Consider the following 72089-nt stretch of genomic DNA (forward strand, 5'->3'; position numbering starts at 1 on the left):
AGAGAGGTCAGAGGAGAAGGGCCAGACTGGTCGAAGCTGACAGGAAGGTGACAGTAACACAAATAACCATACATTACAACAGTGGTATGCAGAAGAGCATCTCTGAACACACAAAGTGCCAAACCTTTAAGTGGATAGGCTACAGCAGCAGAATACCAATAGGTCTAAAAACTAAGTCTAATTAATACCTAATAAAGTGTATTTATTGATGTCTTTTAATATTTTGCTCTGTTCTCTTATGCTAAATTAGCCATGACTGTACCACCAACCACCTTTAAGCAATAAACTCTTTACGTTCTTTCTCTGTTTATCATCTGTGAATAGCCAACTCCCAGCACCTCCTTTGATTGATCTGCACAGCAGACCTGTTCCAGCAGTGCTGTGATAGGTGCAGACTTTACACATGTCACATGTGACTGGCACTGGCTTCAGTCCCACATCCCGACAGCGGTCCGTGCAGAACAGTTAGGGGTCATGACTGGCTGTTAATGAGTGAAGCGGATAAAAAATAAAGCTTATTATCTCCATTTATCTGTGTTTTCCAGGACAACCTTGTCAGCACATCTAAACATACACAGGTCCTGCAAAAATGATGACAAATGGAAACCTTAGGCTCTGTTATATGAAATCAATGATGGGTGCGCTGGACTTGGCTACTGGATTTGGGTATTTTTATGATCAGAGATTACATTACATTTTATTTACAGCAGATGCTTTTTTTAGCAACATACAAAAATATACAATACACAAATCCATTATTAATTAATAAACTATAGCATGCATTAAACTAAAGATATTTCTTTTAAAGAGATTTGTCACTTATATACAGTGCAGGCACGTTCTCCTTGTTTATTATTTTGTCTCCAATGGCGTAGAACTTGTAATATTTCCAAATGGCAGAGTTTAAAAAGAGCATTCTTGACTCCTCCATGTTGAATGTATAGCCTACATACAATGACCCACACATGACCTGTGTTTTTACAGTTGGCTATAACCTCCAGACAAAACAATAATAAGGGTTGTTGTTTGTCGTTCTCTTTGATATTGAGTGCTACCAGATGGTGTTAAATGAGCTTGTTAGGAGATAACTAATGCAGTTAATGCATGCAGCGTGCTTATAGCTATAATTTCACCTGCAGTCACATAATTATAATGAACAGATTGTTCAGTTGTGCTTATTTTCATTCTTCTAATTACAGATAGATGTAAGAAAAAGAACAGAATACAGTATCACCGGGACCTCAGTGCAGGATATGAACAGCCATGAACGATTTTAAATCTGCTTAGGGGATTTTATCAAAATCAAATTGGACAGCATATGATCCACACAATTGATTGATTGGCTTCGATTGGGGAACAACTCAAGTGCCTTGACTTTATTCTCCCTCCATTTTAACAGGTATATCTTCAGAAAATAGCCAGGCTATGAAAAACAAAACTGTGGGATCATTAGCCTGAGCTAATATTCCGGTCACTCCTACAGTTTTTCAGATGGAGTACAGTACACATCACCTATTAAAATAATTTGCGAAGTGCAGACCTTCAATTGCACAGACCTTTATTTTATCAAACTGTCAAGACAAGAAAAAAGAATTATTAAAACTGCACAGCGCTCCTCGCTCCTCAGAACAAGCGGAATACAGGAGGGATCATTCAGTGGAACAGAAATCTATCACATTTTGAAGTACAGGGGTTGTCTTGGATTTTCAAGTACATGGCAACTATTATCTTTGCAATTTTTCTTTGCCTTCAAAAAATATAGGAAGCCAAATAGAAGTAGACTGGCAGACTAGACTCCTACTAGACTCTAAATCAAAATGCAATGTTCTGTGCTTTTTTCTCAGATGGAGACAAGGGTGGTCCGTGAATAAGAGAGGGAATGGTGTTGTCATCTGCAGCAGCATTGCCTCTGTTGTGATGTGATGTGGTTGTCTGTGGCTCACTCCTGGCTTTTGAGAACTTCTTCCTGAAGTTTCATTACATCTGACAGAAAGTTGTAGACATAGCCTGCTGACATGAACAAATCAGAAGAGATCTTTCAGGAGATGCAATGTTCCACAGCTGTCAAACATAACAGCCATTCTTCAAAGACGACTTTATCTCTCCAATGGGTGCATGTGCGAGTGGGTGAGTGGATGGGAGAGTGAGTAAGTGAAAGAATAAGTGATAAACTGAGAGAATGATAGTGAGTCACATAGTGAGTGAGTGAGTGATAGAGTGAGTGAGTGATAAACTGAGAGAATGATACAGTGAGTCACATAGTGCGTGAGTGATAAACTGAGAGTGATAGAGTGAGTGAGTGATAAACTGAGAGTGATAGAGTGAGAGAGTGATAAATTGAAAGGGTGATATAGTGAGTGAGTGATACAGTGAGTGTGTGAGTAAGTGATGAGCAAAGAAGTGAGTTAATATGTGAGTGAATATTTGAATGAACAAGTGAGTGAATACATGATTGAACTTGAATCTTCGATCTGAATTATATTGAAAGTAAGCATTTTACATGTTGGGCCCATTCTATTGTACAGTGTAACCTTCTCTGAATAACTATGGCGAATCATCAATATTAATAAGTGTCAAAGGCTAACACTATTTTGGATCTTATTTATCGCAATTCACAGCAATGAACACGGCAAATTCTTGGCATAGCAATAAATAAATCAATAAAGATGTGCAGGTTGCTTTGCTGACAGTGTAGCAGCGGTTGATGATGGAACATTTCCATTTTGATAGCATGGGAAAGTAATAGGTTTCCCCAGCCATGGATGACTGAGAGCATGGGTCTTTCAGCCTGGAGAGGGAAATGGACCTTAACAGCCCATGTCTCCCAGGGTTTCACACTCATCATGAGCCAATTCATCTCCACTAAAAGGCCACTGCTGCAAAGCGCCTTGGAGTAGAGAGCAGGGCTGCTGTGAATCCCACCTCCCTCCCAGCTCCCAGGCTCTTAAGTCCCCTCTCTCTCTTCCGCTCCACTCCGACAATCTCAGTGGGTCTTTGGCTGCAGGTCGAACGTTGACAGAATGCATGGCTGTCAGCTTGTTATTTTTGGCGACGGGTGTGTCCCGCTATGTGAAATGTGACTCGTTGAACAGGTTCAATTGATGTGGAGTGGTCCGTTTGTGGACTAGCTCAAACAAAATCAGGCGTAAGCCATGGTCAGGCTAAGACTTCGGTCTGTTCTGTTTGTTGTCAAAGAGCGTTGTAGGAGAGGAGGCAGGTTGGACCGTGTGATATTGTGAGATCAGAGCTGGGACCAATTCCATTTCAGTTCACTCAATTAAGGAAAAATGGCCATAAGTGTACATCCATCCATCCATCCATCCATTATCTGAACTCGCTTATCCTGATCAGGGTCGCAGGGGGGCTGGAGCCTATCCCAGCATACATTGGGCGAAAGGCAGGAATACACCCTGGACAGGTCGCCAGTCTATCTCTGGGCACACACACCATTCACTCACACACTCATACCTACGGGCAATTTAGACTCTCCAATCAGCCTAACATGCATGTCTTTGGACTGTGGGAGGAAACCGGAGTACCCGGAGGAAACCCACGCAGACACGCAGACATGCAAACTCCGCACAGAGAGGCCCCGGCCGACGGGGATTCGAACCCAGGACCTCCTTGCTGTGAGGCGGCAGTGCTACCCACTGCACCATCCGTGCCGCCCCATAAGTGTACATGAGGAATTTTTCTTTTTTTTTTCATTTCTAGAGCCTGCGCTCAGGAAACACTTGTGCAATCAGTTCTGAGTGCTCTCTTACTGCTTCTTAATCAGTGAGATGTGGAGAGTCCATCTGTGTGTGCACACGTGTGCAGGCGAGTGTATGCGTATGTGTGCGTGTGCGCGTGCATGTGTCAGCAGATGTGATGGGGTGGAGAACCCTCTCAGACTTGTCTCTGAAAGAGAACATCAGCTCCTGTGAAGCACAACCCAGACTGCAACAGTGGGTGCTTTCACTCTGCAGTAGAGTCATGTGCTCCGTGCCTTTTAATTAATGTTGACATTCCTCTTTATTGAAGCTGCCACTGTTTGAACGGTTCTGTCCCACAGGACTTGGTGCTCTTACGGACAGATTCTGTAACTCAACCTTTCATAATGCCTCTGGCTTTCACCGAGATGTTAAACTGTTCCTGTAATTAATGGGCTAATAACTGTTTCGCGAATGGCTGGTCTCTCCTGGCACTCAAGGCTACAGTCGTAAGCTGCCTCCCCCCTCCTCCCCCCCCCCCCCCCCCCCCCAAACATCCCAAAGCCATGTGAGCAGCACAATCAGGGCCTCTGTCTCTCTCCAAACAGACTGGAGAAGAACCGGAGGGTTCCCCCCCCGGGAGCAGTCGCGCCTCGGCCGTCGCCATGGTAACGGCGGCGGCTCACCCGCGCGGCGCGGCACAATGGCTGGTGAATGAGAGGAGCTCCAGCGCACGCCGCGCCACGTTATCTTAAGCCCGGAGCCTCTGAGGTCCGTCAGCGCGGGGACCCAGCTGGAGCTCGCGCTCATCTCTCTTCCCCCGCTCGCCGGTGACGCCACTGACGAGCCGCGCTGTGGAGCGATGACGTCCGCCATCCCCAGGGGGAAAGCAGAACCCCCCCGTCAAACCCATCGCAGAAACTTTAAGTGAAAATGGCTTCACGAAGGATTGAATCTGTGTTTACAGAACTGTCCCAGTGATTTAACAAAAGCCAGGAATGAGACCTGTTGTAACATCAAACAAGGGTTTTTTTCTTTATTTGTCTAAATCTACAGGACTGTCCATTAATAATATCATCAGAACAGGTGTGAAATGATGCTTAATTTTACTTGAAGCAACATTGACCAATTTTAAAATGAATATATTAATTAATTCTGAGAATAACATTTCATAATTTTCTGATGGGTGAAGATGAATGGCTGAAATGTTGAACAGTTGCCGTTGCATTTTAAAATCAGCTGAGATAAAACTGACGCAGTCATCAGCATCACAACATTTATAACATTGAGTTATGAATGGAGGAGGCAAACAACATGCCTTATTTTCCTCAACCTTCTCTTCAATGTTTCACATGAATGTATTCATTTTGACCAATTTTGAAAACTTGATAAATCCTGCCCAGTAGTCTTTTTTATGTATTGCTTCCGATGTGATTCAAATGTGATTTAAATGTGACTGCATTAATGGGCTTATCAACCATTAGAAGCAATAGAATACAAACTCCTACCAAGGGATGACAGGATGCATCTCCATGAACCTAACAATGTTTGGAGTGAGCATGTGGGGTCAATCACTGACTAAAAGACAGTGTGATTAGTTGGGGTTAGTGGGGCACATTGTGTCTCTATCTGTCATCAAGTTCAAAAACCCTCCTACTGCCATTGCTGCTATTACGATTAAGGCCAGTTTAAGGAATCACAGAACCTTCATAAATGCATAAATGCATCCATTGTTGCCTGACATAGACTGTGGTCATTATGCTTTGGAAATTTTGCCTATAAATGCCCTCCAGTTGCCCAGGGTAAAAACCAAATGTTGCCGTGACCAGAGACATCCATTACACATGGTCAATCACTGCAGCACTACAGTATATCCCTGGACTATGAACTGGCATTTTCCCACTCTATACAAATGCATTCTGCAGCACTGAATTTAATTGACCCCCATAGGGACCTGTGGCTTCATGTTTTAAATCACGTCCAGTCTTTGGGAATGGCAGTAATTGCTGCCTTATCTGTCATCGGAGAGCCCAGCCTTGCCACCCCCAGCACTTAAGGCAGAGGTCAATGCAATAAAGAACCTAAATACATGCATATGTATAAATGTACAACATTACAGTAGCAATGCAACACACACTGCTCTTCGGTCTAGCCCACAGTGTTCCAATCAGGTATAGAACTTGAGTAGCAATGATTTGTGCAAATGCTGTTATAACTAATAATACTGATAAAAACACTGCTGTCTGTCATTTTTCTCAGATAGTTCCAGGGTGCAGAATAGCATGGTGTACGATGGTTCCCTCCTCTGAGGTTTGTCACACATTTTCACAGCTGAAATTCTGACACAACAGATCCTTAATATAAAGGAAAACTACTGTTCCGTCATGTACTATGCTTCATCCGAAATCAAAGTCCTCAACTCTAACCCACGATCTAAGGCACTTACTTATCGAATCACAATGCACATCAAAGTCACCCAACCCAGTCAAACACACTGATATATAAAATCACACAGGGCTGTCGGTATCTATGGCAACCTAAAAAAAAGTGGGTTGCAGTGTTATTGAATTACAGCACCAAGTAGTGAAATGAGTTCATTCTATCAGACCAGGTTTAACCGCTGGTACACCAGACCCAACAAGCCTGCCTCTCTTTCTCTGTCTCTATCTTTCTTTTTTGTCACAGTTTTATTGATCGGTCACTAGTCAAGCAGGCAAGGCAAGCATTAAAAATTAGCAGACCATTGCCCACCCCGTCTGCAGGTCACCTTGTAATGTGACAACCTGTACAAATCAGTCATAGAGGCATTGTTATGTGAGTGCAATGGTGGATTAATAGTGAAACTGGTATCTATCCCATACCATGAGGGTTTGTTCAGTCAACAAGTACTCTCTCTGTATATTTCATTGTATTCATGTCACACCCTACAGTGCTCTAATAGAGTCTGAATACACTGATGAAATTAAGATGTGTTGTGATGACTGATATTGAGTCACTGGAGACTGGAGTCCTGGCCTTCAAATGTCCCAACATCTGCTAATGTTGCATAAAATTAAGGCCGCCATCTTTCCTGATGAAATCAATCTGTTACATTTTCATGGTTGTATCACGCATTCCCAGGATCATTAAATGTAAAGCATAACTATAAAGCAAAACTGCTAAAAAGTATAGAAATGTCTCTACAGGATAACCTCCTGACTTTTTGTTTTTCTCACTGTTTACTTATACTTTTATTGTAATTAGCTTAATTAGCTTATACTGGCACATGGTTACTTACACAAGACGTGCAAGCCACTATTGTGCTGCCGATCAACCAGAGTCCTTGGAACAAGGAATAACTCTCTAAAACTCAATTTTAGATGCAAATGGAAACAAAAACCCAAGTGTGCTATTTAATTTCACCTTTTGTGTCTGTATGTACTGTGTTGCAATATTAAACTGCAGTAATCAAACTGACATTTCTTTCAATCTGCAATCTGCTTCCATATCTGAGAAACTGAAATGACAGATACATTGCAGTTTATCCAAAGCAACTTATAGTTGATTAAAGCTGGGGACACTCTCCCCTGGAGTAATGTGGGGCTAAGGACCTTGCCCAAGGGCCCAGCAGCTATGCAGATCGTATCATGGGGGCTTGAACCACCAACCCTCTGGGTCCCAGTCATATACCTTAACCACAGGGCTACAGGCTGTCTCTTGCTACAGGAGGTGCACAAGCTAGCTGGATTGTAACAGGAGGCTAGAGGAGGTGCACCAGCTAGCTTAACTCTGACAGATTGGAGGAGGTGAACTACCTGAACTCTAATGTTGGAGGAAGATCCCCAGCTAGCTAAATGATGTTGACAGGAGGTCGAAGGAGGTGCACTCAATAGCTGAAGGAGGTGCACCCAATAGCTGAATTGCAGGTGTGCTTTTCTTGTCAATGAAGGTTACTCTATAAACAAGGGTCAACCCTGAAGTATAATACTGAAATATTAAGGTTAAAATTTGACAAAGGCACAAGCTCCACCAACTGACGGTACAATCAAGCTTAAACATGGGGCGAGTATGTGAAGGAAACAGATGCACCGCTATCTTTTCATGACAAATGTGCTGCAATCAGAATTGCCAGAACTGTCAGAAGGGATTATAGTACAGACCAGAGAGCCAAACAAAGTAATAAAACCACATCAAAGGACAATAAATACTAAATCTTTATTTTGCTTTTTTAAAAACACAGAAAATGTACAGAGGAGCAGCTAGATTTTTTTCTCCTCTTTTTCACAGACAAATACAACATCGCCAACACTGTCATGCATTCCGTTAAGGTAAGAGGTTTATTCACCTAAAATGCCAAATGAGGACCTGACGCTATGAGAACAAGTGGTTGTGCAAATGCAGGCTTGCAGGATCAAAAGAGACCACACATAAAAAACACAGAAATAAGCATGCAAAATTTCTTTTTAAATTGTATGCAGTCGTTTGTCAGTGATCCGAGTATCGGTCCCCATTTCTGAATAGTCATAAAACATCACAAAATCTGGCCATTTTTATTTTTATTTTATTCTTTATGCTCATACACAGCGCTGCACCGTGGGTCTGCCAGTGGAAACTGAGCAGGGCGCGAGCCCAAAGGATTAAGAGTGTGCATATTTTGTTGATATGAAAAGTGCTCATTTGCATGCCTTATGCATTTCAAAGGAGGCAGTCAGCTGTTTTGCCAAAATCCCTCCCACTCCGGTGATATCTGAAACGGTGCCTTTTCCACCTGCAGAGCTTTTACCCTCAGGTGTCTCTCTGATTCCAGTTTAGAGGGGGTAAGTTATCCCCCAATGCCCTCCCCCTCTCCGACTACATGAAACGCTCTTTCCCTCAGGCCTGTCCTGAATGGACGCGCTGTCCTGGAGTCAGAGGTCCTGAGGTGGGCCCACTGGGAGGACAGTGCTATACTGCTGTTGCTGACACTCTGCCCCTCAGGAGGCCAATCAGGAACGAGCATAGCCTTGGGTCTGGGGTGTTGCCGATCAGAGTTTGCGAGCGTGCATGTTTCTGCATGTGTGCGTGCAGTCCGGTGTGCTTCAGGGTGCATGTGTGTACGTGTGTTCCCTATCAAGGGGGAAGCACGGTGCCTGACTATTGATGTGCTTAATGGGTCGGAAAACTAGTGATTTCAAAGCAAATCTTGAGTCTTTTACGACGGTTTATACCTTCAGCTTTGTATATTGGTGCGTTGGGGTGCCTTTTTGAAAGGATGTCAAAAAATGAAATCTCTCTTCACGGGACAGTTTGTACAATATTACAGAAAACGAACATGGACTAATATCACCCTTTTCCCCAAAACAAATATCACCCTTTTCCCCTGATAAAACATCAAGATAAATACTTAGACTGAAGAATAACACGTCTGATGTTATCACTGGGAAAGAGTAAATTCTGACCTCTATTTTAAAAACATGATTGGCCTCTTTGCCTGTATATATACTATGATACAGACCTGCCAGCTGTCCAATGTTTGTGGAACACTAAATATTGGGTGACCTTCAGTAACTCCAGGCCTGTTTGTAAATCTGTCCATACTGTGTCAATGTAGTGCAGCTTGAAGCCCACAGGATCTGATGCTGGTCCTGAATCTTCAAAGAGCAACAGAACACAGCATACAAGCTGTCAGATGCAGGGAAATTTAGGTTTGTTTTACACATGCAGGATAGATTCTCATTGTGTCAGATGCTGTGAGACTGTACTTGCTGTTCTGCCTTTATTCCAGCCTTATAAGCAGTGGTGCATGTTATGTAATTGACATGGCATCAGCAATGATGGCAGCTAGAGGCGTAATGGTACAGGAAGAGTGCTGATTTTCAGATGTTAATGATGTGATCAGAGTCGCCAATGCATGCCAGATTTTATATCACATCACATAGAGTCAACAGGGATGACAGTAAAGAGCAATGAACACAAACAACCAACCAGAGAGTGATAGGGGCGTGGTTATGAGAAATCAGGAGATGGTAGAGATTCTGTGAAAGGGGAATACACACACACATAGCCAACAAACAGAGAGGGAAGGGCTACTATAACACACACCAACGTGACAGAAAGACTGCAATTGGCATGAATAACCACCAATCAGAAAAAGAGTGGAACAGGTAATGATAACCACCAATCAGACAGAATGCAACTGACATATTTTAAAAAAAACTATAATTTAGTAAGCCATGGTCTGAAATGGGCAGAGATAATCAACAATCACCAAGCAATGGTCAGAGACCACACACTCCAAAATCCGGTCATTTCACGTTCTGAGACTGATTCAACCACAAACACTCTGACTGAACAGGATTAACCTCAAACTGAAAAAATCATCAGCAAATCATCTGATTATCAACACATAATACATATGAAATAACAATGATTACATGCATAGTGTATAATGGCATCCTACTGCGATTTCTCTATTCTCTCATTTTATCTCCAGTACTAGGCAAGAAAAAACCTTTTGATGAGAGGCTGCTTGGCAGCATTGAATCTGTACTATATCTGTGTATGTCATATTCTGGTAAGGCAATAATCTACCTGCATTCTAGTCACATCATGCTGCATAGATTCTCAATCTTTATAATGTTTTTTAGACAGCAGCAGGCAATGGAAAATGCAGGGCAATTACTGCAGTGGAAAAGTCTACCAAATGACGCAGACAGTGTCATTGGTACATTTTAATTCACAAGGCAGCATTTCAGGCAAACTGACATAAGGTCTCTGCTCATTTGACAGGACAAAGTAGCATTTTTATGCTGTGTAACAATGCTATTATGCATTAAAAATGACCATGTCCTTTTTCTGAATTCGGAAAAATCGCTTTCATGGTCCATGGTCTTGGAACATGCTGCAAAAACAATTAAAGACTGATAGTCCTGTCACTTCAAATGTATGTTATGGAATTCAAATATTTGGTTCAACACTGTAACAGAGGTATGTGCACATGTCTAATAAACAAATCCATGGTTCTACGATATAATTTTCTTTGTATTTTAACTGTTGTGTTCTGTCTGTATACTTGAGTACAGTTTGTTGCCTCTTGACCTGACAAGGACACCCTTACACAATAGATATTAATATCAATAGGACTTAATAGGCAAAATAAAGGATAATGACATTTACTGGACATACACAACCATTTTGGAACAGATAAAACATTGGCCTTTTAGATGAATGTGTAAACAATTTCCCTATCCCATGTAAAGCAAATATATGGCTTAAGATGGCATAGGTATTTATATTGACAAACAATAGGACAGTATTGAATAATTAAGATAAAACTACCTAGGCACTAGATGTTTATTAAAGACGTTCCAAACTGTGCTCACACAGTCAACTGTAAAGAAATGCCTTACCTAAGGATTAGAAATGAATGAAGCTCTTAGCATTAGTACTGAATATGCGATTTGCTTGATTCATTTCTTGGTCGTTCTTAGTGGAGCCTCAATAGGCATCCCTGACAGTGGGTGATTGGAGCTGAGCTCCAGAGAGATAATCCCACATCTGTACAACTTAAAACAAAATGGAAACAAAGGGAGGAGGATGGGTCCTTCAAACAAACACTGGTGCAGATGCAACATCAAACAACTGCAATAAAAACAGTACTGATTCTCACATAAATTATGATTTTGTTTTTACCATAACTGAACAAATATTGGGCTACCATGGACATTGTGATCCATGTCGTTCTCCTTTTGCTTCCCAAAAATGCAGTAAATAGAGGGGACCAGGTGGCTCCTAATTAAAGGGGTTATTACCACATCTCAGCAATAAAATATGGATCAAAGCAATCTTAACAATTAAATGCACAATGCAAACTAATTTCCCACATACTATTTTCAATGTTTCTTCAACAATCAAAGACTAGCAAAAACTGTCCCCCTTTACTCTAAATTCTTTACATTGTCGCATGTTGTATCAAGAGATTATTATCATGTAATAATATGTAGATATTACCAATGAGTTAGTGTACTGATCTTTTTATATCACCATCACGTTCTTAAAATAATTTGTTGACATCACCATCGAGGTTGTCTATGGTATGTTTTCTATGGAGTCTATGGACTCTTCATGCAAGCCTGTTGACAAGCCGCTCAACAGAGAGCAGTGAAAGAAATAAACTGTGCAAAAAGAGGGGGGTGAAGTCCGGAATTCAGGAATTAGAGGGAAATTGCTTGGAAGCTGCAAGGGCCGCTGCAATAGTTCAGGAGGGTCACCTGGAATATGGGGCCTGGGCTTTCTGCTTGGAAGGAATGCGAATATTCTTTAGGGAGCCTCAGGAACCCACTCCCGTGCCCATGCCGAGCAGACAGACCATAGCTAGGCAGACAAAGTCATTGTAGTTCAAGCCAAACAGTCCTCAATGCTTCACTTTGGAATGTAAACTTTAAATCTCTTCTCTTGAATTGTCCTTGAAACCCAAATCTTTGACCCACCGAACAGCTGAGACCAGCCAGGCCAGGCCGTTTGTAGTCGTACATCTCCTCTACTCTGGGGTGTTGGCGGGGGAGGTGGGTGAATCGACGACGGGGCATTTGGGGGCGATAGCCTTATGGCTGTAATACTCCACCACCTGCTTGGGCACTTCAGCGAGGACACACTTGGCCAGAGCAGCAGGAGAGGCCTGTAAAACAAAGGGCATAGCTGGAAATGGGGCACACGACACACACCTCACCACACTGAGACAGCACTAAAGCCATACATTCATCTCTTGACCGTTAGGAGTCCAAAATTACCTATAGTTCCTTTAATAATTGACTTGGCCCTGTTCATTAGGACATTATAATTGGACATTGAAGCAATTTTACATCCTTCTTTGATCTGTGCCATTAAAAAAACTAGTTGTGGTTTTATCCCCAAGTTGTTTGGAGGCTTCTTGGTCTACATTATTGAATCATTGCTTGAAATCCACTACCTGACTGAGAAAACCTACATTATTTTCTTCTCAAATCAAATTAACCACTTTTACTGAGCCATTCAGTGAATTGCTAGACCACAGGTTCTGAATACTTATGCGATAAAGACATCACCGTATTTAATTGTCAATTACTTATTTATTTGGATCATAAATAATAATGCCTATTTAAAGGTATTATATTTAATCTCTGAAGCAACCAACCGAGGGCCGGAATACGTTTGCAAGCCGTAGATGGATAGGGAAAGATTTTTGCACAAAGGGTACATTTCTGCCTTGCCAATTGTGCAGATCTGCAGTGTGAGGGAATTGTACTGTATGTGAGAGGGAAAATAACGTGTTGTTTGGGAGTGATTCTGTCAGTGTATTTCACCTTCAAATCTCCAAACCGTTACATGACTGACTGTTGTCAGCCAGGAAAAGTCCTTCAGCGAGAAAAGAACATTTTAGTTTCATAATGCGCTCTATCTCTCTCCACTACAGGAAAGATGAGTCCATTTACTTTGTTTCTATCACCAGCCTGCCTGGCTGCTTTCTCAAAACTCCACTTGAATGGTAATGCTTTTTTTTTTGCTTTTTTTTTTTTGAGGATTTGGAGGTCACATTTTCAAAGTTATTGCTGACAGAAAACATAATTATAGCGCGCAGTGGGAACCTTTTGAACCCTCTTCTGCTTTGATGTGCCCAAGTGAAAACTTTAACATTGTTCTAGTGAAGGGTAATCATTGGGCTTACGGTGGCGTGACCTGAGAGCACAGCATCAGAGGGGACCCTGGGCGGAGAGGCGGACTGACCGTTTTGAAGTCTCTGAAGGGAACGAACTGCACGATGTCCCTCAGAACCGGCTCCCCCTTCGGGGAGCGCAGCACCCCGTCGTCCCCGTCCAGGATCTGCATGTCGGTGAAGTCGGCGTTGCCCACGCCCACGATGATGATGGACAGCGGCTGGTAGGAGCCGCGCACGATGGCCTCGCGCGTGTCCGCCATGTCCGTCACCACGCCGTCCGTCAGGATCAGCAGGATGTGGTAGCGCTGGGGGAGAAAGGCGCTCTCAGTACTCCAGGGCCTGTAGCGTAGTGGTTGGGGTACATGACTGGGGACCCGTAAGGTCGGCGGTTCGATCCCCGGTGTAGACGCAATAAGATCCGCACAGCCGTCGGGCCCTTGAGCAAGGCCCTTAACCCTGCATTGCTCCAGGGGAGGATTGTCTCCTGCTTAGTCAAGTCATCTGTATGTCGCTCTGGATAAGAGCGTCTGCCAAATGCCATTAATGTAATGTAATGTATTCCTTCTCACTGCTTCAGTACTCAGTACTTACTGCTAGGTCACAGCATTCATTCTCAGTACTCAGATCTTATTCACAGTCCTCAATGCTCATGTGATTCTATTGGACAGATTCCATGGTTGTATTGGATTTTGTCGATGGGCATTTTCCTGGTTTTAATCATACTTCTGTGGCAGGAGAAGTATGTTAAACTAAATGGAGATTTTTCACAGATTTCTTAGAGAAGAAGACATCTCCATTCTGTATCTTTGTGTTCTACCTACTGTGTAGCTCTACCCTAAATCTCAATTCTTGTTTTTTGTTCCCTCACCTATCGATGGGTCCTGCCTTGCACAAGCCACTCCTGAACCTGCTATCTGAACTTTGGCTTGCATTGTGAGGGGGTTAGCCCAAGGCACAGACTACTATGAACTATGATAGTGAGATACATTTTTCTGAAATAAATTGTGTAAATAAAACTATATTTGCTTTTATTGTCCCAGTACTCATTCTCATTTCTCAGCCTTAATGCAATACTTATTAATAACACTTTCTCTATGTACTGTAGTGCTCACTCTGAGTATTAAGCACACCATCTTATTATTCCACCCTCACATGCAGAGCACCCTGTCTTCTAAAATGCATGCCCATTTTGTGCGCACCTTCAGGAGGTATTTAGAAGACGCATCAGCACTTTAGCATGACATGGAGTGACATGTATGGGGTACATACTGAGTAGAAAATAAAAGAGAACGTACGTCAGGAAATGGTAACACACAGGCATTCTGAAGGGAAAGCCCACAAGGTGAATATGGCCTTCCTTTATAATATGATGTGGAGAAATATTACTCTGCATATCAGCATCTTTACATGTTCTGAGAATAAACAGGGTACATTTCAAGGGCGGCCTATATTTGAAAGCATCCAGTGTGACCACAGGGGGATAAAATGCTAAATCAATGGGGTTTCCTATTTATTCCAGTTTCAAAGGCCCCATTACGCAGTGATCCAAGCGCTGATTTTTGCCCTGTTTGCATTTTTATCTGGTGTCCTGAGTTCCCTCCCATTGATCCTTATGGTCATTTTACTGAAATTTGATAGGTTCTGAGGAGAAGTAAATAATAAATGAAGGTCACACGTGGAATATGATTTTTTTTCCATATTTTCTTAACTTCGCATTTTCCTAATTTTCCTGGGTGTATGTATTTTATTGCCCTGCTCTTTTCCTACTAAGAACTTGACTTCAGCTATGGATGTGCAGAAAAAAAAACTTTTACCTCACAAACTTGTCTTGGAAGAACATGCCTAATTAGGCCAGCTACAGTCTAGTCGTCTGGCCAAAGTTTCTACACATAATACTCACAAATGAACAGAAAAAGCGACACACACAGTCCCGCATTCACACATGCACACATGCTTTAGTGTTATTAATAGCAAATGGCTTTGAAGGCACAGTTATAGATTCACCCCAGATGGGGAACGTACAGTCATGCTGATGCAAACGGGAGATGGATTTGCCATTCACCGCCCCGCTGGATCAGATCACAATCTGTACTGTCTTGCCTGGCATATGGTTTCTATGGTGTGTTTGGTTGGGTGATCTGTGTCTCTGAGATGTCTATGGTATGGACACTCACTGAGGCGTCTTTGATGGTGCCGTCCCCTGCAGCCAGCTTGGCCAGCCTGCTGATGATGGGTGCCACGTTGGTGGGGCCGTACAGCTGGATCTTAGGGAGGCAGTTCTGGTATGCTTCTACCACGCCCTGGATTTCTGGAACCGAAAACAGCAGGTAGGTTAAATCCCACCATCTCCTCCTCCTCCTCCACGCACACCAATGGGATTAGTCCAGGAATGGGGGGTTGGGTTGCAGGAGGAAAGAGATTTTAGCGCACAAAAAGCATTAAGCTAAGCTGACAGCAAGACAGACTGCGATTCCAGGCAGCTCCTTCCTGCCTCTGAAATCTGTATTTTTTCTGAAAAACAGAAATATCTATTCTCAGCTCAATGCCCTTTCTCTGATCCTCCTCCCCCCACAGATAAGTATAAAACCAGGGTCAGGGCTTCCTGTACCTAGGGGGGAGTGGTGCAGTACATGAGGCAGAAAAGCATGACCAAGATCTCCTACCTTCACATTCATCATCATCTGGGTTGAAATTGATGGCAAAGTCATGGGAGACCTGGGTGTGAAGAGGCAAAATATGGTTAGGAAGGGATGTCTGCGGTCGTTTCACATGCTGAAGACAAGGCTGAAGGCAAAACAGGAAGATGGGTGTAGCACTGGCCAGGCAGAGCATCACCAGGGAAAATACTCAGTGTCTGCTGATGACTTTAAGTCATTGAATGCAAAGGATTTGCAACCAAGTACAAAACATGATGACTCTATTTCAGAATAGACTATTTGTCCAGTTTCTTATCAATGTGATGAAATACAGAGACTGTACCAGTACTTTTGCATTTATATCAAATAACTTCAATGGGGGTGCGGGAGGAAGGATAAGGTATGAGGTGGAGTTTATCCTTCATCTTAGCTCCAGTATTGTATTAGTTATATGATAAATATTTTCATATACAAAACAAACAACTGCAAATAAGGACAAATTGTCTTCCAAAAAGCAAACAATTTCCCTGTATTTGATAGTCAAAGATTGCGAGCCCCTTTGACCTGCTTGCATGATTGGTTCAGTAATAACCATGGGACTGGATTCACGGCAGCAGGAGCTGATGTGCGTGCTCATGGTGAATCATTGCGCTCCTCTCATAACCCGCCGCTGGCTGAAAAGGGCTTCAGTGAGTCCTTTGACATTTAAAGAGTGTCTTAAGCCCCTCCCCAGACAGCAGACAGCGCTGTGCAAAGATTTCCTCACTTTTCACTGCACGCATCGCACTCGAAACGGAAAAATCCTGACAACCTGAGAAATCCACACCTTGGGGATGATTATTTAAGTGCCATACAGCTGCTGTGATGAAAAAAAAAGTATACACAGTAAAAAGCTGAATCGTATCAGTCCACTCCGTCTATTCCTCAAAATAAACTCGGTTGAACATTTACAATGTCCAAGTGGTAATGTGCACAGCACTGGTGCCTGGTGAACTACAGATGTGGGTGGCAGGGAACAACAGCCCTGAGTCATTATTTTAAAGCTTGCCAAGTTTAGTTATTGTCACCGAGCAGCAGCTGTCTTATATGAATTTGCATCCAATGTGGTTTTAATGCCGTTTACATCAAACAAATGTAGAATTTGGTGACAGTTGTATTAATTCTGCATATAACAAATTTTATTAAAAGCATATCTATAATAATGTAATAGCCTGTAACATTCACAGGAGTACAGCTGGGGCATCATATTAGAGAGAGTAAGACTGAAAAAGAATGTTGAAGAATTAGCTCAATTGTGCATTTTGCAAAATGACCAAGAGACATGTTCAGAACCTAAAAATAAAATAAAATATCTGCTTCCCGGCTTTGTAGAAGGCCGGGGGCTTCAATCCGGGTCAGAGACTTATGTCAACTCAATTTGAAGTTTGAATCCTGTTACTTTCAAAAGCTTGCTATCAACCCACTGAACCACTCTATCGTGAAATCTTAAAAAAAGATGGCATCCTTTAAAACAGGTTAAAGCATACGAAAGGCTTCCATTTCTGTGCATGACCGTGGCGTTTTCATCTTGTCCATGTCACTTGAGTGAGTAAGCCATCTCACATCTGGACAAGGGAAACACGTGTTTTATAAGTAATCACATTCCTTGAAAACGGAGCTTGATGTGATTAACACTGAAAGTGAGGTCTCTGCCACTGCTTATGCGGAACGTTCTCTGATTGGCTATTACTTAAATACATATTCATAAGGTGTGGCCATCCATGATGAGCACACCAGACTGTTACCCGGAGAAAGGTATCGATGATGGAAAATACACAAGGCTTCAAATGAAATCAGAAATGAAAAACTGACAGCAGACACTTGCCTCATAATTGGGTGGAATTCTTGCTCCAAATCCAAGTGCAGAGAACCTTTTGTCACTAAAAAGAAAGACAAAAGAGAAAATCAAATGCAAATCAACCTGTTAAACTCAAAACTATGCATAGTTATATCATCACTTGCACAAGCAGACTGTAACAAAGGACTATGTGCAAATGACTTGAGTGCAATCTTATTAATGAACCAAAATATTTACTGTTAAATATTTACTGTATCTGAGAAGTTAATCATTGATAAATGAAATTTGAATTGCAATAAACTGAACGCGACTTGAGGATTGCAGACCTGCCAGGGAAATTTGGCAGAGCAGGATTGTTGGTGATCTGTTACTGTGTAGAAACAATGGCTTTGCAATTTCCCAAGCCAGTTATATTTACATTTTAGCTTGTAGCTTTGCTTAATGGAAAGGTCAACTCATAATGCATTATTCAGATAGTTTATATTTGAATTATGACCTTAAGGACTCAAGTAATTTATTCTAAAGTGCTTTTTCTCAGCTCTTTGCATACTGTTACTGTATGAAATGCCAGGCACGAAAGTAAGCAGTCCCGCTCCCTCCCTCGCCCCCTTGATGAGGTGCATCTGTTCATTTCTTAATTTGCAGTGTGACGGAGTAACGAATAAGACAGACACAAGACTGGAGTGCACATCGGCTCACATGACTGCTCGCAGAACGAGTGGGGGCGGGGTTGTTTTAGCAAAGGAATCCGCTCCTTTCGCTTGTTTGGACAGTACCAGTGACACTTTCAGGGGGATGGAATACACTGTAAAAAAAGCTAAAAGGAGTTTCAGATTTGGGAAAACAGGACCGGACTGACGGGCGATCGCGGTGGGGCTTAGATATCTGCACACACTTGGAGACAGCTGTTTGCTGGCATGCAAATCCATATGAAACTACATTCTGAATATTCTGCACTCTCTAATGGGGACTGGGATATTGCAATAAATGAAAGAGATAAAGACATTGTATACATGCAGCAACATTAACTCCCACTCCCACTATAGCAAACATCATTAAAAAGTGAGTAATGGATAACCTAGGAAATGACTGCTTTCAGCTTAGTGAGAGGCAACATGCAGTTTCCGCTGTCCTCCTCCAGTGGGGCCTCGAAACACGTCACGAGGATCATTTCCCTGACATTTCTTTTCATTTATCACTAAGGCCCAACTTGCTGAGTCATGCTAATCTTTGGTCAGTCAGTGGTGAATAAATGGTGAAATATATTTGCTATGGGGAGCTCTATGTCCAGCAGAAGCTGTGCAGTACAGCCTTACAAGGAAAAATGTATAATATAATTTGTCATGGCATTAGTGACTCTGTTGAGGGCAAACACAGTTCAAAGGTGCCATTAACCCTCACACTGGCGCACATAAAATGACACCATGTGTGCTTTAGTGCAGCTAATAACAGAGGATGAAATAGGGGCTGCACAGCCAGGACACGATGTCTGAAGAAGAATCTCTACATGGATTACATGGGTCTATCATGAATTAAATAAGGAGAGCTGTGGCACTCAACACTATGGCATTGTGTTTCTGAACTCCAGCTATCCTTCGTTTAGTTCAGGTTAGTCCCATCTAGCTAACACAAAACATTGCTGTAATGTAGTGGTGTAATGTTGCTGTAATGTAGTGGTGATATGATAACACTGACAAAACATTCCAGTAACACTGTGCGCATTTAGCTTGGCTGGGTTGAGGTTATCCAGATAAGGATACTTCTTTACTTGGAACAGAAAGCATGTGTGCTTTACACCCTCTGTGATGACGCTGAACTAATCTGACTGACTAACTCTGTTTAGAAACCTAACAGGGGTGACCCAGGATAAGGGAGAGTTCAGTTGTTTAGGGATCTGCATTCATAGACCCCCCCCCGGTCGCCTGTGGACTGCATGGTAAATCTGCACATGACAGGTCCTCCTCTGTCTAGAGTCTAGAGTCATGTCTAGAGTCATCCGAATCAGCAGTGGGGTTCATAGCAATGGACAGCTGGCCATTCCAAACTGGGGGGGGGGGGTGCTCAGCTCCCACCTTATGCAGCAAATTAATAAAAAGCTACTGCTTCCCATGTTCTCATATGAAACAAAAATACAGCACAAGAGCTGCAATTTCAAAACAATGTGTAACTAACAGCTTTTTTTCCTTTAACAGCGCTCTCTGAATTATTAATGGAACCCCGCCTGCAGAACACCCACATGAACCAGTACTGTGACACAGAGAGACAGGATTGACCTTTGCATCCTTCCTCAAAGCGTGAAGGTGTGACACAAAGGCATTTCAAACGCGCTTAAACTCCACGCTCCGCTGTGCTGGCTATTATCGAGAAAAAGCTGAATATGCGCAACCAGCCCTCTGCAAGTGGAACCAGAGCGGAAGGCAATGAAAATCCATGTCCTGTGAGAAAAAACACCAAAGTTTGTGGGGTTTTCTTCCAAATATTAAGAGGCACAAATGCAGCCACTGTCTTCCCCCTGTAGCCTCTTACTCGCTCTCCCGGGAGGACGACACCAACTGCAGCTCTGCGGAACAGAAAAGCCAAGCCCCCTCCAAACCGGCCTCACAGGGAGAGAATCGGCAGGCGGCAGTAAGTGGGTAATCCGGCCTCTAATGGATCCCACAGGATGCTGGCACCTCCCAGTGCCTGGAACAGCCCACGGGCAGTCAGAGGAGAGCTCCAGCCACACAGCACCTGCTGCCAAGCCATATTTCCCCTTACTGCCGAATTATTACCATGAAAATGTAAAGTTCACTGGAGGAAGGATAAGGTAGCGGACAGATGACCTATTCACCTCTTCCCCCGCAAATTCTGTCTCACTCCCTCTCTTACCCTCCCTCTCTGTTCATACATTACCCGTCCTTCTCTCTTCACTGATCACTCCACCTGTCCATTCTCTCTTTCCCTTACATACGTCTTTCTGTCACTCCCATTTGGTTGGATTAGATACTTGAACAGAGAGAAAATCACTACTCTAAAAAAACAGTGTCTCAGCTGGATTTTCCATTCAGAAGCTGCTAGAACACAAATTAACGAGAAGTGAGTTGATTCCTCTAAGGATACAAATGCTTTATCGATACTGAAAATAACCAGTTAGAGCAGGCAGCACTATCTGTTTCAACCAAGGGCGATGTAGCTAGATGTGATCTCTGTACTACATATCACACTATGTGATGTTTTTCACGTTCAATTTAAACTTATCAAAATATGCTTATAAGCGCTTCTTTCCAGTTTTCAATATAAATCTTCTACGTTTCACTTCTCCTACAAAGACATGGAGATAGCTGTCTGAAAATGAGAATCTGTGATAATATCTGTTCCTTGAAAGCATACACACCAACCAAAGGGTTATCTGTGCCCAAATATCACATTGGGAAAGGCACAGAAAACCCACAGCATACAGACACTTTTCTTCCTCAAGTTCACCAGTGGAATGTAGAAGTTATTTGGAAAATGCGATTAGCAGAAAAAGTTAGTATTAAAGCAAAGGTGAAGGAACCATAATCAGATGCCTGCAAAAACGTGTTTTGATGCATTTTTTAACCTGCTTTGTGCTTAAAAACTCCAAAAAACAGATGCCAAAAAATAAATAGCATGTGAAATTGTGGAATTGTTGATGGGCATCAGGTATTTGACAAAAATGTAAATCAATGCATCTCAATATACGCAATATGTTATTATTGACATTATTGTAGAGAAAGGGTTGACTATTAGAATATGTTTTGTAAAAAGGGTAGTTATAATAAACTAAAGCTTCAGCCTACACCTACACAGATTTTACTTATTTATTATGATCTTCTCCACCTGTTGCTGTCTGAGGAGAGGGAGGTTGAGACAGACAGGTAGGGGGAGGGGGACAGGTAGGGTAAAACGTGTTGCATAGTTTAGTAAGCAAAATGCAGTATTTTGCACCAAGTTAGTTATGTATATTCAATTTAAATCTCCAGAATGACTCCAAGGCCAAACATACTATTCAGTGAAGCTATTCCAATTACACACCAAGAAAAAGCATTCACAGCAGTTTCCAACTGCAGCCTCAAATCGAAACCTCTGAGTTTCAAGCCCATTTGAAGCCCAAAGCCTACTGAGCCTCACTGAAATTTTCTATGATGGGAGATTAGAGATTGAGCAACATACATTACTTTTGAACCTCTGTTGCACTTCAGACAATTTCTCTATAGTTAAATTAAAAACTCCAAGCAACATACACTCCATCAGCACTCAGTACTTATGAGACTTATTTTTAAATTGATTGGTCTTCTGCTGCTGTAGCCTATCCACTCTTCTCCTCTGACCTCTCTCATTAACAAGGCATTTCTGTCTGCAGAATTGCTGCTCACTGGATGTTTTTTTGCACCATTCTCTCGTATGGAGTAAACTCTCGAGACTGTTGCGGGTGAAAATCCAAGGAAATCAGCACTTACATAAATTCTCAAACCAGCCCGTCTGGCACCATCAATCATGCCACGGTCAAAATCACAGATCACATTCTTTCTCCATTCTCATGGTTCATGTGAAGCTGAAGCTCCTGACCTGTATCTACATGATTGTATGCATTGCACTGCTGCCACATGATTGGCTGATTAGATAATCGCATTAATAAGTAGGTGTACAGTTGCTCAGTGAGTGTATTTTCCAAATATATTTGGTGAAGCTATTTCCTTCTGCTAAGTGTACTCCACAGCATTGAGGCAAATGAGAAAGGGTTAAATATGTTTTCACAACAGTTCTAATGGGACATGAAGTCCCATGGTCTATTTTAATGCCAGGTCAGGACTTCATCTCCCATCAACAACTGTAAGGTCAAATGCTATTTAACTTTTCTTCACATAGAGCTGATGTCTGCTGTTCTAATGGAAAAAAATGGTTCTGTGGTAAGCTCCAAATGATGGCTTCATGGGTATAACCCTACAATGTGAAGCAATACCAGCCCTAGAGTCTGTACATCTTTGTGAATGACTCCATGGTAAAATCCTCCACTCTAAATGATTTTCTTGGCATGACATAATGAAATACGTTGTTATGTGTGACTTATTTAGCTTATGAGAATGGGATGATATATTGAACAGATCTAGGCATATGCTCGTCTTAGGTAAAGGTACCCTTTAAAGATGTTCTGAAGGCTTATAAATTCAAGAGAAAAAATCTGTCAGAAAACCTTATCAGCATGCGGTTATTATTATCATTATTATTATTATTATTATTATTATTATATTATTATAATAATAATATTAGAGCTGATTTGTATCAATGCAAATCTCTCAGGGATAGAGAGAGACAGAGACATGCAGCCATTCCAGCATAACTACACAATTAATGAGGGTTCAAGCCAAACTGTCTCCATGCATCCTCATAAATAATTATCAAATATCAGGTGCTACTCATGAAAACACCATGTGATAATGATGCCTTGCTTCCCTAATTCACACTTCTGCAATGCTCCTCCTTATTTGAAGCAGGGGCCTGCAAATATGACATACACTAATGTGGAACTCTCTTGTTTGGATCTGTGCCAGATGAAGACTTTCATTATTACAGATCTAATTACAAAAAAATTAGTTATTCACCCTTTGCAGCACAGCTGCCTGGGGTAAACCATATGTAGATGAAACATCTAATTCAAAACAGATATCGGCTTTGGACCAGATTCAATCTAAATAGAAAGGATAAAATATAATTAACACATTTCCACACCTGTCTTATATTGTGAATGCATAATGTAGGCCAGGGAAATACACAAATTGCACATGGATAATATCAGCATCATGCCACTAATACCACTAAGAAGCTATTCATTTTTGTCACCTTGAAGGACATCCCTCTCTGCTTGAAACAAATGCTTTTGAATGGGGTGAAGATGATCACTAAATTAAGATCAACATTGACCTTGACTTCTAAGGGTATGAGCACACCTGAATCATACCAGGAAAAATACACCTTTGTTATGGAATCATCAGAAAACCTGAAGGAACACTGTTGTGTTTACATTTGTCCATCTACTTTCATATGGAGCCTGATCCCCCTTCTTCTCTCCCAGCATTCTCTCTTTCCTCATCTCCCTTCACTCATCCTCTCTTTCTGCTCCTCCCACTCGCCCAGTCTCCTCTCCTGTGTAACCCTCCCCTCTCAGAACAGACGTCTGCTGTGCTGTGTTCTCTCACCTTGTGCTCGCTGGCACTGTGCTAATGAGCCCCTGTCAGCTATCAGAGGACTGGGCTTGACTGGGGCACCCTGCCAGACCTCTGGAGGGAAAAGCATATTGCCAGGCACAGCACCGGCGAGACAACACACAGCAAACCGCGGGTGACAGCAAGACACCCAGGGCCCGCTTGGCCCGGCAGCGGCTGGCTTCTAAACTAATTACCGCCGTGGAGACGGCGCTCTCCCGCCAAACCACGGGGGAGCCGCCGCGAAAGGCTGAGGCACCTCTCACCCAGACCCGACTGCAGATTTCCCCCGAGTCGGCTAATCCAGCTCCTCGCTCAGAGGAAGCAGTGCCTGCTTCAACCGCTCGGGTGGGTACCATGCGTGGAGCAGGGGAAAGGCCACGCACCATTATTGGCCATTTGAGGTAACTGAAAAACCTGAAATCCTTATGAAGTGCATTCACATTCCCGGCTCACTGGCTGAGGAGGAAGGTTTATGCGGGAATTATAGGGCGGGCTGAGTGCCAGCGTGTGTGGGCAGCGGGGGAGAGAGGGTGGTGAGTCCCATGTGCCCCTGTTAGGCAGTTGTAACTGTCAGGGCGCAGCACCAGCAAGCCCGGGCCCAAGTCTACAGGGGAGGTAACAGATGTACTCAGAGCATGTGAGGCCAGTGGGCTTGGGCCACTGTGGTTGGCTATTCTTAGACCCATTCCCCTGTTATGTGGTCATAATGGCATATGAGGTAATAACAATCAAAACGGTGGACCTCCTTTGCAAAGAGACACAGAGATATAAAGAATATAAGAGGCGAGCAACCGATCTCTTTACTGTAGGGCAGCAACTATGCCTGCAAAAACTGTAGTAAGCCCTATATATGGATTACGTGTAAATACATCTATTTTATAGGTATTATATTTCTTCTTGCAATTGCAGAATGTCCTCGTGGTGGTGGCGCTTATCCAGAATTCGGTGTATGTGAATTTCCAGGGCAAGATCATGTTGATTCTTCAGGCAGCACATGGTGCAGGGTACCAGAGCTGCCTATTTCTTTTAGCCCGATGAGACAATACACTTGGAATAGGACAGATAAACAAGTGGAGCTCAGCCAATCACAATGTACGCCACAAAACTACATTGCTAAGAAGACCAATCATAATGTATACTGGGTAAACTCAGTATTCCATATCTACTTATCTACTGCATCTAATACCCCAATATGTCTGCTTGTCATCCTTACTTCATGGAAAGAATTTCCATCTTTCCGCACCAGATCAGATAAAGCTGAAAAGCTGGCATGTTCAATGCAATACAAGGTGACAGTTCCCCCTTAAAATAAGATGTAACAACCTGTGGATAAAGATAAGATACATGTGTCTTCCCTGTGTTAATTCAGTTAGTGATAGTGAATGAGTGACACATACCTGTCGTAATCTTGACATATCTCCCCAACTGCTACCAAGGCCTTCAGGTACTCATTGGCCTGGTAGGGGTTGATGTAGTGCAGGGAGCAGCTGTTTCGAGGGTCCCCATTGGATGCTGTGAAATCAATGGCCACCTAGGATGACAGTAGGCGGTACTGTAAGTGCAATGTTCAGTTCATGCATGGCAACAGTCATGCTGATTCATCTGGGGTAGGTAGAGCTAACAGAGTCATTTGTGACATCTACTTAATACATGTTCTGCTACCAGGAATGTGGCTCCTCAAAGCTTCACAAATAACTTTGGAGGTAAACATCCATACACTATGCAGGAGCCATTTTAATTCTATGACAAATGAACAATAACATGTGAGGCAATGATAAACTTGATGTGCCTGTGACCACAGAATGTCTATAGTAACCAGATGACCAGCTCCTGCATCCCTTTCTGAATGCCTTCCCCACCACCAAATAGGCTACCTTGACTTACTGTATTCACTAATAGCAGTACACTTGTAGGGAAACAATAAATGTCTTCAGCGTATCAATAAATAAATGTAGCTAGAGCATTATATCACCAAAATAATAACATAAAAAAGTATAATAGGATACTTATATGATCCAGAATCATTAGCTTAGTCTACAGCAGACTACTTTCGGTAGTGGCAAACCTCTCAGCCAGGCTTGGTTTGGATGTCCTGTCTTTATATTTTTAAACGAAGTGTAGCTACTGTAGCCTAATCCAGAAGGAAAATCAATAGTCGCGTTTACATGCAGAATATTACTTAATTCCGAATAATTTGTTCCGATTGAACATTCAAAATGAATACATCTGATCGGAATAAGATATTTGTTTACAGGATTAAATTAGCTCAACCTCATTTGAAGCACAGCTGCACAGGTAGTTGGAATCACTTTGTTAGCTCACTAACAAAGATAGCCTATGTAAAGCTATTAGCCTACATGATGTGCAATTAGCTTGTTAATACCTTTGCTACTTGGGGCGTTTAAACAATCCCAAATGTTTGCCATTTTCTTAAATGGGCGATGGCTCTGGCTATATAGGCCGAAATGGCTCACTATTATTCACTAAATATTAAACTAGATTGGTCGTCAGCCATCATGTTCTTGTGTCCGAATTCAAAAATGTAATTTGACTCTTTTACATTAAATTATATTTCGAGAGCACTAGAAATATCGCACCCCGTGAACCATGGTCACTAGAAAGGTGGATACCACAATGCTTTGCGACTAGCATTCCCTAGTACAACTACCCCAATGTAACCTAATACAATGTATTCGTTATTCAATAATCCCCAAAATCCTGTTTGTCTAGTAAATGGCACTTGTTTTATAGCTAGTTGACAGTAAGGTTGCCACACGTTCTGGCTTTCCCGGGACTGTTCTCTTTTTCAGCGAAAAACTATTATTTCCCGGGATTCCTCGGATTCTTCTACTGCTATTCAGTTTAGACATTCAGTCCCGTGTCTGTAAACAGGTAAAAAATGAGTAAAACACAGCGACGATTGGCCATATGCCTATACTTCTTTTTAATTAGTAGCAGAAATACGAAAGTGTACCTTATCACCTAGCAACTGCTGCATGGGCTGTCAGTCTGGCGTGTGCATTCACTTCAACGACCCCACCGTAGTTCAGCTAGCGACTAGCCTAGAGGTAATCGCCTAATACTTCTGATTATTATTTATTATTATTTTTTATTATTTGTCGGTTTTATAAAATGAAGGGAGATACGGACGAGGAGGACAAGAGAACAAAATCAGAAATGCAACCCGCATCAAAAAAATAAAAGAAAAGTATTGTTTGTTACTTATTGATTCGTGATGAAGCGATCAGTGGAGAAACACTTCTGTTGAGTCACGATTATTATTTCGTCCCCCTATTCAGGGGTACAACATAGGCAAGAGCATAAGTAGCTTTAATATCTCTGGAGTCATGTTTTAAGAACAGGCTATATGGTATTTTGTTCATGGTTTTGTGGCTATATGCAGCAGCGCGTACCCGACATGATTACGCTGATCTAGTGCAGAATAAGGCTTCTGCTGTCCGAAGTGACCGTTTATTTAGTAAACTATATAGCGCATTCACTAGATAGGGATTAGAAATTAGTGTATTATTATTATTATTATTATTATTATTATTATTATTATTATTATTATCATCAATAGTTGTAGTAGAAGTAGTAGTAGTAGTAGTAGTAGTAGTGTCGAGGACCCGGCCCTAGGCCCGCCTGATGAGAGATTGACAGAAGATGGGTTAGGCAGGAATGCATTGTTAACCCCTCGCACACGCCAATGGGGTAGGAGTAAAAGCTCCCGTAAGAGGAGAAGTATATGGTACAAGATAAATGTACAACCGTATATGGATACTGAGGAGTCTGAAGTCAGAGGACTTAGATTCAGGGTTTTAGAGAGCAAGGCTAAAGGCCTGACTGAGGCCATGCGTAGAATATGTTCTAGCATGACCATGGAAGATGCTGAACACGCAGAACGGAAAATTGGAGACCCAGGGAGTTTTGCATTCAAGGAGACGATAGATGTGATAACATACTTGGTTGACACGTGTGGGCTGGCTCCTACAGGGGAGGAGCACGAGGCCTGGTTAAAGCAGTAGTAGTAGTTGTAATCAGTTTTGTTACGCAAAGTTCAGAACAATTAAATAGAATTCCAAAGTGCCTAGTAGAGACATAGGGAAATTGTGATGGCATAGTAGGATATAGGGCTTTTATAAGGATTTTCCTTGATCTCTTCAGCATATTCAGATGCACTTCGGTCATGGCGGTTGTTGCTTGGAGTTTGTTGTTTTTGCTTTGTCATTTTTGGGTACTACAGTACACTGACATATACACTGGCGTCAAGAAAAATGGTAAAGCAGCGCTACTATACGCATAACGTAAAGTCATTGCATACTGTACGTTATCTAGCCTTTGTGAAACTGCATCGCTTATTGTTCAATTGGTTTATAAATATCACGTAGGCCTGTCGTGTCAACCAGGTGTCAGAAGTGTCAGAACAAAGAAAGCTTACTTAATATTTATTCAGGCTATTTATTTGATGTATTTATTTCCCCAGTAATGCCATATTTAATCGGAAACGTGCGGGAGGCCAGTGGACTCGGCGTCCAATTGCTTTCCACTGAGAATGAGTGGGTCAGATGGGAAGGAAACGTAAGTAGCTAAAATACGATCATCACAACATTCTGAATTGTGACTGTTACAACCAAAGAATTAGTAAAACCATCATTATCACCATTTTTCCCTAGGGTGTATGTCAAGATGAGGTTCTGTGGGATGACCCACTTTGGACAGACGGAAAACTGACTGAGGTTTCGACTGCAGTGAGTATAATTACGATCTTTAGAACGACTAGAATGAGCAACTTTTTTAAGCTTGAAATTGTGTTTTGTGAGTTTGTGTTCAGCACATACAAATCCGTATTAAATACTGGACGTAAATACCCTCAAATTAATGGACAGCCAGCACTTTATCCTCATAATCACTGTTTCATTTCAAATCCAATGTGCTGGACTACAGAGGCAAAATGACTGAAATTCGTATGGACTGCAACTGTAGCTGGCTAATATATTAAACCCAGTTCTCCCAGTGTTTTATTTAACACCTTGTTTTTTTTTTTTTTGTCCAGTTGATGGTCATTCCGAATGAGTTTCAGACAGACTCCATATTAATGTGGATGGCCACAATGAGAGCCGCCATTTTGACCTTATCAGCTCTGGCCCTTATCTGGGGAGCCGCAGCCATCGTAAGTCTTCATTCATTTTTATCTAAGTCCTTATAGGCTGCACTGCTCTGCATTACTTTGCATTGTATGAAATTACTAATTTTGATTGATTTTCCATTTGTCTTTTTATCTAGGTCACAAAATGGACGTGCCTGGGTAAGTTTTTTTCCAGATAGTCTTTAAACAGCAATTTTTCAACATCTTAGATGTCACAATGCCATTAATGCCATAATTTAATGCGTGACATGGTTTGCTTTATTTTATTTTATTTTTTTAGGAAAAGAAAATGAGAAATTGAGGAACACCTGTGAGGTGTTGCACAAGGCACTGGACATACGTGAAGGGGTACATTTCATAATCCCCTTTCAAGTACATGTTGGGTATTAGGACCACCTTTAGTAATGATGTAAAAAATGCACACTGGTCAAAAACATCTTTAGCATTGCAAGAGAAGCACCTCAGAACATATAGTAATGAACTAGCATTTGCATGGACTTCTAGGCAGGAATTGGCAGCTGCTTGTCTTTGCCCCATCACAGGAATCTCAGAGGGACATCCATTTCCTAACACAGCACATGAATGAGGAAATGAGCAATTTGAGTGCTATGGTGCAACAGGAAATAGGCAGCCAACGGGAACGGATGAAATCCATTTACCGCACATATGACTCCATCATAGAGCTGCAGCAACAGAAAATGGATGCTCTACGGCGGCAAGTATCAACCAAAATACAGTCCAGTCAGGGCTGGCTTCTCACGCTCCAACCTTTACACATGACATTTACATTTTTACATTTTTGTCATTTGGCAGACGCTTTTAATCCAAAGCGACTTACATGAGAAGCATCCTTTCAGCTTTCAGATCTTTGTTTCTTTCAGGATCAAGAGTCTTTGCCAAAAAGTAAGCTTCATTAAAGCTACAATAGGTAATTTGGGACTTCTAACGGTCAAGAGAGGAATAGCAGAAACAAACACCTTCAAACCACAACACTCTTTATCCCTCCCCCTTCTCTGTGAACGTTGAAACGCCATTGGCTCTGGCAATTAGAACCAATTTTCAACCAATGAGCGTGAATTATTGTACAGCTATATGATTTTTGGTACAGAGTGCCGGCCTGTGAACTGTACATTTTGGAACTAAACGCAGGCTGAGGGTCAACATGTCAGTGAGCCCTTTTCAATGATAGGATGGGATTTACAATAGTATTGTAACAGTGTTTTAAAACACAAATCTTACCTATTGTACCTTTAATAAACAATTTTTAAAAATCCAAAGCCATAGTAAACCTTGCCGCCTAATCCTGCTGGAGATGAAATGTTTTAAATTGTGCGCAGCTGTGTGAAGAAACCAAGGTTTAATTTAGCTGGAGGAGTTATGGTGAGAGTGAAGGGATTATATGAAGCCTCTATGTTCTCTGTGCTATAGGAAGCTGATTGAGGAGCATTCTAAAAGTTCAAGGAATGGTAAGCAGGAGGAGGTGGTAGTAACCATCCAATACGAATGCAGTGTTGCATACATGTCATACCGGTAATGAAATTAGATTTATTCCCATATAGCAATTAATTGTAAGAATTTGCCTTTCAGAACCCAACCTCATCATTTCAAGACGCTGGATGAATTAGGAACTGAAGGTAAGTAGTTGAAGTCCTGTATTATAATAATTGTAATGATGGCAATGGCCTGTGCAGTTGAAGACCAAAGACCATGTTTTAACTGTGTTGTAGGAAGATGGTCCAGCCTGAGATCAAATGGACTACACTTGCCATTTTCATTCCCCTTCAAACTGAAAGCAAAAGTTGAACACTCAGTAGCCCCCCCAACCCCCCCCCCCCCCCCCCCCCCCCCCCCCCAAAGAAAAAAAGATATTGGAGAGCATTTAGTCTGTGATTTTTTTGTTTGTACGCATTGTTTGATTTCATTAAAGGCTTTGCAAAACCACAAACATGTGCTCTTTTTTTATTGTGTTATTTTATGTTTTTAACAAGAAAAAAAGAAGGCCAAAAAGTAGAAGCTGACTTCTTTTGTGGTTCAGCTGCAAGCTGAGTCCTGTTACCAGGACATTGATAGTTCCCATCTTGTGTCATTAACCAGGGTTACTGACATTGTAAGATTTATCATATGCAATCATATTGCTCCTGTAGGGTACTATCCAAAGGTTCAACCTGGCGGAGCAGTTTGCTCATTTTCACACTTTCCATTAAAAGCAACAGAGAGCTAGATAGGTGCATTTTCCATTTGCATTAACATTGGTACACAATTATCCATTTGTTCCCAACTAATTCCACACTTAAAACACAGAATCTGTGGCTATGTTAGCAGATGTCATTGCTCCGGTGACCACTCTCCAGGAAGTTCCCACTCATGAATGATCAGACACAGTACAGACATTTCACACATTCTAGCACACCTTCAAAAGACCTGCACCTTCTATTAATTACCTCTTCAGTTTTTATCAAACCCCAAAGGACTTTGCACATTCGCACATCTCTTGAGTTAGTAGGAAGGCAATGCAAGTTTCCAAATGCAGCAGCTCGGTAATTAATGTTCATTATTGCCTGAGTAATCCCGGTCGGGAATTATATGTGCCTGTGGGGGTAGAGACTTGGGGGCAGGGGGGAGGGGCAGAGTTTAAAAGCAATTTGAATTGATTTGTAAAAGCTGCCGCAGGCAAACACATGATCTGTGGGGCAATTATTCACATGCTTGCATAACACAGGATGGGGGTGCGGGGGAGGGGAAGGGAAAAGTTTGATTGGGGTGTAACCTACAGTCACCAATGGCAACAGAGACGGAGGAAAAACAGCCACTGCCGCACTTCTGCCAGAGGTAAATCTGCTTATCAGCCAGCGCGGGCGGTCTGCTAATCTACGAGCACGATAAACTCTTTTATTCATCGCTAAGAAGTTTTCTGCGCTTAAGGGCCACGCTGACACTCGAGGACGACACTGTTACAGTAATGCCAAACCTCCACTTACTGTAAAGTGAATCTGGCATCCTCCCATTATGTAGTCCAGGAAGGAGTAGACCCGATGGAGCTGTGGGAGACAGAGCAGGAAAGACCGTCGTCAGCGCCAGGCAACAGCGCAAGCGTCGCCGGATCTCTGATTTAGGCAATACGAAGGAACGGGGCTCTGCCACTCAAACAGAGACCCCAGGGTTAGCTGGGACTGCAGACAGGTTCTGTGCGAGGTGTGAGATACCTCAGCGCTAATTAGTACAATAGTAAAACAGGTACAGTCAGGTGAATGAGCGCGATCATTAATAACAGTGATCACGCTACAGCTGCTCTTTTGCCAAACGGCGTTAAGGGTGAAAACGGCTCCCTCCACACTGCTCGATGCGGGAGAGAAAGACCCCTGCATGCGGAAATAATCCCATTTTTCTCCCCTTTTATGTTGTGGAAAGCCCAGCCCGACCGAAGAGCTGAGCCCATATGAGATTGTGTACCGCCTCTCTCCCTCAGTGGTTTTGATGCCCACCGTGACAGCGGCCCCTCCACAGCAGATATCACGCTGCACTTTGCTGCAAACGAGGTGAAAAAGCACCGAAACAGAAAGCCTGTCGAAACCTTATGACGCTTACGCTGTAGATCTCAGCCTGCTCCAGTTTTCATTAAATCATTCAGTGCTTCTGTTCACCCTCAATTTGGAATGTGCGTGGGCCGACGCACATTTTGGGACTATGGAGGGTGGTGGGTACCTCTGGAGCACCCCCTGCCAGTTATATTTGGCAGTAATCCAACAGCTGCATCAATTGTGTTATGTTTCTGAGTCTGTCTGTTAGTTTATCATTGTTTATTGTTGTTATTCTTGTTGTTCTCCGCCGTAACCTTTGTCAGAAGGTTGATCACTGCAGTTGCCGATTTCTAGTAAGCCTGTTTTGTATGAGATTCCTTCGACACCCCTTTGCCCGACCTCCAGTTTGAGTCTTGATTTTTGACATTCGTTTTTGTATTTTCGACTTCCCGCCGGCCTTATCCTGTTGTACCTCTGCACTTCTGATTTTTGATCCTGGACTGTTTATCACTATTGTTTTGGCTACTCAATTTGGAATTGTTGTTTATTGGATCTCCTGGCTTTGACTTCTGGACTGTAATAAACCACGTTTCTGATTATCCCTTGGTCTGCTCTTGGGTACGTAACAAATTGTGCACTACAGGTCTGGGACAGGTGAACTACAGGTGCCTGATTAACCAGAGAAGGCGCTGTTTTCGGGAAAACTATAACCCTCCCTGCCTGGGTTGACCCTATGAACTATAATACTGTATCACCATGCACTGCACTGTCATAGTGAGGACACCACCCTCACGCTGCACAAGAACCCGAGCTGCAAACACCACCTGGAGAACTCCGCCCTGATAAGAGCCGCATCCTTACCTTGAGATCACTGAGAATCACCACGCCCGAATTTTTGTAGTTCCTCTTCTTCAGCTTGTACTTCGGATTCACACAATCCCACGAGACCTTGGGGAACGGAAGCCCAGAGAGAAACAAGCCAATCCTCAAGACGAGCCGGACGGCAGTGACTCGACAAGAAATTTCAGCGGCAGGAAGTCTGTAACTTTCCTCAATGGAGCAATGAGTGGCACTGATGATGCCTGTGAGATATCTGAGTGAGCATGTCACGCAGGCCTGGGCCTCTCTCTACTCTCACCTTGCTTCCTGTTCCGATTCTTTGCATTTCTCTGAAGGTGGCATAAAACTCCCCGATGAAGTCGTGTTTACCCCTGGAGTCGTAATCCCAGACCAGGCACTGCAAGGCGGAAAGAGAACAATCTTTACCTACTGACCTATTCATGCATTGTTCGTTTCATAATGGTGTGGCTTGCTGCTTCTGTCTCCCAGGAACTCTGCACATGCACAGCCTTGCACCGCAAACTCATCTCCGTAGCCTTAAGTTATCTTTCTCAAAAAGGGGATAATGTGCCCGAAGAATATAAGCTCGACATTACACTTTAATCACAAAAATGTAATTATTTTCTTTACAAAGTCCACTGCCAATAACAAGTAAAATATATCTGTATCCTATTTATAAACAGGGTCCTCTCATATAGAGGTGTGAAGAATGGGTGGACAGGGAAGTGAGGAGAAGAGAGAGCGAGAAGGGGGGGGGGGGGGGGTGAGAGATGTTGCAGTGTAAAATCATTTTAATTGTACGTGTTACTGAAAGTGTTTCTGTGAGCCCGGGGCTGTCTGGGCCAGTGTTGCTCACCTTCAGCTGTCTGTCCTCGTCACAGCTGCACAGGGAGCTGAGGGATACTTTAAAGGACTCCCACACGGGGTTCAGGTTATTCTTAACCACCTGCGAGAGAGCACCAGACAACTCAGCTCACACTGCCGTGTGTTCAGTGAGAGATGAACGGGTGAGAGATGGGACAGCTTAGGGCTGGTAACGGTGGAGAAACAGCAGGAGACCGAGCAGATTATAAATACACAGCGAGCACAGGCAACTCAGCTCACACTGCTGTGTGTTCAGTGAGAAATGAACGGGTGAGAGATGGGACAGCTTAGGGCTCGTAACGGTGGAGAAACAGCAGGAGACCGAGCAGATTATAAATACACAGCGAGCACAGGCAACTCAGCTCACACTGCTGTGTGTTCAGTGAGAGATGAACGGGTGAGAGATGGGACAGCTTAGGGCTGGTAACAGTGGAGAAACAGCAGAGACAGCAGGAGACTGACCCCCCCTTACAGCCTCACCTCAGTCCTGTGAACGAGCTGCTCGGACCGGTCATCGTTGATCCTGTAGATCTCCAGAAAAGGGTCCGATTTACTGAAGAGGTCCTGGAAAGCAAACACACGAGCTGATAGCTGACGGACGGTTGCGATGACCCTGCACATGACCAGACATGTCCGGACACAACCATCTCGCCATAACAGGCAGTGGTGCCACCGGTTGTGCTTTTGGACTTGTTTGAGTGGAAGTAAGAACATATGCTGACCTGAAAAAAACCTTGGATGGAGGATTGCAAAGATTGCAATCGATTTGATGGCCGACCAGAGGTCAGCTGATTGCGCTCTGAGTGAGGGAAAAGGTCCCCTTTCTGCCAAGTCTCTGCAGGGAAAATGCAGAGAGCACCCCCCATTCCCGTTGTCATAGTAACCACTCACCAGTGATATCACAGAGGCCAGTTTTAAATGTGTGATTGTCAACACCTCATATACCCCCACCCTGAACACTTCAACCATACATCACATCTCTAAATTTGCAACTTTGAGAACCAGAGATTATTATGAGCTCTTTAATTTGCCTTGTCACTCGACTTGATGAGTTTTTTTGCGGGCTAGTTTTTTCCACAAGATGAATGATAAAGGGCTCTGATGATTGTGCATGCCATTGACGTCACCGGAATTTTCAAATATGCATCAGTGAAAGGGATCTGGTGCGGGAGGGGTTCTATTCAGAGTTATTATCTTGTGATATAGTAAACACCTTTCAAACATAATGTCTGGGAATTTTCAAGAGAGCTATATTTGCAAAGTAACGCCATTATAAAGATATATATGGCGATGGGAAGACGTGGAAACAAATTAATGGTGACACCCAGGCTTGCTAGAACATTCTAGGTCATGCCCAAACTTGTGGGTGTTCTGCTTATCGTGCGACTGTGTAAATGTGATGTGTTGTCCCTGGTAGTGCTCCTTGCCTGCTGGCAGCCAGACTCATTAAAAACCAAACACAACATTACAGATCATCATCAGTGTAGAGGCCCATTCATGAAACGAGCGTCTGGGCACAAAGATAGTGCGGGCGCAAAGATACACAGGCTCTTCAGAGGCCAGTCTCCCCAGAGTAATGAGATCATCATCGTCCTTTAACTGACAGATCCTGTTCACAGTTAGCGGAGCGCTGATTAATCTGTCCAAGCATTTGCCTTCCTTTTAAACCTTTAGTTCTTCCACTGAGCTGTCAGTCTGGTGTTAGCGCTCAGGTAGCTAGCCCAGTGCTCATGGTCTTTCACCGCTCTGCTTATAGGACTTGAAGATTCTAACAAAAAATGAAGTGTTTAAGAAGGCTTCCCCTGCTAGCCTTCCCCTGTTATGCGACTCCTGATCATTATTTTAATGTTTTTACCATGCTTAAAATATATAGAATCAGTACAGTAAGCATATTCTAACTTCAATATTCTGGGAAACATATTTGTTTGGCACAAATGACCCAGAGCCTTGGCATTCTGAAGAATGTAACTGTTTATCTGTTGAAAATGGAATGTAAATGGAAGCAATCCAAAGGCATTGAAAGGAGGTAGGGCAATGGAAGGAAGAATTAAATGATTTCCTCGCTGGCATTAGCATCTCAATAGTGATTAAAATGGCAACAGTGAAACTAGCGTGTGCCTTAAACGCGTGGAATAATCCGAAAAGCCCAATGCTTCTGCTGCAAGTGCAGATTGAAGGGCGATACCATCGCCGTGGGAGAAGCAGCTTATAGCAAAATGTAATAATGATTAATGAAGGATTAATAACTGCATTATAAATGTTAGAAAATACATTGTCGATGGTCAGTCTACATTTATAAATGTTAGTCAGCCAGGATGGCCAGATTGAGCTCCACGGAAGATTAAAATATGCACCGCCGAGATGGATATACTGTATCACAAAAACTTGAATATTGCAGCTGTGTATCTAATATACTGCAGTCAAGAGTTCATTTCGCAGTGTGAAACATTGTGTTCCTCCAGTGAGAAATGCTCAATCCCCGAAGGGACAGTGAATGTATTATTCTAATATCTACACTTGCTGCCACACAGTTAGAGTCATAAATGTCTGATGTAAGCTATTATATGTTAGTCAGGGAGATTTACATTTTTGCTATAGTTTGTGCTTGCCACAATTATGAAGTGCCCACATTTCAAGTCCTATAAAACTTGGCAGAGAGCCTTGACTGCTTTGTATCAGCCAGTCAGAATGGGTTCTGTGGGGCTGCAGTGGAAACAGGCCTGTGTTTAAATGGGCATAAATGGGCTTTATGCCTCAGGCAGGGGAGACAGTGTGCCGTGGCCTGAGGGCTGGTGTGTGCTGTATGTGCAGAATCCAAGCACCTGATTCTCACATCTGTTAGCACAGCCAGCTGAATCAGAGGTACGTATTTCACTCCCAGTGTTTCTCCTCAGTCTCATAGCTGTCATCTCAAAACGCCCCCTCCTCCTAAAGGCAGACACGCTGTTGTCCTGGCTGTTTGCCGGAAAATGAATGAATTCAGGGCTTAATGTGAAAAAAGGCAGCAGGAGTTCACAGATCAATGCCTTTGGAGGTAACCAGAGTTGGAATGGCTAGCTTCAGGCAGAGAGAGGAAGAGAGAGAGAGAGAGAGAGAGAGAGAGAGAGAGAGAGAGAGAGAGAAGGGGGAGGCATAGACAGACATCCATGCACCACACTGTGTGGCCATTTACATACAGATGCCTCTCGCCAACTCAACACACACACATACACGTGCACACATGCACGTGCACAGAAACAAGCATGCATGTACACATGCATGCACACACATGCGCACACACACACACACACACACACACACACACACACACACACACACACACACACACACACCATATCTCACATGGCCACCATTTCTGGAGAAAAGCCCAGGCAGGAACATAGGCAATACCTCTTTATTTCCCCCTGGCCTAAAATGCCGTGATAGACAGGGATCTATCTACATAGAGGCACAGTAAACAACCCTGCATGTCTGTACCAAATGTCAGTATCCTAAAGGGAATAAAACTTATTTCAGAGTATAGTCACAGATTCTGTAGATGCACTAGATAGTCAGCTTTGCTTTCATTGAACATTCAGTGCCCCAGCCAAAAACAGAGGGGAAGGAAAGACGCGAGAGTTGACCATCTGTTAAATCTCTAGAATATTCTGCGCAGGACTCACAAATGCAGAATGACTCGGTCTTCAGAGAGCCGTTTTTATGACTAAACAGAGTGATGTCAAAAATACTTCATCACAGTAAATTTGAAACACAATAATAAATCCTCAGGGAACAGAGGTATAAATCAGCTGCACACATCTGTTGCTTGTTCAGGTTTCACAGGGGCAACAGGTGTAAAACACTTTGCAGTGTAATTGCCCTCAGTGCCGCCTCAAGTATAATCAGCTTTTTCCTAACTTTTTTGGTGGAAAAAAATTGGCACTAAGGAGAACAAACTGTATTCAAAGTCACTCACATAAGAGTTTCTCACTCGTGTATAGTTGCCTTACCTTATCATCCAGCTTTTTGGCACAGAAGGAAAGCTCAACATAGCCGTTGTTCCCCGATATTTCCTCAGCATGAACCTAAAAATAATAGCACAAAGAGAAGTCACCTTTCCAGCAGACATTTCATTCGACGGTGGACATAGAGAGTTTTGCTTTACTCTCAGCCTATGGGAGAAGAGCTGAAAGCCTGTCTTGTACCTTGTCATTGCCTGAACCTAAAAAAATGATTCTCTCTTTGACAGGGCACATGTACTGACCTTTTAGTTTAATATGAGAAGCATAGCACTGAGAGAGGAAACCGCTGAACAAGTGCCACAGAGGAAACACATTGGAAGTTGACTGAGATGTCCCTTCCCTGTGCGCATTTTGCTGAGACAAAAATACTGATTGAATGCAATTACTAAAGGCAATCAGGCAACAGACTGCAAGCTTGCTGTTGTTGCAAGTCAACACAAGAATGCTTTTTTGCTCCATTTTTTCCCAGCATGGTATAATCGCATTTGAAATCAAGGAGTGCGCTAAAAGGGCAATGCTTAAAATAACATTCTTTGTATTATACAGTCATTACCACACCCTAGAGCCAGTAAATTATAAACATTTACATTTTCAATTTACTTTCACACAGAGCCTGTTGTGGCAGGAGTGGGAATATTAATTATTTTGCATTTGAGAGAGTTACAGAAGAAAATAAGGGACAGGGAGAGAGCATGAGACAGAGAGAAACAGATTGGTAGAGAATGTGAAAGCACTTTGTTTTCCAACTTTTTTTTATGCATATCTCAGCCAAAAGCCAAAGCTAAATATATACATCATATATACAGTCTCAAATCAATGATGAGGAATCTTATCAGTTTCCTCCTTGCTATATTGCTTTGAGATCGCCAATGTAAATGTAATAATTCATGATGAATGCTTTTCAACAAGACTATTGTACAGCCATTACCAAGATAACAGGGGGAGTTGCAATTTAACTTAAAAGCATTCAGAGCACGAAAGCAAGACTAACACATTTTTGCATAACTTGGGGTATCACTATCTACAATACAGTCACTAATGAAGATGTGAAGCCGAATTAATCTTACATTAGAAATACACACGGGCAGTCATAACCTCTGTATGAATGAAGTGCAAGGCAATTAAACCAATGCTTTCAAAGTAGCCACTCTGGTGAGGATCATCAGAAATAGGACATCATGCAACTTCTCCATGATGGAGCAGGTAAGTTAAAAATACATACCGGGGGAACAGAGCTGAGCGTGGCAGCTCATTTCACGGTCCCAGATTCTGACCCAGACGAACGTGTCTGTTGTTTCAATGCGCCAAAGGTAAACACAAGGCTGCCCCCTGCAGCTGCAGCAAGCGGGGGCTACATAATGAAATTACGGTCTGACTGCATTAGAGCATCAAAGCAGCCATGGTCCTGCGGTGGCTAATAGCTCCATAATAATTAAGGCTTCTATTTCAGATAGCGCTGCGGGGGAAAGCAACGCGGAGCGTGAGCCGTGTACACCGATCCTTTGAAGGGACGGTTGTGCGGTGCCTAGCTGCGGGCAGCGCTAATTGGCACACTGGATTCCACACATTGGGGCCGGAGCATTAGTGCTGCCCAACGTGACGCCTTCATTTGCATTAGCTCACAGTCATCGGTGAGGGAAACCATGTTATTAAAGTTGTTTATCTCATCGGCGACATCTCGATAGCAATGCCCTGACATTAGCCACAGCCAGGGGGCGTCAGACAAAGAGCTCATCTTGCCCAATGAAGCATGTCTCTCGTGAACTGCCAGTCACCGGAAAATGGATTATGACTCAGGGCTCCGTCGACTCTCCTCTAAAACACATTGCAGCTGAAGAAATTTAGATTTTTCTAATGTAAATCTATACAGGGTGATCCCTCACTTTCTTTGTGACAGTTAAAATAAACTTAGGTTAGGTTCACAACGGTGGTCGACCACCTAAAGGTATCAGGCAGATGTGAACCTGTGAGCTCAGAGAGCTGAGGCTAAGAGTGCCCAGCCGGAACATTCCCCAGGCCTCCTTTACACTCGGCATGAAGCCCCTGGCTATGACGGCGACGGGCGCGAGCGATGTTCTGCTTGGCGGGGGAAGAGGGGGATGATGTAAATCCCTTTGCCATCGTGTTCCTGCTCTGTGTGCTCCTCTGAAACCCCCTGCATCTACCTCCCCCTGCCCCCCCCCCCGCCCCCCCACCAACCGACACCTCCTCCAGCCTGCCCCGCAACCCCCGTGGCGCAGAAAGCTGTCTGCCGCATTTCATCACACGGGAGAGTCACACCAGCCATTTTACCCACAGCGTTTTTACCCACCGCCCTCCACAGAGCTCCACTGTCACACTCACCGTGCCTCCTCGAGAGCCAAGCACAGCAGAGAGCCTCCACCCTCTTGGCATTGAATGACAGAGCTCAGGGAACTGCCGGTCCAAATTTCCTCATTAAGATCTTTTTGGAATTTGAGTTTGGGTTTTTTCTCCTTTTGAACAATGCAGAGAGATCTCCACTTGGCAGGCAGTGCCAACTGGAAGCGCCAACGGTTCACAGGCAGTGTTTCTCCCCCTCTACTTCAATCCCTGTCTTACTCTCCTATACCCTCCAGTTTGTGAGGCAGCTTTGCACTAATACACAGAAACAAACTGTGTTACATCAGCTATCAGACATAATACTTTTCCAACAGAGTTTATACGAGTCCAGTGGGGACTGCATGCAGTTCTGTCACACTTGATTCTACACTCAACATTTTGCTATGAGCTCTAGATTAATTGGCTCATTTCTTTCTGAATGCTTGTTCCACATTTATCGGGATTGCATGTCTATTTCCACAGTGTTCTACACACAGCAGACTGAATAGAGGTCTTACACCTACCGTTATTGTGGATTTGCCCGCATATTTTCCATACTTCAAGAAGAGTGGCTTCACCATCTTCTTCTGGGCTACAATCTGAGGAACAGATGACATTTGTGAAGATCTACTCTGGCATGAAAGACTGCCCCTGATCATATTCAAGTTAATTAACAACCTACAGGAACATATTATTCAAAACTGCCATGGGTAACCATACATCTGCCATATTACCTGAGGGACCAAACAGTCGTTAGACATCATCTCACCAAGACTCAACATCAATGAGGCTGAACAATTCATCTCATAAATTATGAAGAGCTCCAATAATAACTTGGTGAGGTCATCTGCAGTACTGCACAAGGAGACTACACAGTCTGGATAATATATATATTGCAGCACAAATATTTTAATTATCCGTGGCTGATTAAGCTTTTATTTTGCTCAATATTTACAAAGCTGTCTGTACCTGAGTGCCGCACTGGACCATAAGCAAAAGAAGCCATTTGAAATGAAGTGGCAAAAAAAAAAAAGTTCATCAAGGACAATGTTTTGTGAAGCACTTAGAATTTTAATGAGGTCTCAACTGAAATTAATTCTGACATTTTGTTAATTCGCGTGGAATTTACATGCAGAGAAAGACACTGAGAAACATTCATATTCCGAGGACAACACCATTGTTTGCTTGGTGGGTTAGAGATGCAAAGGTGAACCTACTGTCTCTATGGGAGTGAAAATACATTATCGGGACCACAGCTGCTTCAAATGGCTTAAAATAACACACATACATACAAGATAATTGGATGTAACCCATTGCTCCATCAACCACAAAGCTCTCTCCCACCCATCACCCACCTTCCCTCTCTCTCTCTCTCTCTCTCTCTCTTTCTCTCTCTCCCTCTCTCTCTCTCTCTCTACAGACACACACAGATAAGTATACACACACACACACACACACACACACACAAAGCCATACATACCAAGTTGCTGGCAGCTTTGGAGAAATAAGCCTTGGAGATTATTGTACACAATTACACTCTGTGTGTATTCCTGACTTCATTGTGTCATGCTGCCTATAGCATGAACATTGAAATTCCCTCCATTCTGCCACACCAATACAACACACTGAATACATACTATCTCTTTCCTATTGTCCACAAACAGGTCTGCCAAACAGCGGTAAGGTGGTAAAGGATGTCTCTTCTTTTCAACATGGTCATTTGAAATCCATCTGAACCACTAATTTATTCTCCCAGTCATCAAAATTAAAGTCGTTAGGATACAAATTCCTCACGGTCTCGTTTAATGAGGCAAATCTGCCCGAAACCTTCCTTCACTCCGTGAGCTCATTAAGTGAAATTAATAGATTAATAAATGCACAAGCAAATATACCGAAGAGGAAGATCTGGCCATCAACGTGTCAAGAGCTCCGCACAGCGTTTTACCATAGAGCAAGATTCCAACGAATCGGCTTGCGAGCAGTGCTTTGGGAGCTCTGGACTGGCCCGCCACTCAGGGTAGCGTAGCTGGCGGCGCTATCCCACCTGGCCCAGAGTGCACTCCACGCCCCCCAGGAAGTCATCGTCTCGCGTGCCGATGCTGTGCGCCCCGTGGATGTCGTACACCTCGAAGCGCAGCTTCTGCACCTCCTCGAAGTAGTAGTCCAGGCTGAAGACCTTGGCAAACACCGGGTGCAGGTTGCTCTTGATTACCTCGGTCCTGTCAAGCTGTGGGAGAGAGAGAGAGAGAGAGAGAGAGGGACCTTATTTCTGATGTTTCGTCATCTATTCGTGACTTTTACTATTTGGGCCTTTACCTTGCTCAAGGGAGCAATGGCAATGGGAGAAATTGCAACCACTATCATATAGCCTGTTCCTTAACCACTACACAACATGGACAGAGTGCCCAGGAGCAAGGATGCAGTCAGAATATCAGGGAAGACATCTTCTTTAAATTGCACCTCACAACTATGCCCCCACCCTGATAAACCCTCCTGCAAGTCTCTGCTATTTTTAGGGGGAATCTGGGAATTTGAGCAGAGAGGCTGATTCAGCACTGAGACTCTGAATGGATTTAAAAAGCCACGTCCTCACAGCAGGAGAGCGAGGGCCTTACAGGACCTCCCACCTGGGACTCAGCCCCAGGTCGTGTGCACACTCTGCCTGCTTCTGCGCTCAGTATTTCCCTGCCTGTTTTCTGTTGGATCTTAAACCCACGTGGAGAGGAACCCACCCCAGAACGAGAACCCGAGACCACTGTTTGCTCAGTTCATCACACACCTCTTATGCTCGTTCATCCCCAGCCTCATCCATCCATCACCACCTCTCTTTTCTTATCATCCTTTGCTTTCGAATAAAATGCGCCAGTGACAGATGGACTTCAAAGCCAACCTTTATCACCGTCAGATATTGCAAATTGGAAAACCTTTCCAGCCGCATAAATAACTCTGTCCAGGGAGAGCCTGCTGTGCATTCAGCATTCAAAGGCGTGAATGGAGCTGTTATCCAAAGCGCAGATCTCTCTCTGAATATTCCCTGAATTTAAATGACCTCTGGACAGCATTCTCTGAGAAGCCGCAGAAGTCAGACCAACTTGGTCTGTGTTGACTTTGTTTAATAAGGTGTTTTAATAAAATTGTGGTGTGGAAAAATGCTTTATCTAAATTGACTCTTCCATAGGCAAATGCCAGTCAAAATCTATAGAACAAAATCCATGTTATGGCTTTTCATTTTATCATTACTTTGTGCCTGACAGGTTTTTCTATCGGAGGAGATAGCAGGAAAGGCCTTGAACCACTGAATGAGTCGCCAAAAGGTTATTTTCCAATTGTCTCTGGGTTGACCTAAAAAACTTCTAAGAGGACAGACAGGCCAATAAATCAGAGAAATAAATTAGACAATTTTAGAGCCAATCACCCACTGCATATAAAGCAGAATATTTGACCCTGGGAAGCCCTGTCAGTGCTCTCAACAGCCCAATCAGATGCTGACACCACCAGCACACTCTAACCATACTCCATTCTGTATTGATATTTGATTATATATTTTTTTAATTGAGGGTGAATTAATTCCTGATTATACTGCTTTGGCCTTTTCTTTCAATGTTACAAACCCATTTCTCAAGGATGGCAAAGTCTTAGATTTCGAGCTGCACCATCAAAAATAAAATGAGACCTAACAGAACTGCAATTTTGGCAGTCACTGAATTTAACTAAACCGTGAACGTTGCGTATTTAAAAAGGGTAATACTTGCATTAGGTAGTTAAAGGGGCAGTTCACCCAAAAACAAAATGAAAATATGTTTCAGCTTATCCAGAGTACCATCTATCCATCCAGATATTTTCAGTCAGATGTGACATATATTATGGATTTGACAACTTTTGTGTGCAGTTCACAGTGATATAGTGGAACTCTATGAAAACATGTTTTTTGATAATCAATGCACCAAAAATAACATAGTATTAAAAAAACCAACTCAATAGCAACAGCTCTTAATGCCATATTATTAAGAACATCAAAACAGCTAAAAAAATGCACAATTTCTTCTACTGCCAGAAGAAGAAGAAAATTTTCAAACAATGACATGAAACATCATAGAAGTTGACACCGTCACGGTTCCTGTAAAACTTAAAATGAGAGGGGGGGGTGGGGGGGGGGGGGATTGAATGATTGACAGAATGAAAATAAAAGCCAGCATGATTGATAATGAATGATTCATTGTCGACGTGTGGATGTGCTGTTAATTGCACGAGGGAAGTAACAGTGGGCGCATTTTATAATAGTCATTCCCTCACTCCCATCAGCAAGGACAGCTCTGCAAATAAAGACGTGTTTATTTATGTGAAGGGCCCGCCAGACTGGGGTGTGTCTCAAACGCCACACAAAGAGACACGTGTGGGGGGAATGGGGACCACAGATCTCCATGTACCAGATGAATCATTTCATTCCATTTCATCCTACTGTTTGAACAAACCTTTGTGGCGTGTAGTCTTAGGGAGTTATCAGACGGAGCCACACAGATACAGACCGGCCTAATTAACTCTACTTTCATGCTGAAGGTTACAGCGCGGGGTCTGGTCTGCAATCCTCCGAAAGAGGCGGCGATCCTGAGGGCGTGAAACTGATGTGTAGCAAGTACACATGACACGGCTATAGCCACACACCGCGCAAGCCCCAAGGCCAATGATTTACTCCCGCAGAAAGGACTCCTCAGTACCGTCTTAGTCTAATGCGCAGAGAGGTGAGTTATTTTAGGGCTGGTTAATCACGAAGAGCGGAGGCATGAAAGCACTTTTGTGTGGCTCAGTTGTGATGGCAGAGGCTGTGCCCGAAGCCGGATTCGGAGGTTTCCAGAACCGGCCTTGGCTCGGTTGACAATGTCCAGCCATCCACAGCGGTGGGGTCTTTCACCACTGTTATTGCTACTGTACATCAGCTCCTCATAGCTGCCACCAGCTCTTTCCACTAGTGCTGTGTTACCTGTTAAACAGTCACTGACTGACCTGGGAATGTATGGGGGAGTGTACAGTACATGCACTCCTGGCTTTTGGGAGCAGGTTGCATCACGATAAGTCATGGGCAATTCCAATTAGGAAACAAAAGGAGAAATAGGAAAAAAAAGGAATTATTTTTCCTCTGACACATTATTAGACCTCTTTGAGGACCTCCCCCAGGCTGCCATGCCTAATAACCAGCTCTGCTGGCTGAAAAGCCAGGCTGCCTTTGTGTGAAAATATCCCTCCTAGGGCAAGGTGCCACTACTAAGGTCAGAGAGACAGAAATCCCCTTTCTTTTCCAAACAACAGTGTAGATGTGAGTTGAAAAGTGAATTAGCCTGAGTGGTAAAATCTCCTCATGCCCATACATACCATACACACAGGCCAAGTCTCATTATTGTGAGTTATGGCCACCCATGTGCATGCAAGAACAGAGACCAAAGTGCTTTGGAAGGAGATGAGGAGCCCTCTGGCCCTCCCAGACAGGACAGCGCTGTCAGAGAGAGGAGGCTAACAGGTTTGGGCTCCTGTCTCCAGCGAGGAGGCGACAGGCGGTGGCATTCCACACGATGAGAGAGAGGCGAGAACGGAGGGTAGACTCCAGCACTCGCGGGCAGGCTGGCAGTGCCACAACAGCACCAGGACAGAGCCTTATCAGCACCACGCAAACCTCCCACTGCCAACCAGGGACACCCCCCAACCGCCACATCCCCCCCACGAATAGCGGAAGCCGTTTTCTGACGGAAACAAGAGAAATCCCACACATTCTCCCAGTCACACTCCTGCTAAAGTAAGATTACACCCCCCCTCACGTCTCGCTCACAGCTTCACACGGTTATTTCTGGAGTGTTCTAAGATGGTGGCACAAGGCAGCACCAGCATTAGAATCGGGGCATTATTTACTTGATCAGCAGTGCTGTTTCATAGCCTACAACATATGTTTGAACAGCTGGATGTTCTCAAAAACTAGAGTTAAAACTGGCACATACTGAAATGTAGAACAATAATATCTGGCCTGGGGAATGCAAACACGCATCCGTCAAGTTACTATGAGCCAATACCAGCTCAATTAATTTCTCAAACGTTTTTCACACTGACTCACAGCTCCCATCTCAGAGTTCCACCAGGTAGATTTGGTCCAGAAACTGCCACAAGATCCCAAACCTACACATCATTCCAAGATAGAAAAGACCATCTACAGCAGTAATAAATAATTAATCAAGCCAATGAACCCTTAGCTTTTAACCTCACTAGTAGCCAATTCTTTTTTTTTTGTATTTCAAATATATTTCATCATTTGACATGTCAGAACAGTAGACAATGTTGTATCTGTATGCATGTGGGGTGGCTATCACTTTGATAACTTGGTCTCATTTTATGCCGCATTTTAACCAATCAGGTTTCCTCTGTGTTCCAGAGCTAAGAGCAGTGGTGGTGCTGATATGTGAGGAAGGCAGCTGCTTGGGGCACACGTACACATGTACATAATATGTGATGCACAGACATGCTACTGGAGCCTTCACACTGGTTCTCTGGTTTGCCAACATTGGCAATACAGTCATACAGTGTGGAATTGTAAGACTCATGCCATAAAATGCGCGCAAGGCAAAGACTCCTGAGAACAACCAGAGGCATTTCAGGACGCCATCTTAAAGGCCATGATGCACATCACTACGCACTTAACAAGCCCTGGCAGGTCAAGGCAAGGGGTCACGACGCTGCTCGCAGTGTCAAGGAGGGAGCTTCAGAAAGAAAGAGCTTCTCTATTTCTGTCTTACATAACGGAGAGAGGTTTGTGAAAAAATGTAATTCCATTTTCTCCATTTTTCTCTTTCTCTGTCAATGTCTGCTGAATCTGGGCACTTGATCCCGCTTTATTTCATCGAGTGCAGATGCGCTTTAATGGTCAAATGCTTTCACTCAACACATCGACGCCTCTACATTTTCTGCCAATGCACAATTCTGCTTTCACCCATTGACTGACCCGACTGTGTGGTGCACGTTAGCAGGGAAACTGTTGTTTTGCTTTAGTTTTTGCACAATATCCTTGCACACAGCAGGATGTCTCCAAAAGTAATTCACGTTATGTGCTTTGCTCAAGCAGTTCAATTTTGCTGTCTTGTATCTGTTCGCAATTCCGAAGGTGGAATTAAAACAAAGCCTCGGCCCCCGCATCTAGCGAAAGCACAGCTCTGCTCATACCGCCAGTGTGAACACACACACACAGCTCTGCTCATACCGCCAGTGTGAACACACACACAGCTCTGCTCATACCGCCAGTGTGAACACACACACACAGCTCTGCTCATACCGCCAGTGTGAACACACACACACAGTGCTGCTCATACCGCCAGTGTGAACACACACACACAGCTCTGCTCATACCGCCAGTGTGAACACACACACAGTGCTGCTCATACCGCCAGTGTGAACACACACACACAGCTCTGCTCATACCGCCAGTGTGAACACACACACACAGCTCTGCTCATACCGCCAGTGTGAACACACACACACAGCTCTGCTCATACCGCCAGTGTGAACACACACACACAGCTCTGCTCATACCGCCAGTGTGAACACACACACACAGCTCTGCTCATACCGCCAGTGTGAACACACACACAGTGCTGCTCATACCGCCAGTGTGAACACACACACACAGCTCTGCTCATACCGCCAGTGTGAACACACACACACAGCTCTGCTCATACCGCCAGTGTGAACACACACACACAGTGCTGCTCATACCGCCAGTGTGAACACACACACACAGCTCTGCTCATACCGCCAGTGTGAACACACACACACAGCTCTGCTCATACCGCCAGTGTGAACACACACACACAGCTCTGCTCATACCGCCAGTGTGAACACACACACACAGCTCTGCTCATACCGCCAGTGTGAACACACACACACAGTGCTGCTCATACCGCCAGTGTGAACACACACACACAGCTCTGCTCATACCGCCAGTGTGAACACACACACACAGCTCTGCTCATACCGCCAGTGTGAACACACACACACAGCTCTGCTCATACCGCTAGTGTGAACACACACACACAGCTCTGCTCATACCGCCAGTGTGAACACACACACACAGCTCTGCTCATACCGCCAGTGTGAACACACACACACAGTGCTGCTCATACCGCCAGTGTGAACACACACACACAGCTCTGCTCATACCGCCAGTGTGAACACGCGTGTGTTGGCACACACGCAGACGTGTGACTCGATCCGTACATCTCTCCCCGCCAACGAGCCATGAGTACGCTAATCTATCTGTTCCGCTGCTCCTCAAATGCTTTGTGATTACCCCCCTGTGACAAATCCCAGTATCCATCTTCCTGTCTGGATGGAGAGATCTGGAACAGGCTGGGCTGAGTCTGCATTTCATCTGAAATTCTGACGATTAACATTTAATCGGCAATTAAAGAAAGGTAAATGGACTATGTTTATATGCAGCGTCTCTCCTCCACATACACCATCCTTAGTGAAAATCTTTTAAGTCTGACAGACAGGCAGTGACAAGCAGCTGTGTTTGTGTAAAAAAAACAAACAGGCATGTAGCTGTACAGCAGTCAGCACAGAGGATATCAGCAATATGAAGACTGTTATAAATACATGGTAAAGCCATGTCAGGAAAAAACTGAAGCAACTGCCCAGGAGGGACATATTGCACTTTTCACCTTCTCTAAGAGAGATTATGGACCATTATCAATGGGCTCTTACTGGCAGCAAAGTCCACTGTTTCCATCATATCATCAGTGAGAGAAATCTGAGACTGCTTCACTTGGGGCTCAGTGTGAAAGAATGCCCGACTCCCCCACCACTGGGCCAATACAATACAATACAATTTCAATTCAGTCAATATACAAAATCTATGTATAGATTTTTAAAAATAATTTAAAATCTATTGATTCCTTGAAAAAGAGTCCTCAATAATCAAATTAGATTTTTCAGTTAACTTTCATTAATTTTAATTCACCTCATCCCTAGAGGAATGCCAAATATTTTGCAGTTTGAAAAAGAATTTGACGATGTGACATGACTACTTTTTTCAGAATTATCAGACGACATTGCTAAACAGAGGGCTGACCACAGGGGGCGAAGGGGGAATTGAGCTCTGGGGGGGCCGGGGTAGGGACTATGTCAATGTTCTTGGTGAACCTTTCGTGGGCATTTTAGAGACTGAAAGAGATACAGAAGGAGAACGTTGATGTGTGTGGGCCTTAATAATATTCCACAATGATGTTTGACTGACTGATGACCTCATAATCACATGTGTTCTGTATAAGTGTGGATTGATTGGTAAGAAAGCACAAGTTAGCACAATCCTACACACAGTCCTACACAGTAACATATTCAGAATTAAATGTTCAGCATTAAAACAATGCTTAGAGAGTATATATGGTCCCAATTAAACTCATATGTACTCTGTTAGAGTCTAATTACTACTGGACAATTTACTGTGCAGGTGTCAGCCACAGGTGACAGAACAACCAGGCAACCATTGGCTATTCACAGGGAAAGGTAATGCTGTCAGTGCCACCTCACTCCTGTAGCACTGCGTGGCATGCATGGAGTAAGACGATCAGTCACTGGTTCAGAAATGAGCCCAAGTATTGCACTTTAGAGTGCAGGCTCTGGGCACTGTGGCAACTGCAAAAAAATGCATCCATATGTAAGCAACATTCATTCAGTATCATGGTAGTATGCATAAAAATATACTTGCAGATTCAATACAAAAGTACGGTGATCTATCATTTATAAGGCAAAATGATCTCAGAAGGTGGTGGCAAAGTTGTGCAATTTCCTCCTCGCCCTGCTCCCTGTGCCTCTCCCAAGGTCTGCATGCATACAGCACGGTGACAGATGTGCCTGTCTGATAGAGAGAACCACTGCCAGCGTTTGGCATCTGGAATTAAATCTGCCACCCATACGCCCGGGCTACAGTACCTGCAAGACACCGGACATTTTTCTGCTATCAGCCTTGAGCCTCATTTACAGCTGCCTATAATTCTCTGTGTGTCACCCTGCACATCCAAGCAGAGGGGTGTGGTCCAGCGCACGGGTAGCGTCTAGCCGCTCTGAGGCCGCATAGAGCAGACGTGGCCCTTGCTCCTCTCCACCGGCTCACGTGTGTTCTTCTTCTTTCTCTCTCTCCCTATCTTCCTCTCTCTCTGTCTCTCTCCTCCTCCCCTTACTCTCCCTCTCTCTCTCTCTCTCTTGCTCTTTCACTCTCCTCCTCCCCTCACTCTCCCTCTCTCTCTCTTACTCTCACTCTCTCCTCCTCCCATCACTCTCCCTCTCTCTCTCTTACTCTCACTCTCCCCTCCCCCCTCTCTCACCCTCTCTGGGCTCTGTCTCTCTATCTCTTATCTCTCTTTAATTCAATTTCACTCAAATTCAAATTGCTTTACTGTGCACTATTCATATTTTCAAAGCTTGACAATTAATAATAACAGTCAAGTCATAAAACAGGCAAGTCAGAAGATATGACATATGAATTAATGTGCTACAAATTAATATGTAATAGATTCATCTTCTGGGCACAGGGTTTGCATGTGTCATGCTTTTCAGTAGCCGGGATGCTATCACTTACATTGGTGAACATCTGCCTCTGCTTTTTATCTCATTCCTGGTAATAATTAGTATTTTTAGAGGCCAGCTAATAAATTTATTTTGGTGGCAAATATTTTTGAACTGTATGTAACAAATATATGCAACAAAAAGACTAAGTCTATCTACAAAGTAAAATATACAATGAGTAAACTCTACTCTTACATACTTCATTTCAACCATTTTGGATTCTTAGGGATAATGATAAACCTTGTAGTCTACCCCACACTAGAAACTAGCACCGATGACAATGGGAATTTCTGCTTCAGTATTTATTTGCTGTCAATACCAATTATGTAAAAAGACCACATTGAGTTTACAAACCATATCCTGTAACTGGTAAATATGTATGCACTACTGATACAGTACTATGAATGCCACTGAATACAGCAGATACATGTATCAATAGCAGTGAAAGCTGCTCTCTAAATTAGCATGAAGATAGTTATAATTATTGATAATTATGTGACTAATTGAGATGACTCACTTTAGGACGATTTTTAATTACTTCTAAAACTGTTGCTTATTGAGCAGGTTATATATCTGGAAATTGAGGCCAGGGTTGTACAGAATAAAGTATCGTATCCAGCACCAGCTCCTGGTCTCCCACACTCCTAATAGCAGCTGTAGCAACTTCAGGGAGAGAAAGAACTGTGATCATCATAAAACACAGTACAGACGCTAAGTATTTTACAACTGCACTCAATGTGCTGGCTCTGTAGTCCAGCACATTGGGTTATAAATGAACACTCTCCATGGTGTATGTGTCAACGACTACCTTAAAGAGTACACTAGTATAATCTCAGAGAATTCGCTGCTGGTAAGAACAGAATGGCCAGGTTAAAAAATACATTAGAACAACTATTCTGGATTCTAATGGACAGATGAGACAAGTATTAACTCGTACCAAAGTGATGGAACGAGGAACATATTGTCTTCATTAATGATGTGACTGCTGTCAGGAACAGTAATATGAATTAGGAAGGGTGCAGAAACATCGTATCTGTCGGATCCAACTAAATGTTTCAAAATGTATTGGACAGCACTTCACCTTGTAGCAGTAGAATGCAGTTAAAGCAGCCAAGGACATTTTCAGGGGGAATAATTTAATTTTCTTGACTGACCAAGTCAATCGCCAGACCTGAATCCAATTGAACATGCTTGTCACTTGATGAAGACCAGACTGAAGCCAAAAAGCCCCTAAAACAAACAGCTCTGGTACCGGTCTGGCAGAGCATCACCAGGAATGATGCTCAGTGTCTGCTGATATACATATGGGCCACAGACTTCAGGCAGTGATCAAAAGCACTACATACGACCACATTATTTAAGATTGTGTCAATCTGTCCAATTACCTATGGTCCCCATTAAATGGGGAAACTATGCATAAAAAATTGCTACATGGTTCATCCAATATGGACGTAAATACCTTGAAATTAAAACAGACAGTCCGCACTTTAACCTCATTTTCATGGTTTAGTTTCAAATCCAATATGCAGGAGTACAGTCCCAAGCCAATAAAAATGGTCTCCGTGTCCAAATACTTGTTCACTGCACTGAATATGCAAACCCCCCATCATTTGCAAAGTGACATGAGTAATTTAGACACAATGGCAGAAAAAAAGCTGTCTAAGCAGATCAGGAACTGAACATTCTAGTATCTTCCGCTTATGAACCATCTGTTTGCCGATTTAAATTCCGCTTCAGGCGGGACTCGATGCAACGCTATACTGAAAAAGCAATACATTTCCATGACAGATACTCTCAGATAAAGACAAAGTAGAATCCATCTCTCAAAAACAAATTGGAGGTGACAGTATTTCCACTAAGCCCTAACCAGCATTTCCCTCTCTCTGCTTTCCTCTCCGGTGCAGCACTGCTGGAATAATGGGGCAGGATTAAGATTTCACTCTTCATCCTGACGTTGTCACCGCATGCACAGACAGCTCAATCCATAAACTGCAGCCCTGTCTCCATGCCCAACGCACAGCTCCACTGCCTCTCTGCTCAACACCATTCCATGCCCAACGCACAGCTCCACTGTCTCTCTGCTCAACACCATTCCATGCCCAACGCACAGCTCCACTGTCTCCCTGCTCAACACCATTCCATGCCCAACGCACAGCTCCACTGTCTCCCTGCTCAACACCATTCCATGCCCAAAGCACAGCTCCACTGTCTCTCTGCTCAACACCATCCCATGCCCAACACACAGCTCCACTGTCTCTCTGCTCAACACCATTCCATGCCCAACGCACAGCTACACTGCCTCTCTGCTCAACACCATTCCATGCCCAACGCACTGCCTCTCTGCTCAACACCATTCCATGCCCAACGCACAGCTCCACTGCCTCTCTGCTCAACACCATTCCATGCCCAACGCACTGCCTCTCTGCTCAACACCATCCCATGCCCAACACACAGCTCCACTGCCTCTCTGCTCAACACCATTCCATGCCCAACGCACAGCTCCGGTGCCTCTCTGCTCAGCGGAACACCATTCCAGGTCCCCTCAGGCATAACAAAGCAGTACCGTCCATCTCCCGCAGTCTGCAGCATGGCTTCGGCTATGTGCCCCACAGCGACGGGCATGGCTTCCTCATACGTACCGAATAATAACCTAATAAACATGAGTCTACTCCAGGCAGGTTGACCTCTCTTTCAGCCACAGCTGGCTCTGTGGTGTAGCATTGTGTGAGCTGTAGTGGGCGAAACAATCATGCAGGTGAGTGCATCGGAGTGTGAGGGAGCCAGGCTAACGCTGCAGCTCTCCTGGTGCATGGGTGTGGGTGGCACAGTGCTTTCACAAAAAAAAGAAGATGATACCATTACCATAACTTCCTTAACTAAAAAAAATGATTATTGAGCCTATTATTGAGATTATTGAGGGACCCCATCAAATGCATTTGAGACAGAAGCTATAATTGTGGCTGGAGGAAGATGTTGTTGAGTAGACGGTGGGAGTAAGGCTCACGTACCTCAGTCCACTGCCCCTGCGCCTGCACCATGAGGATGGCGCAGGGGTCGGACTTGTTGAGCGTGTCCCGGTCCAGCAGGGCCTTGCAGGACACGCGCAGCTCCACTTTGGAGACGCAGGCGGTGGGAACGGCACTGAGGGCAGCCGCCGGGGAGTCCTGGCTGTCAATCATCCTGACGGGGCGGGGCGGGGCGGGGTCAGGGCGGGGTCAGGGGCACCGAGCGAGGCCCAGAGCTACGCGCTTGTGAGGATGGTTAGTTTACCTCGGCCCTGGAGAGCACAGACACTACAGGCATGCCCACCTATCTCAGCTGCTCTGGCATGAGAGGTAGCCCTGGAAGAACTCAAGGGATAACCCTTATAAAGCTCTTAATCAATGAGAGGCTATAATAATGATCATAAGTATCCTGTCTCCCTGTTATGAGTGATACACCCTTTCCTCACAAAGTATGCAGGTGTCATTCCAGGTCAAATTCAACAGCAGTCCCAGGCAGTTTGCAGTGTGCGTGCGCATGCAATGTTTCAACCACGAGAGGACAGTAGAGAGATAGTGCCTGAAGAATTAGGGTTCCAAAGCACGGGATGATGGGAAGCCTTTTTTTCAGATAATGTTAGTGTTTGCGTCTTCGGTCCATTATTCTGACATCTCAAACATTTCCAAACATGGGCAGCATCTGGCAATTGCTTCTTGTTTAGTGTCCACAACAATGTAGGGACCTGACAATAAAATAAAAGAACATTTGGAAAAAATGTTAGCTCTTACAGCTGATGATAGGTGTACTGAATCAAATGAGAAAATTGCAAAAAGAAAAATGCAAATATACTTGACCCTCTGTTTGGTTCAATCTAGCATGCATTATTCTATCCATCATTCAAAGTGTGTATTTTAACAGCATAAGAAGAAGCAGATAAGCCTTCTACAATACTACTCGAGTTACTATTATGCAGCAGTTCAAATGATCCTCACCCACGTCCTCTGTAAAGAATCCTTAGCTGTAATTCCTTGAGCCCTATATGTAAGACTGACAAATATGGCCATTTCTCCACTTTGGTGAATGGACACTTAGCATTCCTTCCCGGTCTAATCCCTGCTGTGTAAACAATCAAAATGCCTATATGTGCTTTTAAGAAATCTGAATGAATCATTTCCTAGCATTCAACACTCAGTGATGAGAGATGGTGTTTGAAGGTGGGGCTGTCTCTCCAACCATTTCACTTCTGTGGTTTTGGAGGCACACCGGATGAATGCCTTTGAATACATTCCATATCTCAGATAAACTAGTCATTAGGATCCGGTTTAGATTAAAGGCACATTCAGAAAAAGATGAAGCTCTCATTAATTGGACTTGGTGAAACTGCACAGCATGTAATTTGCAAGTTGTCATGGATGGACTGGTACTTCCCAGATTACAGCTTGGTTGCAGCAGAGGATGTTGGCTATGGAGATTAGTACATTTGGGGTGCACCACATGAATGACTAATAAAATATAGTATATGGAGCCGGCAGGGAGCGGGTAGTACTGTATATGGAGCTTGCAGGGGGCAGGTAAATCCCTGTATCTCTGTCTACATACTAATATGTCGCTTGTGGCTGGTAAGATACAAGTAAGGCAGCATATTATATAAGTTATTGCATTATAAGTTTTATTTAGTTACATTGTATCTAGTTACACTAACATTTCTTTAAGTACCAACTCTGCTTGAATTTTCCGGTAGGATCCATTTGTAAGTTGTTAGCAATATATTTCTTATTAAACTGTATTCATCGTATTGTTTGCAATTGGATCGACCCCTTATATCCTTTGGGCTCAATTCAATTGTTGCCATCGGTGCGATATCAGCACCGCCGTCAGTGGACAGCAACCGTCATTTTTGCTTTTGCGCTAACATGGAATTGTGTGAGAGAGTACATAGACAAGTAATATATGTTGTGATATCCGCAAATGAATGCGCATAGAACGATGAAACGCTGCTAAATTATAAATTCTGAAAGAGCAACAGTACCATCTTGACTGCTAAAAAAAGAATGGTGATGGGGTTCAATAAGTGGACGACCTGTGCTGACCATCTTTTTTACAGACGTGAGTAACATTTACGATCGGTTGTTAGACTGTTCTGTCAATCCTGTAAAAAGGCTAAATTAACTATGTGTATCTAATTTAACATGCATGAATGAGGTATAATGAATATTAATGTGCTACAACCCAATAATCAGAGTGTTCAGACAGACTATTGGATGATTAAGATTAGATTTTGAATTAGATTTTCAATGAAAACATTACCGTTTGCAAATTCATCATCACCTACTGTGGTTTCGAGCTACAACAAACTTCCATTTAAAAACTGATGAACTTTCTGCGGGCGGAAATGGTGCCGGTAATAAATCCCATCCTGTTTGCAATGGAAATATTATTATGAATAAGCTATAAGCGCCATTGTGCATCTGGTCCCATTTCATCCGTTTAACACACGGACATTTAGGGCGGGTGTGGAAACAATTATTGTCAGAGAATGACACCAAAAGACGTGTGTATAAAGTACCATGAAAACAAAAATAAACGACGTTTGATTAAACGAACATCTGGAATGACTAGTTATCTCAGTAGTTCTTGTTTCATGATCCTAAATGGTCATGATTTGCGAATCTGTTGCTGTTTGGAATTCCTCGTCTAATGCGCTTAACTGAACGCCTCCCTTGAAAAATAGATTATTCAATCTCAATGGGACTTCCTGGAAAAATAAGGGTTAAATTCTTCCATTTAAATTCTTCCATTCTTCCATGATAAACTAGAAATATATTGTATATCACCAGCTCTTACTTTCAAGATACAACACTAACCATCTTCATTTAGACTAGTTCCGAGTAATGCGCCATAGACATAGCTGGTCGTACGTTTCCGAAGCGTACGATCCACAGCAGGCAGTAGGTTTCACAAGCCATCACTTAACATGAAGACAAACCGTTAATTATCAATATAATATCAGCTTGTCAGAATCTCAGACCTTCACTTTGGCCCCGAAAAAATAAAAGTTTGACTAGATATTACCACCAAAGCAACTTCATGTTTTTTGACTACAAGTAACTTTGATCTTTCTAAACTAAAGATACATTCCAGAATCTCGCATTAGACGAAAAACGGCGTAATACTGACACGCATGTGCAGACGGTAGCTTGTGCTATCAGTTGGCTAATTACGAAATGCAAAACAGCTATAACCATAATTCTGCAGGTAAAAATAATACTGACTTACGCGCAATACCACGAACTAATGATGTCCAATCAAATAGTTGTCTGTAGCCTATATCAGAACAATTAAGGCAAATAAATAAATGGTCCTTTCTACAGGCTATTTGTCTACAGGCGTTTATAGTTTAGGAATAGTTCTTACCTGCTGCATTCGCCAGAACTTGCACTTGTTTAAGCGTTTCCTCTGCGACCTTCCAGTTTTCTGAAACTCGGGAAAGAAGAGAGGGAGGGGGGTGAAGGGGTGTGTTTTGCGCGGATGAGATCTTCTTACGGCTATTTCAACGACTGTGCCACTTTTGACCGCTAGAGGGGGACATTAATATTCAACCGCTGTCGCAAGTGAAAGGCGGCGCACCATCAGAGACTGAACCGGCTGTAGCACTAGACAACACACGCTGGAGGTGTCACTAAACTGATTTATGTTTCCCGTCGTTATGCAGTAAAACTAAGGCAGATAGGCATAACGTTGTATTATATTATAATAAAGTGGGATTATATTATTATATTAAGATATGAATAGGAATACAATAATATTATAAGAATACTATGAACAAGAGAGGTATATAGGACAATTTTACAATGACTTTTTGTCTTTTTGAAGAGCTATTTTTAGAATTATCCTGATATCATCCTGATGGCTATACTGCTGTTATCTACCTGTATTATTGTAACTCAGCTGTGACTGCTGTTCCACAGCACTCAAAATGACCCAAACTCTGTTCAAAATAATGCATTGCGTGGTTCAATACAATGGCTATATGGCTGCTCCAAGAAAGGCATGAAAAATGTCAAGGCCGCCAAAAACACATTAATCATAAAGTAAGGATATATATGCATCTACTCATGAACTCAAGCATTTTGTGTGAAATGTAGATACCAGGGTAGGTATAACACAGACACCAGGTTTCAATGTGCGGATGCAAGAGTGAGTCCTCTCACTGCGTCAGTGCTGACAGCCCATCAGAGTGACACGCAGGCAGTCATATTGTTCTCCAGGAAGGGAAGGTTTCAGTTGGACCAGACCGGAGGGACCCCTGGTCAGTAGAGAATGTGTAGTCAGCCTGCGCTAGCTGCTTATGGAGAGGGACTCCCCTACAGAATGGTTGCTGCTGAGGTGGCGGGCCGCAGACTGGGAAGAACAGAAGCAGCAGGACACACATCAGAGGAGGACGCACCCTCCCAATTCCACATAGGAATGCTGCAGCAATTACAAATCCATGTGTTCATTTAATACATATAAAAATGATAAATGTGGGTGCTAATCAATGGCAGCACTTGGGAAGAGTACACACAGCTTGGTTATACATTTCGTTGTGCAGTGCCTGAAAGGTTTTGATCCTGCAGTGTCTCACTGAAGACATGGCCAAACACAGCACTGATAAAAATCTTCTCTAAAGTCTGGACAGAATACACTGCACCAACATCATGATTCATCACGAAAAAAAAAAGAAAAAGAATTCCATTGTGTGTAATACATCTTCATGTCTATTTGTGGGTGATAACAATTATCTGTACTTCATCTGACTTTAGTAGGTGTTTTTAAGTGCTTCATTATGAATATCCTGTCAAACACTTCTGCTGCTCTGCTTTCAGTATTAAGCACGTATCATCTGTACCGTGTATTATAGGTATATACTGCAATATCGACTATCTGTCTGTTTGTAAACATCTGTACTTATGTGAGTGCTTTCTCAGTAAAGTTTGTAATCCCAGGAAAGACTGCACTTCTGTATTTCTAAGCCTCTTGGCTAGATGTCTTTTTAACTTTGAACTGCTCCTCCAATCCTCCAGGTTAAGTTATAAACAAATATAATAGAGACACATTACTTATTTGGTTGAGATATTTACGAATAACTGCCATTTACTGTAGGAATATGAAACTCTTTGCAGGATATTGTTCTTTTATCAGTCACGGTCACCTCTTGTCCTGTTCCGGAAGTGTACACAACCATACGAGGCAATACATTTCAAGCCATCACTTAACATGAAGACAAACCATAAATTATGAATAATTTATCCGTTTTTTCAGTATCTCTGTCACGGTTTTACCTGCCTGCTCTTATGATTTTCTGGGCATTACCTTGACTATCTTGTCATATTTCTGCCAATTTCGGAATCAGTTTCACTTTGGCAATAAGCGTGAGACGGGTGCGTGGGGGTTGGACCCAAAATGCACGACTCAGAAACAATTGTTAGATAAAGTCCCGTCAGGGCTTTCAGGACGAATCACAGGAGCGTAGTCAAAACAAGCAAAGTCCATACACGTAGATCAAGCCAAATAAACGATAAACAAACAAAAAGCACGGTGCCGAGGGAAGAGGCAAACTCGTAGTCGGTAGACGTGCAGGAAGGTCCGGTAGCAGGAGAGCTGTCAGCGGGGCAGAAGTACAGGCGGACGGCAGGCAGGGTCGTAGTCGAGGGCGATGCGGAAGTCGAAACCATGAAACAATCAGCGAGGCAAAGGTACAAAAACGGTAGGCGAGGACGTGGTCAAAAACAAATGGTGGTCAACGAAACAGAAATCAATAATCAATGGTCGGTAAAACAGGCTTGGATCTTAACGTGAATCAATCAGTAATAATGCTCAAGAGTTGCGTTGAAAACAAGAGGCAGACAATTTCGCGGAGAACAGTAGCGCGACTGGGATATAAATGCAGGTGTAGAAAGTTGTAGACAATTAGTTAGAGTGCAGCAAGGAAATAGAAAACAGGTGCGATGGATGACAAGTTTAACAAGGTAATTAGTAATCATTAGTAATAAACCTATCCTGCCCTAGCATTAGTAAATTAGTAAATGACATGCACGAGAAACGTAAGGTAACATGAGCACATGATTAGTTTGTTAGTTCTACCCAATCCTGATCTAGCGTTAGTAGTTTTAGTAAATAGACAAATAGAAACAATTAGGGTGTGAATGACAGAAAGCGAGAGAGAGAGAAAGGCGGAACGCAAGGTTTGCGGAAAGACATGTAAAAGTGTATGTTTAAACAGTGACCAGCCCGCGTAACAATAAACATAAATCAAAATATAACACTTAAACAAACTAAGACGCTAACCACTCAACATAACAAGGTAAAATAATCGTAACTAAACATAACTAGACATGACAAGAAAATAAATCGTAACAAGAAACAAACTAAACAACATGATGAACCTAGACTAACATAATACATGATAAGACAATTGGTGACTAAGACAAAATGAAACAAACATAAAACATGGCAAGACAGACCTGAAACGTGACAGAGCGGCGTTTAGGTAATCAATACCCTCCTCCTGAGACCAATTGTGTGCCGCATGCAGTCTGATTACCAATGAAGGTCCGCTGCGTGTTTTTCTATTTAAGCCCCGTGTTTCTTTGACTCTGGGCTTGTGTGTTATTTCCTAATTTTCCATTGCACGTTTCTGTCTGTTATTTTCATTTGTGCACTATGGGAGGTATGAGTGATGATTCTCATTTCCCTTTACCTGTTGTGGTAAAGGGTATGGGAGCTGAACACACAGCAACCCTTCGTTACCGTATGGTAGTGAGGACAGTCTGTCACACTTTCACCTGCACATTTTATTTTGTGCACAAATGTCAGACACAAAACAGGTCTAGGCCAAGTGTGAGTGTATCGCACACTTTCCTGCATGCTTGCTCTCATTTGCTGTCCGTCCATAGAGTTGGCTACTGTCTGGTTTTAAGACTACCTTTAGGAAGGAAGGAGCTTTAGGCTGAGTTAAAGTGGACCCAGGAGCACTGCGGCCCTCTTGTAATTAAAAGACTGGCTCAGACTCCCCACAGCTTTGATCAGGGCGGCCAGTAGTGTAGTGGTTAAGGTAAATGACTGGGACACGCAAGGTCGGTGGTTCTAATCCCGGTGTAGCCACAATAAGATCCGCAAGGCCCTTAACCCTGCATTGCTCCAGGGGAGGATTGTCTCCTGCTTAGTCGAATCAACTGTACGTTGCTCTGGATAAGTGCATCTGCCAAATGCCAATAATGTAATGTAATGATCAAGCACAAGGGATAAGTTAATATTCACCCTATCTATATGTGAAATTATTCTTGGCACTGCTGTGTATCTGTTCCCTGTAGCACGCTGCTTCCATGTTTGACTCTCTTTTAGTTTTTATCATATTTTGTCTATTGTTGTTCATATTGCACTAAGTCTCAATAAGACGCTGTCGGAGGTAACACCCTTATTAGAGAGAGTTTTGCAACCTCCAATAGTCCGGGGATCCACGTAGGAGATCCCTGTGGCAGATGTGTATTTATTTTACTTTCACATAAGCCTCCTGCCCAAGATACTCAGGCCCTTTGTTGCCTTCTTAGTGCATGTTTGTTTCTATGTATTACACTAAGGTTAAATATGTAAGTTTGGAGTTATCGCTCCTCCCAGTAAGAGCTTTGCGATAGCCAGGAGTTCAACGTTGGAGATCCTCGTGGCTGTTTGTGTATTTATCCCACTTCCTCTTAAGTCTCCTGCACTGTCAGTGGAGCTGAGAACCACACGGTATTCGTTTCAGTCTTAGTGTATGTCTGTTATGGTGTTTCGCATGAATTCTAAATGCGCGGTCCGCCCCTCTCAGAGAAGAGTTTCGCAAGACTAACCAACCACCCAGGGTTCTGTGTCTGATACCCTTGGGGCAGTTTGTGTATTTAGGTTGCGCACTCATTAGTCTCCTGAATCATCAGTAAAGCCGAGCTGATCACTGTCTTGGTGTCATGATTAATGTATGTTTGCTATTAGTGTTTCACCGAGGCTAAATGCATGGTCGTTGGAGATCCGCCCTTCTAATTGGAGAGTCACTGACTGCCCAGGGTTCTGTGTTTTTACAACCCTTGGAGCAGCAGGGGTATTTAGGTGGCACACTTGTAAGTCTCCTGCACAGTCAGTTGAGCCTAGTTCAGCATCTGGTGAATCTCTATGGTCACTGAGTTTCCTAAAGTCAAGTGATGTACAGGAGTATCGCCCCTCTCAGAGCAGAGCTTTGCAAACTCGCCGATAAGCTCAGGGTTCCATGACTGAGACCCCCGTCGCTGTTTGTCGCTATTAGAGGGTTAATGTGTTTCATGTATTCCTGTCTCTTAAGTAATCCTGCTTCATCAGTTTAATTAGAGACTGGATGTCTTGTGTGTCTTTCGTTATCACTTTGCCGTTCCCGGTCTTAGGTAGGCTAGTACCCAGTTGGGAGCTGGTTGCGGACCTACTTCCTAATCGCCTCATTTTACGACCGCTGTAATCAGTAGAGTGTGAGGTTGAGTTCCCCTACCATTTGTCATTTCCTTGTTCGAGTCAGATTGGATTTATCGACCATTTTGATAGGTTGTTCTATTAGTTGGCAAAGTGCCGGGGAGTTATTTATTCACTTTCTCCCTTACAGTCTCAGACCTAGCGTTGACTTTTTGGATGTGCTTATTGAATTCAAATGTTCAAGAATGTTGAGGAACATTCTGCTTTATATTGTCAAGGGCATGACATAAAAGTTCCTCAAACATACAGTACTGTGCAGAAGGCTTAGGCACCCTAGACTTTATTATATATATGTTTATTTTTTGTGTATGTTAGAATAAAATATAGAACTATATATACTTATAGAACTTACATAGAAAATACATTTTTGTATTTAATTTGACAAAGTAACATATTAGTGTAAGCAATTGCCTACATTTTACATAAAAACTTGATCAAGGCTGTCTGAGATTAGAAGCAAGGAGCCAACCAAAGTCTGCAGAAGAACTGTGGCAAGTTCTCCAACATGCTGATTGTCTGATAGAACAGCGGGACAGCGTTGGCTATCTCAGAGAAGTGATGCAGTTTTAACACCAAAGGGTGGTCACAAAAAATATAGATTTTATTCTGCCACATTACTAAAATGTAATGTAAAATGTATAGTATGTTTATATAGGACCTTTCATTGTATTATTTTTGAAAGAATCTTATCTGTACAGAATGTTATACAGGTGCCTAAGACTTTTGCACAGTACTGTACATCCTAAAAGATTGTGGTGTGTGGAGTGTGCGTCTCTCTCTCTCTCTCTCTGTCACCCTCCCTGATTCCCATTGCCTGCAGCACCGTAGGCAGCAGCCGAGCGCCACAGCCGATCGGCGTGGACAGCGCCCCGCTGATTACACCTATAATTCAATTATTGGGAGCCGGCTGGCGTCAATAAACGCCAGCTGCAGCAGGTTGAGGATTCATCAGGTTGAGGATTCATCAGCGGGAAAATACAAAGGCCCCCGCCCAGAAAATTAAGGCTCATTGTTAACTCAGACTGCTTGTTGTTTTCAGCAGAGACACCTGCTTTCACAGTCTTCACCATATGTTGACATAATCCGGTGTCAATGAACATACGAGTGTAGCATTGCACCCAAAGGTCTCAATTAAACAGCTTTTATTTCAAATATGCCATCTTTGCTGATGATTTTGTCAGTATCATTCTACTGTGCTCTGCGTGTGTGCAATCTCCAAAATACATCTCTTTACAAATATACTGTATAATGCATAATTTCTTTATATTCGCTATTTGCAAAAAAAGTATTCTGAGCATTTACTAAAAACATTTAACGGTGAAGCGGTGAACCAAAAACTAATTTCCCTGCTTTGATGTGTGATGTTGCAAACCCTGCCTGTGAAAACAGCATTGATTCTATTTATAACATCCAAACTACAGATAGCAGAAAGGCAGTGTGGTGATGGTCCAGTTGTGACAGCCAGTTTCCTATAAAGAGGGAGAGCTTTCCTCTGGCTAATACAACACCAGCCTGCTTGTGTTCAAAGCTTGTGTGGCAGGCTAAACCAAGACAAGAGTTTTGCCTGCCAAAATTCTTTAATATTTAAATAATTGAACCTTATTATGCTTAATACATTCATTCAGATCTCATCACTTTAATAAAAGGTTGTTGTGCTTTCAGAATGGGAATTATTTCGGTATTATGTCGGTAATTGGGTGGCACGGATGGTGCAGTGGGTAGCACTGCCGCCTCACAGCAAGGAGGTCCTGGGTTCGAATCCCCGTCGGCCAGGGCCTCTCTGTGTGGAGTTTGCATGTTCTCCCCGTGTCTGTGTGGGTTTCCTCCGGGTACTCCGGTTTCCTCCCACAGTCCAAAGACATGCAGGTTAGGTTAGATTGGAGAGTCTAAATTGCCCGTAGGCATGAGTGTGTGAGTGAATGGTGCGATGGACTGGCGACCTGTCCAGGGTGTATTCCTGCCTTTCGACCAATGTATGCTGGGATAGGCTCCAGCCCCCCTGCGACCCTGATCAGGATAAGCGGTTCAGATAATGGATGGATGGATGGATGTCGGTAATTTGTAATTAATATATAAATGTACTAAATACTAGTTATCAGTGCGAGTCAGGTGGCTTCCCTGTATTAATAGTAATGTTGTGTGATATTGCGTGACTGATATTGCGTCTCTAGCCGACAGAGCCAACACTGTGTACTGCAATTACACTCTGAACACACAGCAGGTCCCCAGTTGCAAATTTTTTTAATAAAACCTCAATTGTAGGTGTCATTATCATTTTAAGATTTAAAGCGTTTGTCAAGTGGACACCTGGAACATGTCCCCACTTGTATACAGGGATGTGTAACACCACCACAGTCCCCAGTTAGATAGCCAGACACACACAATCACTTCCTCTGCATCCCCATAACCTTGCTTGTTTGTTTGTTTGTTTTTTCAATTATTTGTTCCAGCTCCATCACTCTCTTCTCTTGAAACACGCTCACAATTGCTTTGACGTTTAACCTCTGCTAACAACAGTTATCAAGTGACCATCTCAGTACAGGTCAAAAGGGAAAATACAAAATGTCCCAAAAAAGAAAAACTATTAGGTTTAGCCACTCAAGCCCCAAGTGTTTCATCCCCTGGCTAAATTTAAAACCTGAAAACACCCTCTCACAAATACACAGAGCTCTGCATTTGTTTCTGTATCACCGTTTTTAGCCCACGTACAAACACATCTTTTTGCAGAACGCTGTATTTGTCAGAGATGATAACCACTGATAAACGTTCACATTCTCTAAACTCAATTGTATGAATAATGATCCTAAATCATCTAGATGTCCTAGCACAATGGTAGGATCCTACAAACACAAACAGATACTGGAAATACAAATGTGAGAGTAAGAGTCTGTGGGTAAAGAGAGTAGAATAACTAAAATAGGGCTCTACGGTGCTCCCATTTTAAGAGTATTTGCATTTAGTGCTCATCTTAGGAGCATATGTGCTCCCTGGAAAAATATCCAATATCCCTCCGCTATATATTTCTCTCAGTAGCTCTTTGTGTGAAGATATAGATAATTTGACTTATTAATAAACTTAACGTATTACATTTCTAAAAATCTTGTTTTCCTTTTTTTCAGGGCTGGGTTGGTCAAGATGCAACAAAGCATTTGGGACTATGAATGATATATTGACATATTACAAATGGCAGTGGACAAGGATACAACCCTAGATTTCAGGTCTGTATCTGTGCCGCTGAAGGATTGATTATGGTGGCTCTTGACTGTACTGCTGGAATCCATGAGCATCACTGTTTTAGTCTCTAAGGCTTTCTCATTTCAACATCGACTGACAATTAATCAGACCAAATGGATACAAAGCACTTAGTTTTCTTCTGGAACCCCTCCTCCATCCCAACAACATTTAACCCGAGATTGTAACCCATCACCTATGACATTTCATCAGAGGCAGAATTTGTCCCACTGACCTCTGAGCCATTGGTTACTCTAACCTCTGCAATGGGAGCAGGAGGCTGGAGTTGAAAGGCTAAATGCTGGATTTCTGGACTGGCGGTGAATGTCCCATTCCACAGGCGACAGATGGACTGGGGAAATTTGGGGGGGGGGTGAAATGTTTCAATGAGTAACTGCTAAAATTCTGATTCTGTAAAATCTTTTTTTTTTTTTTATCTGCTTGTTATAAATTCCCCTGTTCAAGCAAACAGCAGGTTTGGTTTAGTAATAATGCTGTTAATAACTACTTCCCTAACCTCCCTCCTAGCCGGTCTCCCAGCGATGTGCCATCCAGCCCCTCCAGCTGGTCCAGAATGCTGCAGCCCGCCTGATCACCAGTCAGCCCAGGTCGGCTCATGTCACCCCGTTTCTCATTGGCCTCCACTGGCTTCCCATTGCCGCACGCATCCGTTTCAAGGCCCTAGTGTTGGCATTTCAGGCTGCTAAGGGGACTGCCCCACCTTACATACAATCCCTGATCACTCCCTACTCCCCAGCTAGACCACTCCGGTCTGCCAGCTCTGGTCGCCTTACGGTTCCCTCTCTATGTGCACCTGGTGGTCGAGCTGCACGTTCACGCCTGTTTTCCGTTCTGGTTCCTCAGTGGTGGAATGACTTGCCTACCACTGTCAGAACAGCAGAATCCCTCCCCCTATTTCGACGCAGACTCAAAACCCACCTTTTCAAACTCTACCTTAGTCCTCCCTCCTGATTTCCCCTGCCCCTCCTTTCTGATATCCCTATCCTTGTCTAACCCCCCCCCCCCCCCAAAAAAAAATAAAAAAATGCACTTCTGATGACAACTATGCTTAGAACAGCATTTCCTGTGTATTTTGCTAGTTTCTGGATGTGATGCTCTGACTTATGGTAGAACCTATGCACTTGTAAGTCGCTTTGGATTAAAAGCGTCTGCCAAATGACTAAAATGTAAATGTAAATGTAAAATGTACTTGTATTCATGATATTTTGGAATTGGCCAGCGGGTGCGTGCATTTTCCATTGCGTGGTCAGAAAGACGGAAATAAAAGCAAAAAGGATGCCGACACCCCAGTTTATGTAACGGGCAGCCAGTCGCATGCTTGAATCCCTTGACATAGGATATTCCTGGCAGCATTGATTTATATGTGGGCTCCTAGGTTCTGACCTCAATCCCTCATCGATTCAGGAGCATTTTTTTGCTGCCCATTGCTTCACCAACACCTACACCCCTATTTTCTGCATTTCTGTCAATGTAAAGATTAGGTTTCTGTTTCTGAGTTACACACGTTTTTGAACCATACGTTTGTGGTCAATATGTTTTTGAAGCTTCAGGAATACAAGAGGCGTTTCTGGACACACAGTGTGCACTTATCATCCATTAGCAGCTCGATTTTGGATACTCCGATACCCATGTTTTTTGTTACAGCCAATCAGTCAGCATGTGCAGTGTGTACAGTGCAGTCAGTATGAATTTGGACAGCTGGTATAGTTTTTGCTCTTTTGGCTCTGTTCTCCAGCACATTGGATTTGAAATGAAGCAATGAATGTGAGATGTGAGTGCAGACTGTCCCTGTTTGAGGGCATTTACATCCATATTGGATGATGCGTTTAGGAATCACATCCCTTTTTATACATAGCCCTCCCATTTTGGGGGACCAAAAGTAATTAGACAATTGGCTTCTCAGCTGCTTCTGAATAGTCAGGTGGATTCAATTGATTCTTTAGTGCAGGTATCAGAAAGCTTTCAGTGTCTGGTCTTGATTCTTGGCTTTTGATCGCCTTTGGAGTCTGTTATTGATGTGCGTCAATAAACAAATAAGCAAATACAGAAGGTAGTAGGAATTGGGGTAATGTGTGATCTCTTATTTCTCCAAGTTAAAAGCCTAGCAGCAATTTTTGAACCACATGGAGCTGGGCTATAGCTTGACTGCTTAAACAAGTATATAGACAATGAAACAATCCATTTCATATATGAGACATGCCATTTGATCTTGACTCTTGTTGCCTCGCTCCTCAACAGCAGAGTTTCTAATGTCCTGTCAAGCCCTGACTCTTCCATTTCATGATGGCACCCAACCGGAAGGGAACAGAGGTACCCTGTGGATTCCTCCAAATATTTGGCCATTCCAGAGGCTTCCAGATTCAGGGAACAGTTACAGTAAAGGGGGTGTCATCTTCTGAGAGTTCTTACACTATTTGTAGCAGAACCATCCTCAATGTAACACAGCAGTGCTGCAAATAGACAATACTGATGATGGGGTATGTGGAACGTTTGCATAATACTCCCACTATCCTCTTTGCCTCTGTGCAAAAACCCACCAGCATTGCATACTTCTGAATAGAACTTTGTCCAGAATAACGGTTCAGCTTAGCCCACATTATTCTTACCTATCCCCACCTATCCTTACCTATCCCCACTGTCAGGTACTTTGATTAAGTCAGCCACATAACATTGACTGACACTGTGTTTACCTCAATACTGCACTTTCTACTCAGCTCATAGAATTGAACCGGCCCCACCTCGCCTCCATCCAGGAAATTACTCGTCTCCTAACTCAGCCTGCCGTTGCCAAGACATTTTCTCATAGACTCGCCTGGCTCTGCTGTTGCCGTGGTGAATGAAACACCAAGGCTGCATTTGACACAGCATTTAGCATCTTGCATATGCTTGCACTTCATAAAGGAAAGGAAATCCACTTGCACTTAATGGCTGGTGAGATGCTAAAATTTGATGCCCATTGTATTGGACAGCTCTGACCCCTTGACCCTGCACCCACACTCTCTGCATCGTACTCCTATTCAACCTCTCTCAGTTGCTTCCTGCCTCCTGTCTAATAACTGCCATGAGTCAGGGAATTCTTCGGGGCAATTGAAGCACTTTCAGCCAATAGCTTCACTATTCCAGTGTCTAGCTCTATATAACGCAAAGGGTGACTGCTCCATTGTTGAGATTAAACATTAGAGTGAATTTTGGCAGGCCAAAATGTAAAGGAATGTTTTATTGCTCTCCATTCTTTGCAATGTTCCTTGCTTATTTTTTCCTCTAAATGCTGAAAAAAAAAATGTTTTAACTGCCTTCTCTGCCTCATCTTAAAATGAACTGGCACATATGCATTTGAAGTTGTTCATGAGACAACAAAAAAAGTACAAAGTTCTTCATCACAGTCCATGCTTCCATCACAATCTCTGCCTAAATATAACCTTGAGTCTTGTGTATGACTAAGCACTCCTGGATATCCCTAATTGTAGATAACAAAGTTGCAGGGGATCAAAGTTGTGGTGCTCAAGGGCAGAATATTCCTAGACCCTAATAACTTAACAAGCATCTTAAGAGACCCTTGCTATGATGGACTCACTCAGAACTGAAGAGAAGGGTAAAGGGAACTTTCAGAGGCTGCCCATGACCACCTTTCAATTGTGTATCACTGCTGCCATCTGTTGGTGAGAAAATAACTTGTGTATAAATGAGCACTTTATTTAGTATTTATTAGACTTATTAGTCTTCTGCTGCTATAGCCTATCCACTTCAGAGTTTTGACACATTGTGTGTTCAGAGATGCTCTTATGCATAGCATGGTTTTAATGCATGGTTATTTGCATACACTCTCTCATTAACAACATGTTCTCCAGTGAGAACTGCTGCTCACTGGATGTTTTTTTGTTTTTCACACAATTCTCTGCAAACTCTTGGACTGTTTCTAGAGACTCTACAGCAGTTTCTGAGATACTCAAACCACCCTGTCTGGCACAAACAATCATTCCACAGTCAAAGTCATTTGACCATGTCAGCATGCTTTTATTCATTTAGTTGCTGCCACATGATTGGCTGATTAAATATTTGCATTAACAAGCTGGTGTACAGGTCTATCGAATAAAGTGCTCAGTGAGGATATATTGGATCAAGCCTTGGATCTTGGATCTTCAGCGGAAACACGGAGGGAAAATTAGAGCAAAATTTGCAGTTCCTGAAACACTTTTGTGAAAGTTGCTGTAGATTACTATATTCTTGTGGTTAGTTGCAGGCCCAGAAAATGTAGTGGTAGCAGTGCCATAATCCAGAGGTTGTAATGGAAATACCATACCAGAAATGAAATGCACCTCAAATGAGATTATATCAGAAATTACTGGCAAGATGATGTTAATGGAATGGCATGCTATGCAGGACAGATTTACGCAACTAAAGTCAAACTACAATGATAGTGTTTCTCAGAAAGCAACAAAAAGGGCATACTGAAGAACATTGTGTGAACAGGCAAGCCACAAGGCCTTCCCCTGGTCATACTGGATTGACAGCTGTCAGAACTGGAACAGCTCATTCCCTGGATTAAGTCATCTCTCCCAGCCTCATTTATGTCTATGGCAACACTTTACCAGCTATTAGCAAACCAAAACCTACTGGGATGGTCTACCAAGCAAATCAGTTGTGGAACCGTCCGTTCCACTGACTGGCTTTCAAACAGAAATGAGGGCCTTTTTAATAAAATAAAAATAAAAATAAAAATAAAAAATCATGTTCAGTTCCACAGAAACTAAACTCTTTCACCTATTCTTCTCCATTTCCTTCTCGACTGCCTCCTTGGCCAACCTAGCACAGGGCCTTAGCACAGGAAATGTGCAGGCTAGCAAAGGTTTTGAAGTTCTTCTTGTTCTCTGAAATCATCCATGCCTTCTCTTTCCTGTGTACCTGTGTGGGTGAACAGAAGAGGCAGGATCCCATATGGTTCCAACACCTCTGGCCCCCCCAAAAAAATTCAGTTTGTAGAATTTTGAGATCTTCCATTACATTCAAAAAATCCTCACTACACAGTTGTTTAGCTGTATGTAGGTGTTCATCATCAAGTGCAATATCTGGTCTCATTTTCAAGGTGCCACCTACTGCCCAATAATAGAGTACTCTCAGGCTGCCCATCTCCAAGCAGAGGGAAGTTTGTGCCTGATAGTGCCTGATGTGCATGCTAGTCAAACCCAACAAAGTCCTGTGTCTCTTTGGCTACAATTATGCACATTTTTGTGCAGTTCACAAATGTATAGGTATTAGGTACTATTTGTGATTTTATGTATAAAAATTAAAAAAAATATGATAAACATATGTTGCGTTATAAAACTTTATATATTAAGTATGAAAGAAATATTTCTATGTCACATAATAGGATTGTCTTGGAAGGACAATTATACTTGATAAGCATTATGGATCCAAACAACTGGGAGGCTATCTTAAGCTCCCCAGCATATTGACACAAAGTGAGGTCAGCATAGTGGATGACCAGGATAGTGTTTTATAATTGCACATATAAAAGTAAAAAAAAAAACCTGTAAAAACCTCATATAATTTTTAAAAGATTATTCATATAAATATGAAGTCATGCTAAATGTATTCAATTGACAGATGGAATTAGGAAAGGAAGCCCTTTTGAGACACGATACTTTAATGGCCAGTTTCACAGACACAGATTAAGCATAGCCCTGGACTAAATTGAGTTTTACATGGAGAATCGTCATTGAGAATTGCATTCAGTTTAGGACTAGGCTTAGTCTGTGTCTGTAAAACCACCAGTAAAATACTTCATCAGATCCAAAAACCGAATGGGATCAATGAGCTAATGACCCAATGAGTGAGCTAAATATTTTGTAATACCACTACACTGAGATTGCTAGAGTTGAAAGTAAATTGCATCACGCTAGCCAGTTATCAAGACTGTTTTAACACTCACTGAGGGAGGAAAAGTAATTTTCCTTTCAAATAACACAATATAACTTTTCAAGCATGGTGGAACATTTTTACCACTTTCACTGATGTT

General features: G+C 43.0%; 1 protein-coding gene across 1 annotated transcript; it reads right to left on the reverse strand.

Moving 5' to 3' along the window:
- Positions 1-12063: 12063 nt before the first annotated feature.
- On the reverse strand, positions 12064-54507 carry LOC133130345 (copine-7-like). The gene is made up of 15 exons (XM_061244872.1): positions 54337-54507; positions 42777-42959; positions 41257-41331; positions 38381-38455; positions 34872-34955; positions 34384-34473; positions 33826-33924; positions 33549-33635; positions 32148-32207; positions 25421-25554; positions 17845-17899; positions 16008-16059; positions 15519-15652; positions 13413-13649; positions 12064-12327 (listed from the first exon to the last, which is right to left on the reverse strand). The coding sequence occupies exons 1-15, from the start codon at positions 54505-54507 to the stop codon at positions 12190-12192; spliced, it is 1674 nt and encodes a 557-aa protein (XP_061100856.1). The 3' UTR covers positions 12064-12189.
- Positions 54508-72089: the final 17582 nt, after the last annotated feature.

The sequence above is a fragment of the Conger conger genome, chromosome 6 (assembly GCF_963514075.1).
Source record: "Conger conger chromosome 6, fConCon1.1, whole genome shotgun sequence".
NCBI classification, from domain to species: domain Eukaryota; kingdom Metazoa; phylum Chordata; class Actinopteri; order Anguilliformes; family Congridae; genus Conger; species Conger conger.

Excerpts from the sequence above, each read along its gene's own strand:
- LOC133130345 (XM_061244872.1), bottom strand. The coding sequence starts at position 54,507 with ATGATTGACAGCCAGGACTCCCCGGCGGCTGCCCTCAGTGCCGTTCCC. Across the intron at positions 41,332-42,776 it reads TGGAGTGCACTCTGGGCCAG|ATTGTAGCCCAGAAGAAGAT; the intron begins GTGGGATAGCGC and ends TCTGTTCCTCAG. Across the intron at positions 17,900-25,420 it reads ATATGTCAAGATTACGACAG|TGACAAAAGGTTCTCTGCAC; the intron begins GTATGTGTCACT and ends CTTTCTTTTTAG.